This window comes from Chenopodium quinoa, unplaced genomic scaffold (assembly GCF_001683475.1).
Source record: "Chenopodium quinoa cultivar QQ74 unplaced genomic scaffold, ASM168347v1, whole genome shotgun sequence".
In the NCBI taxonomy this organism is placed as follows: Eukaryota; Viridiplantae; Streptophyta; class Magnoliopsida; order Caryophyllales; family Amaranthaceae; genus Chenopodium; species Chenopodium quinoa.
The window spans coordinates 2,035,625-2,096,572 of NW_018745174.1; the positions used below are offsets into that span (position 1 = coordinate 2,035,625).

The following is a 60,948-nucleotide window of genomic DNA, read 5'->3' on the forward strand; positions in this document are numbered from 1 at the left end:
TGTTCAAATATCTTGTAAATAATAATTATTATAGCAATCAATTATAACTACTTTGATTAGTGGCTGGCCCCAACACGCCATAGTGGTATGTTATTATACAATATATGTCAATATCCCTTTGTAATACACTCGTGCATATTTAACCACTATTATCATTAATAATTTGTGTTTGAAACAAATTAGAAAGATTTCAATAATTTTTTTGTTCGAAATATGGAACCGTGTGTTGATTATGTCATAGGTATGAGGAAGTTTCAGACTAATATAAAAAATTGGAATCATAATATTTTTGGGAACCTCAAGTATAAAAAGGATAGACTTCTAGCAAGAATAGGTGGAATTCAAACCTTCCTGGCTTATAAACGTTGGACTTTTTTAATAAATTTAGAAAAGGAATTATTAAAGGAATTAAAGGATATTTATGCTAAGGAGCGTATAATATGGGCTCAGAAGGCTGGAATCAATTGGCGTAAATATGGAGATTTAAATACAAAATACTTCCTTATTTTAGCCAAAATAAAAAAGAGTAGGGGAAAGATTCTGTGCCTCAAGGATTCCTCTGATAATTAGATCACTGATGATTCTACTCTTAAAAATATGGCAACTGATTTTTACAGAGATATTTTTCAATCGAAAATAAGTAATAGAGGTGGCTCAGGAAGTTTTAATCCCCTCAATAAATTGTCTCATAATGATAATTGGTTGTTATCTAATTATATTCCTAATATTGAGGAGGTTAGAAGTTGTTTATTTAACATGGAACCAATGAAATGTCCGGGTCCAGATGGTGTACAACCCAGATTTTTTCAAGTTAATTGGGATGCTTTGAGTCAAATTCTGCATAAATTGTGTTCGGATAGTTTTTTAAACTGTTCTTTTAATCCTGATATCAATAAGTCTTATATCTCTTTAATTCCTAAAGTAGATAATCCAATTAATTTGATTCAATTTAGACCAATAGGATTATGCAATACAGTTTATAAGTTGATCACTAAGTTAATTTCTTCTAAGCTTCGATCTTTCTTAAATAATTTGATTAGCCCCTTACAATCAAGCTTTATTCAAGGGAGGGGGATAGAAGATAATGTGATCATCATCAAGGAAATGTCTCATATTTTTCATAAGGCTAGAATAGGAAAGAACATAATGGCTCTTAAGCTTGATCTTACCAAAGCATATGATAGCTTAGAGTGGAATTTTATTGAAGAAACCCTTATTGGTTTTAATTTTCCTATGAATTTTGTTAAATTGATCATGTATTGTATTACCACTCCTAAAATATCTGTTTTATGGAATGGAGAAATTACATCTGAGTTTAGTCCCTCACGAGGTATTAGACAAGGTGATCCCATGTCATCTTATATTTTTGTGTTGTGCTTGGAAAGATTATCTCTTATGATAGAAGAAAAAGTGAATCAAAAACTTTGGAAGCCAATTAAGGTAACCAAATCTGTTTCTTTGTCTCATATTTTTTATGCGGATGATGTTTTTCTTTTCGGCCTTGCTTCTAAGGGTAATATCCAGGTTATTATGCAAGTTTTGCAAGATTTTGGGGATATTTCAGGCCTAAGGGTTAATCAAAGCAAATCAACAGTGATTTTTCCAAGAAAAATGAGTCATAATATTCGTAAGGATTTAATCACAGAATTTAATTTCACCTCTACTACTTCCTTTGGGAAATATTTGGGGGTTGAAATTCATCCTAACAAATTAAAAAATGTGATTATTTTGGTTTGCTTGATAAAACTTTTAACCGAATTAAGGGTTGGCAATCTAAGTTATTAAATATGGCAGGAAGATGTACGTTAGTTAAATCAGTGCTTTCTTCTTTTCCTGTGTATTTAATGCAAACTAGCATCTTGCCTAGTTCTCGATCTGTTTGTGATGACATAGAAAGAAATTGTCGGAAGTTCTTATGGAACAAGGTTGATAAGACTAGATATTCTACTAGGTTAGGATGGAATCATATCACCAAGCCTATGGAAATTGGAGGATTAGGAATTAGAAGGTTAAAGCCGTGGAATATAGCATCTATGGCAAAATTAGGATGGAATATTCTAACTAATCCAACTAAGTTATGGGTTCGGATTTTCAATGAAAAATATCTTAAGAATAAGGGTCTTTTTGATTGTCATGCTAGTCCCTCCCATTCACAAATTTGGAAGGATATCTTAAAGGGAAGAGAATTATTGGCCTCGGGGTTAAGAATTGGTATAGGCAATGGAGTCCTTACTTCTTTATGGCATCATCATTGGATTGGAACTTCTCCTTTAAAGGATATAGTGATTTGTCCTATTCCATCCTCAATGAATCATTGGAAGGTTTCTAATATAATTAGAGATAGGAAATGGTATCTTAATGACATTGAACATCTCCTTCCTACTCATGTTATAAATATGATTAAGGCCACTCCTTTGTCGAAATGGACTGATTTGGAGGATTTTATTACTTGGGATTTAAGCAAGGATGGTGTTTTTAATATCAAATCAGCTTAGTCTCTGACAATATCAGGTCTTGGAAAAATCTATGGAAAATACAAGTTCCTTTCAAATACAGGATGTTTTTTTGGAACTGTGTTCACACTATTTTGCCAGTGGCCAAAATGTTGGCTACTTATATGCCTTTAATATCTCCAATTTGCTCTAGATGTAATTTTTATCCGGAATCGCATCTTCATATCTTTAGGGATTGTTTCTCATCATCAATATTGTGGAATGATATATTTGCCAAATTTATCTTCCTAACAATTTCGATTTTTCTATTTTTAAAAATTCATCTTGGAAGGATTGGATAAACTACAACATTGGTTTGGATAAGAAGTGGAGAATGATATTTGTTATTGCTCTGTGGCATTTATGGTTACATAGAAATAACACAATCTTTGATAATAAACAGATCAGTTCAATTTCTCTCTTTACCAAATTTCGTTTAGATTATCAAACTTCTAATTCTGTTCTACAGGATACTAGAACATTTTTGGAAATTTTGTGAAAAACTACCTATTATAATCTAGAATTTGCGAGAAACTACCTATTAAAAAAAATGTTGTAATTGACTACCTAATTTTTTAAAAATGTTGTAATTTACTACCTTTACGCCGGATTATGAATGAGTTTGACCAAAATTCTCCGGCGTTAACTTGGTCACGTGACACTTGGTGAAAGAAAAGGGTCATTAAGTGTCACGTGATGGTCACGTGACCAAGTCAACACCGGAGAACTTTGATCAAACTCCTTCATAATCCGGCGTAAGGTAGTAAATTACAACATTTTTCGAAAATTAGGTAGTCAATTACAACATTTTTTTTAATAGGTAGTTTCTCGCAAATTTTGGACTATAATAGATAGTTTTTCACAAAATTTCCAACATTTTTTATTGACCTAATTATAAATATGTAATACTTCCATTGTTTTAGTTCTACTCAATTACTATCCCATAGGTCAAAAGGGGAAAAGAAAAAAAAACCACTGACCATCTATTGAAAATAGAACTATACACCGACGGAAAGAACATATTGTTGTTTGATAAAGAACATATTTAGGGGGCCGTTTGGTTGGGGTTAATTATTAAAGGGAAAGGGAATGAACATCTATTATTCCCTTTGTTCTTGTTTGTTTGTCCATTTTTATCATTCCCTTTCCCCATTTTTATTTTTGAGTTTACCCATTTTTATTCCAAATTGATTCCCCACCCCCCCCCTAGTCTTTTGCATTCCCTTTCCCTACCCACCACTTCACCACCAGCCACCACCTTCTAACTTACCTCCACCACCCTGCCGCCCACCTCCGCCCCTCCCCGGCCTACCTCTGCCCCTCCCCGATAAACCCCCATCACCCCCGAAAATATTCCCCCACCACACAACCACCCTCTCTTTCTCACTTTTCCAGCCACGCCCATCGCCGAGCAACCCCACCACGCCCTTCGCCAACCCTCCCCCACCTCTCCTCGATAATCGGAAGAAGAATTTCAAGAAGGTTAGGTTAGGGTTTCAGATTGAAGAGATTGAAGGAAGCTTAGGGTTTCGGAGCGGCGGAAGGCGGTGGAGGAGAGAGAAAGAGGGGCGGCGAAGGGGGTGGTGGGGGTGGCTGGAAAAGTGAATAAATAGAAGTTGTTGTATTTGTAATGGTTGTGGTGGGGTGGTGGTGTGGTGTTTAGAAGGGTGGTTGGATTCTCTTTGTTTTTTGTAACCAAACAACGTAGCAAATGGAATGGTTTTTCATTCCTTTCTCTTTCATTCCCATTGTTCATTCCATTCCGTTTACCTTGTGTGAACCAAACGACCCCTTATATTTAACAAAGAACATACCTATATATGTTTGATAATATGTTCTTTTATACTTTACAAAGAACATACCATAATATGTATGTTGATTCAACATGTTTTTTAGGTTTCAATAATACAAAGTATGTTATTTGAATTTGGCTCGTATGTTCTTTGAATTTGGCTCATATGTTCTTTGATTATGAATTATATGTTCTTTACATTATAACTTATGTTCTTTTAACATATGTTATTTTTGAATTTTATTTGAAAATGAAATCTTAAATTTTTATTTTGTTGAAAATAATTTTAAAAAGAGAAAACTAAAATTATTATGGAAAATTGTATTTTTGGAGACAAAATTTTTTTTGGGGTGATGACATCTTTGGTAAAGATTATTTTTTCCGTTAATTCGTAATTTTTCAATAAATTTTAATAAAGTGTTATCACATTCTTTTTGTAATGTCTTTATTTTTTTAATAATGCATATTTTTTTCAAACACCCGAATGTTCTTTTTCAAACACCTGAATATTCTTTCCACCTTTTTTTTGTTTAACCGGGTGCACAGATCATGCATTACCATCTATTACGAGTTATATGTATAAATTATAAAAAATTCCATATGTGACCTACAAAGTGCAACCCCAATCTAATAACTATTCATTAATAATTAACTTCATATGTTGTTCTTTTTAAGCTTAATATATTAATATAAGTTATGAAAAAGGTTAATAAATTCTACATTCTACATTCTACATACTTAATTTGATGGCAACTAAACTAAGTTCTTTTTTAGATGATTTAAACAATTATGAATAAGCTTAATTTGATCAATGAAATCAAGTGTGTGTATATATATATAATGCAGTTTAAGATGTATTTTATTCACCTAATTTCACTTATCTGTATTTATTCAATTATGGTTGTGTTTGATAACGACCAATATTAGCTTATTGACTATCAAATAAGTTAATTAATTCAAGTTGTTTGGTGGGAAACTTATTTAAAGAGCTTATTCCACTCAATAAGCTCTTTTTTAAAAAGCTCCTAAAGCCTTTTCAATTAGCTTATTCAATTCTCATGGTGAAATGACACTTATACCCCTATTTAATTAAAAATCCTATATAAACTAACTACCTAACCCACAATTAGCTTATTGGTCGTTTCACATAACCAATCAACTTTAAACAATAAGCTATTTATCAAATAATTTTCAACAATAAGCTAATAAAATAATTTAAGGCCTTTTCACTTCAGCTTAAGTTTACCTCCAATCAGTTCAGTTCATCTCTTAATTTCCTTCTCTCATAAAATATTCATTTCAGATCCAGTCACTTTAGTTCAGCTCAGTTTAGTAAATATGAACAGGCCCTTAGGTAAATCAATTAAGACAATCAGATAGCTAAAATCAGTTAACACAATCAGCTTCAGGTTTCAACTTTTAGCTTTTTTCCCAAACACAGCCTCTATTTGAATTTTCCTAAACCTGTTCGAAAATCTATTAAAACTAATCTATATCTATATTTCTATATTAAAAAGCGTTACTAAAAATGTTTATGTGCCACACATATCCATTCTCGCACTATCATCATGTCACGCCATCATTTCACACGCCATATATGAGGTTTGAACAGTACACTAAACCTCAATGAATAAATACCATACTTATTACCATCTTAGCTACAACCAAATCATGTTCTATACATCTACATAAATATATAAATACATATTCCCTCCATGTTTTTTTAAGTGTTACACTTTGACCGGCAAATACTTTTAGGTAATTTAATTGACTTAAATAAAATAAGAGGTAAGTGGGGTAGTTAGATTATTAAAAAAAATTGTAAAAAAAAAATAGTAGAGTTAATAGTATATTAAAAAGTAATGAATGTGAGAGAAGAGATATAATAATAATAATAATAATAATAATAATAATAATAATAATAATAATAATAATAATAATAATAATAATAATAATAATAATAATAATAATAATAATAATAATAATAATAATAAGTAGTAGTAGTAGTGGGTTTGGGTGGGGACCATGAGAGGAGAGAGATATAATATTTCAATATAGCTTTTTGCCAAAAAAGGAAGTGTAACACTTATTAAAACACGGCCGGGTTTTATAAGTGTAACATTTAAAAAAAGCACGGAGGGAGTAATAGAATCTTATATAATCCAAAATAATTTATTATAATCACTATATTATTATAATTTACTGCTAATTAATAAATAAACATGTCTTTATTTCAAGCTCTTTAATAAAATAAAACACTCAAATTAACATTCGGAGCAATGCACAGACCACACATTAATTTTAATTATAATTTGAATTATTAGAGTTGTCTTTATCTGTTGTAATATAAGAAGTATTTTCAAGGCTATATTCTAAAATAAGAAGATCCACTACAAGAAAATAACCTTTTTGTAGTGATTATTTTAACCTTTAGTATCGATTGTAATTGCAACAAAAAGCTTTCCCAACGAATGGTCATTCGATACAATATCCCCCGTTGCCTTAGCCTTTAGTAGTGGTTTTCTATATCGCTGGGGTTGGCCTCAATAATCAATACGAAAACCTACATCCAATCGTGGTGATTATTGTAGCTATTAAATGTTTAACTCATTTTTTTTCAAAAAAAAAAAAAAAAACATGCGTATGATCTTTACAAGAATCGAACATGCAGCCTTAAGCTCTTATATTAAATGTTTCACCAATAAGCTATGACATATTTTATGTATTTTTTGTCAAACAATATTTATATATCTAGTGTTACTAGTAGAATAAACGTAATGGGAAGCGGTTCAAAACCCCCAATGGCAAGCGGTTTTGAACCGCACGCGCTTGGGGGGCTTGCCATTGTCAATTTAAATGGCAAGCGGTTCAAACTGCTTGCCATTTGAAGAGAAAAGGCAGCGGTTTTGGCGCCAAACCGCTGCCCATTAGGGCTATAAAAAATTAAAATAAAAAAAAATTGGTTTTTTCAACTGAAATTGATACAGAAACAAAACAAATATAAAAACACCAATATTTTTTTTAATTAATTGATGTAAGTATTACGTACATTTTCATAAAAAAAATATATATATATATAAGTATATTTTAAAAAATTAATACAACTAATTAAATTATTATAACAAGTTGTCTAAAAAAAAGAGAAAGCTTGTTCCACCACCGTCCACAAGCACCACCACCACTATCCACGCGTACCACCACCACCCACTTGCACCACGCACCAGCACCAGACCACGCAGCAGCACGACCACCATCCACCAAATCCCAGCCTACTTCGCCCACCACGACCCCCACCAACACCAAATCGGCGGCTTGAAAAAAAACCAATTCAACCACCAAATCACCATAAAATTTTAAAAAAAAAAAAAACTTTTAAAAAAATTAATAAAAAAAGGGAACATACCATGAATTCCATCAAAACGTCGAAAATTAGATTGAAATTTGGTTTTAAGGGTCAAATTCGACCATGAAAACTCTAGATCTAGAGTTTTTACGGTCGAATTTGACCTAAAAAACTCAAAAACCCACACGCACCACCACCGGACTTCAAGGGTCGTCGTGGTCCGTCGTGCACCACCACCGGACTTCAAGAGAAAGAATGGAGGGAGGGGAGGAGAGTGAGCGTGAGAAAAATGAGGGTAAATTGAGAGGTAGTGCCGTGAGAACTAAGGGGTAAGGGGAGGAGAGAGAATATATAGCTGGGTTTTTTTTATTAGGGTTTCTCTAACAAATGGTAAGCGGTTCACGGTTTAAACCGCTTGCCATTTACATTTTGACAAGCGGTTCACCCCAAACCGCTTGCCATTTGTTTATTTCAGGGTTTTTTTTTTTTAAATCGGGTAAATGGTAATAGGATTTATCAAACCACTTGCCATTTGGGGCTTCCCATTACGTTTATTTTACTAGTGTGTTGAAAAGACTTTTCGTATCGATTTTTACGATTTAGTGGCGATTGTAAATGATACGATTTTTCAAAATTATATAAATGTGTAAAAATGGTGTGGATATGTGTTATTATGTTTTTCGTATCGATTTTATATGGGAAAACCATGGCGATTGTAAAATAATACGACTTCCTTAGTTATTTCACAAACATACTTGCATATTATAGCAAATGTACAATCGCTACGAAATAATCGCTACGAAAAGACATTTTTCTTGTAGTGATCGAAAAGATGATCTTGAAACAATGAAAGAGTATGGTGTGTCGTGATGCAAATCACTGACTTGAAAACAAAATTCCGGCGCAACCAGGGTACACTATTGTATTCGCCGGCACGTTCCCTAAGGTTAACACACCACTTCCACACAAAGACACTTTTGGGTGGAAGGTTGGAGCCAAGTAACTTATGTCCAATATAGAGTATGTGTTTAAGTATGTATTTAAATAAGCTTGTGTTTGATATGTATTTCTTGTATTTTTAAAAAATCAGAAAACATCCTCCAATTTATAGAAATGAATGATAGAAGAAGATGAAAAATCATGGAAGAATCTTCTATGAACAAAGAAAAGAAATCAGAAATATTATGGTGATTAAAACACCATAATCAACCTCTTAAATGGGGGGTCACAAGAAATCAAACAAAAAGAGGAATCCAAGGGAACCGTTGGAGTCCAACGGATAAACACGCGTCCGATCGGGCGGAGCTCACCCGATCGGGCGGACATTCCCTTTTTCTAGATGTCTTCTCGCGCCTGGTCGGGCGGGTCTCGCCCGGTCGGGCTCCAGGTCGGGCACCCGATCAGGCGGAGCTCCGCCCGATCGAGCGGCGAAACTCCAGAATTTTACGACCCTTCTCGTGCCCAATCGGGCGGGACTCGCTCCGGGCGGCCAATTGGGCGCCCATCAATAATCATCAATAACTATATACTAAAGGCGAATAAAAAAATGACACGTGGCAAAATTTGGTTAAATAATTTCCCTCCACTTTTTTTTTTCCTTTTTTTGTCAGATTATCTTAGGCAATTTTAATACACTATAATATTTTCTTTCCTACTTAAACACAATCTTTCCGTCCCAAATTCAATAAAACATTTTTGTAACAACTTATAGAAAATTTAAGCAAAATAATATTATTTAAAAAGATATGCATAATTTTTAATATAATTAGCAGAATATCGAATCAATAACTATATACTAAAGGCGAGTAAAAAATGACACGTGGAAAAATCTGGTTAAATAATTTCCCTCCACTTTTTTTTTCCTTTTTTTGTCAGAAAATCTTAGGCAATTTTAATACACTATAATATTTTCTTTCCTACTTAAACACAATCTTTCTGTCCCAAATTCAATAAAACATTTTTGTAACAACTTATAGAAAAGTTAAGCAAAATAATATTATTTTAAAAGATATGCATTAATATAATTAGCAGAATATCGAATTTTTTCATAAAAAAAAATCATTAAAAAGTTGTTGAAATAAAAATATTTATAAATTTTAGTAAATCCGTGCATTGTACGGGACCATAAGTTAGTATCTGACTATTTCAAATTCCTTTCTTTTTTTCCAACATTATCGACCCTAAGTAAAGCTTATTGTTGTCTTGGAACTTATTTTCTTCTAGAAGTCTGAGGAGTGAGGACACAAGATATATGATGATATTCGATATAAGCAATTGGATTGGCTACTTGATTTGACTATCCGAGCAGGCGAGCATACAGTTTTTTTTTACAACAATTTCTAACAAATTAAAGAACCATGAACTTTTTGTTTTCCCTCCTATCAGCTAACCATACATCATCACGTAGACTAAAGAAACCCCAAACTGAGTAATAAGTTAATTTTATCACTTAAAAAAATTTGGTCATCATTCGATTCATTCACATGCATAAACAAATCATTATTGAGCAGATTGAGCCGAAAATGGCAGTAATAATATAGGATCCTAAATTGACTGACGTGAGAACAAAATAGATTTTTGTCTGGCTCCCCTGTATTTTTGTTCCTATGATTATTTTAATTTCCAATTGGTCAGTAGTAGTTTGTTTGTTATCGTTTTTATTTCCAAATTTCACAATATTTTTAAAAATCATAAAACTAATCATTATAAAATTAAGGGCTTGTTCATATTTACTGAACTGAGTTGAACTGAACTGAACTGATTGAAGCTGAACTGAACTAAGCTGAAATGAATGTTTTATGAGAGAGGGAAATTAAGAGCTGAACTGAACTGAACTGAAAATAAGTAAATATGAACAGGCCCTAAAGGATGAAAATTACTACTTATACAAAACGGATCCTAAGTTTAATTAGAACCAAACTAACTTTCCTAAACAAGTCCCTGGCACAGTTTGGTTCTTTTAATTTTGTCTGAAATTATAATTACAAATATAATTCCTTTTTTTGTTTCTTTTAAGTTGAACTAGTTTAATTTATGTACTACTCACATAGTCACTTTTATACGACTTTGATATGGAGTAATTTAAACTGATTAAGGGCCTGTTCCGATTGACTGAACTCAGCTGAACTGAATTGAACTGAGCTGAACTGAACTTATTAATTAGTGATTTCTAACTACGGATTAGTGATCTTTGATTATTTATTGATTGTTTATTACTATATATATGTGTATATACAAATGTACATATTATTATTAATAATAATATTATTATTATTATTATTATTATTATTATTAATTTTGATTATTATTATTATTATTTATTGATTATTATTATTATCATGTTGTTGTTGTTGTTGAGCTGAGCTAAGCTGAGCTGAATTTCAATGGAAGAGAACAGACCCTAAGTATAAGTACAACAGAAGAGAAATAGTATTTATCTAAACTATTCTAAACTTATTTTATGTTATTTGAATTATTTGAACTTATGTAATTTTATCTAAACTTATTACTCAATATAACAAATGTAAAAAAAAAAAAAAAAAAAAAAAATCGAAATCAAGTCAATGTTATGTATGGAAACAAAAGTTGAAATCGACACAAAATAATGTTAAAACCTTAATTCAAGATCGCAAATAATTTTCTATATAACTTGGCCATTAATAAGAAGTATTATACAACAAATAGACATCTGATATCATACGAGTAATAAGTTTTTTTTTTTTTCTTTTGAAAGAGTGTAACAACAGCTATAGTATATTAGTATATGAACAAGTTGGTTTTAAAATATTTGTACTACTCTTATGTGCTTGTTTGATAGAACATATATACTGTAAGATTAATAGTCTTAATAAAAAAAATTGAATTAAAAAAAATGCTTAATTTTGTTTAGTTGATCGATCATTTTTGTGAAAGCTAAACTTCTTAGAAAGTTCAAGTTCCTATCCAAATTTTGCCAACCATTCAACAAACTTCTTCTGTTTGTCATGTTTTCTTTTGTCAGCAAAACATATTACACTAATCAAACTAATTTTCACTCAATTTGGTTTACACAGGCAAGGTCTTACCTTTTGATGAGAATATTGAGTGAAAGGACCTCAGGGCTATAGAACGTAAGTAGCTCATTGGTCTACCTTTTGATGATAATATTGACAAGTTCACAAACTCCATATTTCTAAAGAAATCCTATTTAGCCCGAACTCATAAAACTTTAAGGTTGTGAGATGTAAACTTTACCGTAAACTTAAGATACTAAGGGCCTGTTCTCGTTGACTGAGTTGAATTGAAATAAATATTTTATAAGAGAAGGAAATTAGGAGTTAAGTTGAACTGAAAATAATCGTATGAGAACAGGAACTAAGTGGAAGAACCAAAAGGGTTATAGTATGGAAGTAGCTCATTGGTCAACCTTGCGGTGATATACGGAGTACTTCGTATCAAAATATCCGTATATTTTTCGTACATATCACACTTGAATCAGTATGTGGCTGTCACATACTTGGCATGTCAGCTAAGTTTAGGCAACTTCGCGGAAAAACTCTATGAAATTAACTTCAAATCAATTCACATTGATTTCTAGATAATTTCACATACGTAAGAGATTCAAATTTAAGTTTCTTACAAGGCCAGATTAGCCGTATATTTTAGGACAAATCTTATCTCGTCTCCATCATTACAATATCGCATCTCGTCTACATTATCCCTCTTTTCGCAAAGCTACGCCTATTGCCTACACATTCGAAAGATGAATTAACACTTCAATTCTAAAAAAATTACAAAATTATTGAAATATTTTACCAAGTGTAATTTCGAAAATTTCAAATAAAATCGATCATACTCAATTAGATATATTTTTTTCAAACAAATAATATGAAACCGAGTTAGTAAATTTTTTGATGAAATAGCCTAATAACTACTTGTATATGATTAATAATATAATAATCAAGCTAAACATCAATATTACAAAACAATTACTTAATTTAATTAAACTAAAGAAAGAAAAAAAAAACCAAGATTGAGTAGATAATAAGGAAGATTTCATATCATTTGATTTCAATATGTACGGTAACACATTAAAGCTAATGATCGAACAAATTTCTTAAACATTCAATCTAAACCTTAATAATATTAATTAATAATAGAAAAATCCCTTTTTATCCCCTCCAAAAATAAAATAAAAAATCATCTAGGAATACTCATCATTCGGCTAAAATCCTGAAAACAAACAAATCCATCATTATTTTTATCCACACCTTCTATCATACGCCGGCAATCCTCTAACGTACACCGTTCATCCCCCAACGCAACAAACCCCGCGTGCAACTCACTCGCCGATATCTTCCCATCATGATCCGAGTCAAAGAAATCAAACGCACCTTTTAGATCTTCTTCATTCGCAGCCGTCGGATCAAGCGCAGATCCAACGGCCTCCAGCTCTTTTAGGCTGATGCACCCGTCTCCGTCCATGTCGATATCCTTGATCATTGCCGCCACCTCTTCTTCGCTCAACGACGGTGCGTTTACTCTCACGCGCTTGAAGAGTGAGTGGAGTTCGACTCGGGTGATCTTGCCGTCGCCGTCGAGGTCGATCATTTTGAAGGCTTCTTCAGTCCACGGGCCGGGCCTGAGGGAGATGTCCTCGGACTTGGTTCGGCCCGGTTTTGAGCCCGAATGATGGTGGGTTGAGGAATCGGAGGAGGTTGAGGAGGAATAAGAGGAGGATCCGAATGAGGGTGGTTCGGATTTTGTGATTGATGGAGATGATTTGGGTTTTTTGGACCGGAATATCTGTTTAGGGTTCATTGATTTCAGGAGTTGCTTCATTGTAGTGGTGGTTTTGAAGGTGATTTCTGGTTATGAAGGAGGTTTTTAATGGCGGTTGAAGGAGGAGAGAGAAAGTAGGAGGGAGGAGAGAGAAAGAGAGGGGGGAATTGGGATGAGGGGAAAGAGAAGGGAAGAAGAGGGTTAAGAAGGGGAGGGAGGAAGCCATGGAAGTGGGGGGGAGGGAGCTTCCAGGAAGTTTCGTAGGATTCAGACTTTTTAGGGGATGGAGGTTTAAATTCACTCTCTAATTTTCTCTTTCTGTACTTGCACCAGTATTTCTGTTGTATGGATTTATTTATTTTTTGAAATTTCTTTTTTTGGTTTTGTATTATTCTATCTTGATGTGATAGATTTTTTCATACCAGGTGTCCAGGTGCGAGGTGCCACGTGGCCTATACTTTTTTATCTACGATATAATTTATTACCAAAATGAAAACAGCGTTTTGTGTAAATGGCAACACCATATGACCACTCATAAAAAAAACAAAATAAGAGCTTGTTTGATTTCAATAGGAATTAACTTTCCATGGTAAGTTGTAAATCATGGGAAATTATTTTTCTCTCTAAATTCCTAAGAAATTGCTTTAGTTCGTTTGATTGGCATTAAGGAAATCTCAATTCCTAGGAAATTTGAGTCACTTAGGGGAGGTGGGTAAATGAATTCCCACATTATGTAGGAAATTGAAATTCCTATTTCCTCCACTTTGCACTTTTTTGGTTAATCAAATAACATCCTAATAATACATTTCCTAGGAATTTTGACTGCCTATATAAATTTAGTGCAACCAAACAAGGCTTGAGTTCTAGAATACTAACTCTTTAATATTGAATAAGAGTGTGTTCTCTTCAGCTTATTTTCAGTTCAATTCAATTCGGCTCTAATAAGTTCAGTTTAGTTCTTATTTTAATTTATTTCTCTCATAAATATTCAATTCAATTTAATTCAGCTCCAATAAGTTCGGTTCAGTTCAACTCAGTTCAATCAATCGAAACAGGCCTAAATAATCCAAGTAATATTGACTAAGTAATTACTATAACACTGACCAAATAACCCCTATTACACTAACAAAGTAACCCCTATAATGGTTGACCACACGCCACATATAAGAATTAGCTACACAATACTACAAAATACTCTGTGTTCTTTTTTAAATGCATCATTTTAACTTTTGTATTATTTACACACTACGCATCAAATTTAACTTAATTATTATACAATTTCAATTAAATATATGGTACCCCTCCTTCGCTCATCTACATGTCTACTTTTCCCTTTGGGGTTTCAAAAATACATGCCAATTTTCATGTAAAGAATGTACTTTTTGACAATATTCCTTCTTTTAGATTAGTTGTCATTACTCTCTCCGTCCTTTTATTACATGTTTATTTCTCATTTTGCATGGGAATTAAGAAAGTTAAAGATAGATAAAGAGAACGAAAAATGGTTGGGAATTAAGAGTATAAATATGCATGTGGGGTTAAAGAGAGATAGAGATAAAGAAAAATGGTTGGGAATTAGGAGAGATAAAGTATTGGAAATTGATGTTAAAGTGCCAAAAAAATGACAAATTATCAAAAAAAGAATAATATTGTAAAAAAGTACAACCTATAAATAGAAACAAACACTTAATTTTGATGACCTGAAAAAATAATACATGTATGTAATAAAAGGACGGAAGGAGTATTTTTTTTATTATTATTATTTGTTTTTGTTTACTTTTGACATTATTTTTCAGCACTTGTCTCTCCATCTTTCCAATAATTATCAACTATATTTTCTTTCTCTCTCTAACCCACATACATTTTCATTCCCGTGTAATATAGGAATTAGGCATGAAGATAAGAAACGGAAAGAGTAATACATAATATGAATAATGTTTCATCAATTCTAAGGTTAACATTTTTACACTTACATAAAATTGAAATTTTTGATGCAAAATATTTTGCTGGTAAGTCATCATCATAATTGTTCATTGATCTTAGATTCTTGTCAATGAGTTAAAAGAGTGAGATTTTTTTATTGCTTTTGAAACAAATCAATTCATTTATAAAAAGTCATGCATCCGTCATATACAAATGAAATCTAAATTAACAAATACATAAAATTGAATCAAAATAGGGTAACCTTCATTAAAGCTACAATTGTTGAAAATATCTTGCACTATGGTACATCTCCCGGACACATTTTTGGAATATACAGCCTTTTCAAAGAGATGAACTCACAGTTTATTGTAGGCATAAGGATGATTTTAATCTAATTCACTTGAACGCATTTGAAAATTTGACAACCATCGCGATCCCGAACAGATATTTACCAACAAATTGACATTAAGGAAAAATATGATCACCTTTTTGATAAACTTTAACACACAAACAAACCCTAAATATAAACTAACAACTAAACTAACAAAAACTAACGACTCCGCTATATGGAGATAGACATATGTCTACACTACTCATGTATATTTATTGAAACCTAAATTGTAAAACTAAATAAAGTTAGGGGGGGAAATCTAATTTTCGGTTTTAACGTCCAAGATTTTGAAGAAATCCAAGAAGAGGAGAGGAGAGGAGAGGCGAGAGATTTTTGTACCAAATGCTTGTTAAAGAGTAAGATTAAGGCCATGTTTGGTAATTAGAGTTTTGACAAAAAATGAGCTTATTTGACCAAGTTAAAGGTTTGACTACAAAATTCATCTAAATTGGTTGTTTTGTAAAAGAGCTTATTTAAAGAGCTGATTGGAGTCGGGCAAATAAGCTGATTTGTAAAAAGCTAAAAAAATAGAGCTTTTTCATATTAGCTGATTTAGATATGGTTGCCAAATGACACTCTTATCCTAAAAAGTTTATCTAATTTACAATGTCAATGCCCTTAAAAAAATGTCAATGTCTAAAATTGTGATTTAATATGTTCAACTAACAAAACAACTATATCTAATCAGCTAATTTTATCAAACAACTTTATACAAACAAATTAATACAATCAGCTAGTCAAACAAGTTAATGAAATCAGCTTCTATCAATCAGTTTCCGCTAATTACCAAATAGGGCCTAAATCAGGCAAAAATGATTTATTTGGCAGTGCTACTTGTTAGTGTCCTTTTTATCTTTTCCTTTTTCAAGTGGAGCAATTATTCCAATAATCCAATCATCAATTGTTTTCCTCTGTCTTTTTTTTGGTCAAACGGAGTATGGGATTCCTTGATTTCCACTATATAGGGCTCGTATAATTATGCCATAGGCGGTTTTGAGCCGGAGCAAGGTGGGCGACGGAGCAGGGCCCCTTAATTTGAGGGGCCCCAAAATTTATATATATATGTAATTAAGTTTGGAATAATAACATAAAATTATAGATGGATTCTTCAAAAAAAAAAAAAAATTATAGATGGACTAGTGGTTTGAGTTAATTTGCTTCTTATGTATGAGAGATCTCAGGTTCAGCCTTGGGTCCAACAATTTTTTAACTTTTTGGGAAATAAAGTGAAAGCTGGCATTGAGTAAGGTTGAGCTTTGAGCGTCCAAACATTGAATGAAGTTATTACTTTGTCTCTAGAATTCTCCATCCAAACCCAAAATTAGATCTTTCCTTTTTCCAAATAATTTTTTCTTTCAAAATTTTTTCAATTTATTATTTTAATTCCCAAAAAAACTCTATATCTTCCAAAATTAATTTCACATTTAACTAATAAAACTTATTGTTTAATTTTGACAAATTTTCTAATGTAATGAATTTTTTTAACAAAAAAACTGGGTATTTAATTTATTGAGTAGAGGGGCCCATTTTGAGAAGTTGAACAGGGCCCCATAAATAATTTGCAATTGTAGCCCCGACACTGAATTATGCTACAATCTTAACAGTATATTCTGCTGAAATAATCTTTTAGAACAACTTATGTAAGATGTAAGTGTGACATATTGATAAAAGAAAAGAAAATTGCGGAGTAATTATTTTTTTAGGCTAATGACTAATGACTGTCACAAAGGTCAATTAAGAATTTATCCAAAATAGACAACAAAATATTTTTTATTTAATAAACACCTTCTATAAATTACTAATACTATTATTATTTGTTTTTTTTTTTTTTTTGGATAGACCTACACATTGTGGTTGTGGATGCTTACATATACTAATAACAACAAGCAACCAAGATTGTTTCCTAGTGAATATATTGTATTCTTGATATATAAGAGCAAAAAATATATCTAGTTGTTTACCGATAATTTCTTTGTAATTCCGTTAATTAAGCATATGTTAAAAAAACAAAAAAACAAACAAACAAACAAACTATATATAAAGTTACATGACATATATACCATCTAAATTGTTGTCGAGAATGATCATTATGTGAGAGGGTAAAATTAACACTTTAAATTTAGGATGAACCTATGAACTTATTTAGAGATTCATAATAAGTACATAAATGAAATAATAAAAGAAGAGAGGTTGCAATGTTCCGATCTCATCTGAAATTTAAAAACAAGTAAACAAGACAAGATTAGTCTTATTAGTTATGTCATTTTGCTGAGAAGTTTCCTTGCAACTTCAATTATATCATATATGACTATCGACAAGAGGATGCAATGATAATGAAATTTCTACCCATGCTACTACATACTATAGTGGTACTATATAAACCCTATTATATTAATCTACCACTAGTAAGAAATAAAGGGGTGGCCAATGAGTTTTATCTTTGTTATTTGTACACAAGCACATACATTGTACATCGATCATTCAATTCAACTAACCATACCTCGAGTCAATATTTGTAAGTCTCGAGAGTGAGGGATAACTCAAGTGGTTAGAGCTTCCTTTCCGGTTCTAGGAGAACCTAATATCTATTCTCACCCTCGCTCTTGTGGCTCTCAAAACACCAAAAAAAATTTGTAAGTCTCGAGCACAAGTCCTTATAGAACACAACAATATTGGAGTACTAGTATTGGTGGGTAGACCTTTCCGGCTTTCGTCGTGTTGGGAACTAATTAACCTGCCCTATCAACTTACGGATCGAGATTAGTATGGTTTAAAAGTCTCTTTAGGTTACGAACATTATTATTAGATGCTTTAATGAAAAAAGAAAAACTTTCTCCACATGCATATATATTGTATACTTGTGCGTACATGAATGATTAGCGATTTTTTTCGTGAGTGATTAGTAGAATAGAACACAATAATGAATTTTATTAACCAAACAAAAGACAATCAAGAATTAATTAATCAATGGTAGTTGTTACAAATAGCTTTATAGGTACGGCAAAAGCATACTAGAAACAGATGATCAATTGGGTAGAAATAGAATTAAAGTCAATGCTTTATTCTTTAATTGTTGAATTGTGAACTCCTTTATGGCCTTAGTATGTCCAATAAATTGGCTATGTATGAACTAAGTTTTCACATTGTTCTATAGTCTATACATAGTCAAGCTCTTTGCATCACAAATTCACAATCTATGCGGTTCGAGATTGCGCCACATCCATCATATAATTGTACTTCCTTCGTTTTTTAGTTGCAACACTTTTTTTTTTCACGCTTATCGATATATGTTTTCAATTATTTATATATTTAATTACCAATATGTAAGAATTATAAACATTTTTTATATTAAAATTGTATAAATTGATACGAAAAATCTAATAAAATCGCACATGACTATATTATTACTTAATTATTAATCATTAAAGCTAGTCAAAGTGAAACATATAAATAGTGTAAAAGTCAAACTGTTGCAACTATTTAAAAAAAAAAAGAAAGTGTTATTTTTACTTAAAATTCTTCTTGATGATGTCTTGTGAATTGTGTGTTTGCAATTATTGTACAAGGAAACAAAAATATGACATAAATACAAGAGAAAAAACAAAAGAAGAAAAGCAAGAAAGCAAAATGAACAATTATTCATATGGAATTATCATTATTTTATATCATAAATCTTAAAAAATGAGAGATACTAATAGAAATGCATGACATATTTATCTTTGAGTTTGTTTTTTCAAGTAATACGCGGTACTATGTATGTAGAGATGTACGTATACGGAGAATCAATCAACGTACATGACAATTGCTATTTTGAGATCATTATAGAATGTGTTTACATTATATTGGGGTAGTTGCTTAAAAGAAAGTTTAATTTCCATAATTCAGATTAGATTGGATTGCATTACATGATATTGACTTAATACAATACTAAACATATAATTGAAGCTTATAATTGCAAATAAATAAGTATTAGCTTTCTTGGTTAATCAGTTTTCGCACAAGGGGGGAAAGTTGGTATAAATTGTTATAGATGAATGTGGTCATGTTATGTACTCGGAATGAATTGCTTCAATGAGCCGTACTAAGGGACAGAGTCCTATAATTGCTCTCAAGATACGCACTTCTCAATTGTTACTTGCTAACCAAATCATTTGACAAAAATTAATCACACTTTATCTCCATATCTTGTGTAGTTGTGTCCATCCGTTCCTAAAAATATAGTTCCTATTTGAATTATAATTTGGGTCTCACATTAAAAACTTTGATAATAAATCCCCGTTAATTTATAAGAGATTATATGTTTATGTGGGATCTTGTTGGATACGTCACATTTTATAATTTATTAATATCAAATTTTTATAATTTTTACACGTATGAAATTGAGATTTAGACGTTTTAAAACACGTCTTGGAGATTGTGAAAAGTCAAATGAGAACTATATTTAGGGGCGGAAAGAGTACTTCATTTTTATTTATTTTTTAAATAATTTCCTATTTTTTGGGGGCCATTTGTCTTTTTACACCATATTCAATATGTAGATATTTAAACATCAATATATTCAACTATGGTGATATATTGAAATTATTATTTACAAGTATTACAATATCTCACAAGAATAATCATCCTCATGTTTATTCAAGATTTTCACATTATTAAAGTTTATTTCTCCTCAAATTGAAGATTCCAAATTAAACAAACAAAGAGAAAATATGAGAATTATGGAAAATTGTTGATAACTAATTTAATTTAAATCGAAGTATTTGTACCATGGAAATATATTTGAAATAAAGTATTTCCAAAAATTATGGCATAATTCAGGAGAAATATAACAAAGAGATTTGATTTTATAATCAAATCTAATTCTCTAAATCATTTACAAAAACGGTCGAACCACCAAACATGCATCACTCGAACGGTCGAACCTCCAAACATGCAATTTTGCCAGAAGTTTATATTACATCTATCTTATTCTTATATTTTTATTATAATGAAATGCATATTTATTTTCTAATTCCATAAGTAGTTGTTACCTACCAGTTTCCAATGCATGTTACTAATATCTTGATCCTTTGACAACAATATATAATTGAGATGATTTTTAATGATTGATGATCATGATATCACAGTGATCATGGAATCACGGTGATATGCTTAAGAAGTAGGTCACCATATTCTTAAAGTCTGCTTGAATTAGTTTTTCCATTTGAAATAATAAATAAATAAATAAATAATTAAAATCAAAATTACTGATTTTGATATTATACACAATATGCTGAATTATAATCCTTAAGCTATGTGCAGATTTGATTCATGTACTATTAGGGAGTATACTAGATCAAAATAAACTATGAGGGTTGAGGTTTTACATTTTCATTTTCCTTACCTTCAAAGATGTAAAACACTGGCTAAGGGTCTGTTCTCATTTACTGAACTGATTGAAGCTGAACTGAATTGAACTGAATTGAATATTTTATGAGAGAAGAGAATTAGGATCTGAATGGATTGGAACTGAATTGAATTGAACATATCCTGAGTACTAAATTTGAATGGTTGTATTGTCAAATCAACAACTACAATTTTTTTTATTTTTTTTTTGAAACAACAACTACAATTAATTAAATCAATTTTTATTCAATTCAAAAACTACCAAAGATCGCAAGGCCCCCTTTTTGAAGAAGGATGTAGAGGACAACGAATCAAGAGACGAGGGTATTCATCAATGTCAATTCTCACTTGCGCTTGTTGTTTTACAGAATTACAATTGTTATTTGATTCAATTTTCATTGTATAAATTGTTTCCGATCTCTTTTACGGAATTACATAATCGATCCTAATATTTCTTAAAATCGAGAGGGAAGTTCTAACCACTTGAGCTATCCAATCCCTCACCAGCTCCCAGTCACTCACTAACGCACAATATTAAATATTTACTGTATAATTTTATTTGATTACTTCCTCCATGTTTTATTAAGTGTTACATTTACTAAATATGGCCGTATTTTAGTAAGTGTTATACTTTATTTTTTGGTCAAAATCTACATTTTAATTTTACATCTTTCTTCCTTTATGGTTCCCACCTAAATCTACTATTACTTTTTCATTTTTATTTTTTTCCTCTCACATTCATTACTATCCTGTTATTTTTCTTTTAGTACAATTTTTTTATACTTCAACTATCCTATTCAGCTTTTATTTATTTAAGTCAATTAAATTGCCAAAAAATTAATTATCGGATAAAGTGTAACACTTATTAAAACACAGAGGTAGTATATGAAAACCAAAAACAGTATAAACTTTATTTTATTAATACATGTAATAAAGTCAATCCAATAACAATTTTTTTTGACAGGCAATAACATTTTATTTGATACTCTCATATTGTTTTAATGTAAACTATTTTTGATAAAAACAAAATTTAACACATTTGCTAATGCACAACACTTTTTTTTTAAAAGGTAAACTTTTATCCGCACTTCATAATTTATAAGTGAAAATATAATATATAAGTGATAATACACTTATGGATCATGTGATAATAGATATATAACCGTTATAAAACGCTTACTGAAGACTACGAAAAGTTAAAAGGGGCAAAAAATTAAGCATTTGCTATGACGATGGCCAGAAATCATAAGATGAGACACTGGTTGTAATTCTCTGGGGCCTGGAGCCCAACTAAGGGGAGCAAAACTGGTTGCACTTAATTTTGGAACATATGTTCTACGCATATAATTAGTCCTGCAACTCCAAATCCTGCTTTCACTGTATGTATGTTATAATCTTGTTTTTCCCGTGTCTCTTGCTCATACCCATTTTAACATTTTTTATCCTCCATTTGTAATTAATTTACACAATTAAAGATATGATTATTAATTTAATTAATATGAATTATATACGGACCAGTGGAAAAAAAATAAAGAAAAGAAAAAGTGAACAATTAGTGATTGCTAATATCAAAATGATTGTTTGTAAAACAATTTGAGGTGTAGGATAGAGTTGATCATGGATTAGTCGTGTCTTTTTACGAAACATAAACACCTCACTTCAAATGAGCTCGCTACCTGTGAACTGTTAAAATAGCGGATAGATGTTAGCTTTTAAAGTAACGTTAGATATTATAGTATGAGTGTTTGACAAAAGTAATAGTTGATAATTAAACTATACATATATTGTTTAATATAGTAACCAAAATTTTACAATCGTTACTAGATATTTTTCAAATAATACTCTTTTTAATGTTTTGACAAAACTATCAAAATACTACCTCTAGGTCCTCTACCACTAACTGCTACTTGAACCATTACCTTGCTAAACACTCATTTTTTAAAAGAAGTGTTTGACTTGATTAAAACGCTAATCGCTACTTCAAACTCTACTGCCAACCAGAACCTTGACTTGATGAACAACAGAAAAACATGAATCAAAGTCAAACAATTAAGGAAAAATTGCCACAATTAATCCCAACTTTGCCTATCCGTGAATATTAATCTCAACTTTAGTTTATTCCCTATTACTCCCAACTTTGTACCCTATTAACTTTTATCACCTCCAAGTGACTTGAAACTGGTTGATGAGTTAAACCTTGCTAACTTGGGATTACTTGTACACATGTCGCAACCGGATTGATTAAAAAGTAAAAAAAAATCAAAATAAAAAAATTAAGAATAATTAAAAAAAACCACCTAACGATAGTCGCAGCCACCCACGGCTAGCCAATCCACTTCCCCCGGAGCGCGACAACCGCCCTTAGCTTGCCTTGGTGTCGTCACTTCCCCGACGCCCTCCATCAACCTCTCTTCTCCCCTGCTCCTTCTCTCACGCACCAAACGGCCACAACCATACCAAAACCGGTCTCCATCAACCTCTCTTCTCTTGCGCCGATTTTGTGGTTGATTTCATCACTGATTTCGGCCTTTAGTGGCCAATTTCGTGGTTGATTTCGAATGTTAGGGTTATGGTTTGGGATTTGGGGGTTGGGATTTGGGGGATTTTGGCTGGTTTGCATGGTGATCGAACATGAAAGGGGAGGTGGTCGAGGAAGCACCGGCACTGGCGCTACGGGAGGGGGGGGGGAAAGGGGTTGGGCTGGTCGTGGCTGTTTTTCGTGGAGCTGCACGCCGACTCTGATGAGTGCGTGAAGTGCACAAGGAAGGGGAAGCGGAAAGGTGAGCAGGGAGGCGGTGATACAGAGGTGGGGGAAAGGAAGGTAGTGTTGTCGGCGTCGTGGAATACTGGCTGGTTGTTGGTGGTCGTGGTGGGGAACTAAAGAGAGCAACGGGGAGGATGGAGGAGAGAGAAGGTATTTTTTTAATTTTATTTTAATTTAAACTTTATTTATATATTTTTTAATTTTTATATTTTAAGCCAATCATACGCTGACATGTGTCTTGTTACCTGTAATATTAGGTTGGATGACCGATTAGGGGTGATAAAAATTAATAGGGTATAAAGTTGAGAGTTATAGGAAATAAAGTGAAGTTGGGATTAATATTGACGGATGAGGTAAAGTTGAGATTAATAATGACAATTTTTCCAACAATTAATTGAAATAGATAATCATGTATAGTATATCTCACACAGGCTAAGATTCAACTCCATTTGGCTTGCAGCCTCGCCTCGTTGACATTCCTAGTATCGGCATGCAGGTAGAGTGTCTTTTGAGACTAATAAAAACAAAGGGCAAGAAGAGCAATAGCACGCGGAAAAAACAGAAGGTAGCACACGGAAAAAATTAAGAGGAAACAATACTAAAAGACCAAAACAAGTGGGGTTGAGTTGAGGTTGTGATGTTGGAATTGATGATCTCAAAATAGTGAAAACCAGTAGCGCCACTCTTCCATCCAAATTGTCATTAACTGTTAAAGGACGATATCCCCACATCTCAAGAATTTTCAATAATCACGACAAATTGCTATTATTAATACTTGTATTTCATTAAGGAGTACATTATTTATCAATTAGGACTTGGACCACCATTCCTTTTTTTTTTTTTTTAGCTGTTTTAAATTTGTACTGTATATCCCCGTCAAAAAAATAAAATAAAAAATAAAAATAAAAATTGTACTGTATATCTTACGGAGTAATAATATTGCAATTTGAACACCAGTCATTTTCCAATTGAATGTAGAAATTGCTGGCACAATCTTTTGACTCATTTACTCATTTGTCATTATAGAATTAAATAAAACTCACCAACCTTCATTTACATACGGAGTAGTTTTTTTATTTTTTTATGCAAGTCATAATAGCCGTTTAATGAATATGGAGTATTGTACTATTTAAACTTTTACAATGTTTATTTATTACTCCCTACGTACTCGACAGAACGACCCTTTTGGATTGATGGGGTTTGTAAAAAGTAGAGAGAGAGAGAAAATATTAAAAGTACATGAAAAAAAATTAAAATTTTACATGAAAAAGCTAATTTTGTACAAATATTATTGTAAATTAGTGGGTATTTTAATATAAATGGATCGATTATTTTGGGACTAAAATTAGGCCAAAATGGTCGAACTTTTGGGGACGGAGAGAGTATCTACTTCCTCCGTTCTATTAATATTGCAACAATGAACTTTTTACACTATTCATTCATTAAACAAAATATGGTCAAGTGAAATCTTGATGGATTTTTTGCTTAAAATACTTTCACAATAACTTTTATGATTTTTACTATTACATAATTATAGATATATAACGTATAAAATGTGTTTTAGGATGCATAAATTCATCCTTGTTATAATATTATTGAAACGGAAGAAGTATATGTTAGAGAGATGAGTTCAAATCAATATTGGACAATGTATGTGCGATACATTTTTCATATTGATATGTTAGAGCCGCCTTAGAGGTATGAGATCAAATCTCTAAAGGTGTGTTCTATTCACTTAATTTCACTTATTATTTGAAGTTAACATAACTTATTTAAATTTATTTTAATTGTAATTTGAAATTGAATAACCCTTATCAAACTTCTAAAATTTGATTATGCAATGATGGATTATGTATACTAATTATTGATAAAAAATTTATTACTCTTTCACCAAGAAACATTCTCTTTAAAAGAACTAACCTCTCTTTTCTTTCTTTATTACTCTTTCACCAAGAAACATTCTCTTTAATAATCCATGTTTGCTTCAAGTACTCGCACTATTGTTTTCTCCTTAAAGGTAAAATGCTTTTGGCGAAAATGGCAATAATAAATAAAAAAGGTAAAGTGTTTTGGCAGAGGCTCATAATGTCAGTCCTTAACTCTAGCCCAGAAAAGGCAGACACACCACATGAAGCATCAAGCCCGCTTACATTTTCACATTGTTTCTCCCTCGCACGCTTAAATTTAGTGCTGTAAATTATTTGTACCATCAAACTAGCTAATTTTTGTGGTCCAAATTTGCCAAAGTCCTTTCTAAATCTTTTACTACCCCGTGCAATTTTTGGTATTATTTGTGAGTTATAAAATATTTTAAAGTTGTACTACTTTTGGTTTAAATTATTTACAACTTTGGAATATTTTATATCTCAAAAATAATACCCCAAAGTTGCGAGTAATTTGGACCGAAGGTAGTATATATAATATATAGTGGAGGTAGTATATACACACAGTGACACGGGTATATATGAGTAATACTTCATCCGTTTTTTAATATTTGCAACACACTTTTTCACGATATTTAAGAAAAGTAGAGTTCACATGTAATAAACTTTAAAATGAGATGTGAGGTGGTTAGGAGTATAATTTAGTGGGTCATATGCGAAATAGTACAACTTTTTCCCAAATTAATTTTCCAATTATAGTGTGGTAAGTATTGTCTTCCGTTTCCGTTTTATGAAGTGTTGCAATATTAAAAAACAAAGGAAGTATATGTGGAGATAGGTGCATTCATAGGTGATTCTTCCTCTTTATTCTGACTTCTAGCACTGCAAATTAATCCGTAATTAAAAATGTATTACAGACCTACAGAGTAATGACTCTAGTAAAACCTTGGTATCAAACAAAGCCTAAATTTTATTAGGAGTAATACCAAACATTAGTATTTTGAAGTATAATGAGGATCAACTAATCATACTTTAGTACTAGTAAGATTTTATTTTAAAATATTGACTCAAGCAACAAAACAAAATGATCAACTTAAGTGAGTTTCTAAGTACCAAATAATGTATAATAGCTGCTCATGAGATCTACATCCTTTGTATCTAAATAAGTGACTAACTTTAACTGATGTCTAAATATTTTAAGTTAAAAAAACTACGAAAACATATATTGTACTCCCTCCGTCCCTAAATTACATTCCTGTTTCTAGCATTTATTCCTCACATAATAAAGGAAAACAGGAATGTAATTTAGGGATAGAGGGAGTATTATAAAATCCAATAAAGTTTACCAAATAGGCAAATAACACTTTAGTTTTTGGGTATGCAAAAGTTGCAGAAAATGCAACGGTAACATAATAATATTGCATAATTTCATTACTTATATTCTGTATGTACTACATAGTATTATTTCAAAAGACTTATACTTGATTTGCTGGGAGATCTATAGATGAACTCCCTTCAAAAATAAACGTATGCCACTCAATGCAGCGAGCACACGGTATTCTTTAGTAAAAGGCGAAAGAATAGTTCGCTTTGTGCTCACTGCGTGGCTGCGTGAAGAGAACCATAATTAAGCACCCTTACTTATATTAGTTTCCTAGCTTGGTTCTTTCTCTTGGTCCATGTGGGACAAAATTCAAGTCATAGTTTGTTTTCAGCATAACATTCAGCAACGAAACCGAACCCTATAACATGTGGGAAGTTTATTACCAAAAACTGTCAATGATACAAATCAACAACGAATGCTCAATTCAAGTTCGATCTTGACACCATTAGTGTATATTTTGTTCTACGTATGTTTCTGAATTGACATTTGGAGTTAATGACGGAAAACTCTTTTGGTGCATAGTGCATCAAGCTAATGCTTAGGCTTTTCTGAAGAAAGCATCAGATGACATTATAGACTTCTAATTTATATGCACATCTGCTCAGTTTTACTTACGTAGGTAGTAGTATAATTGTGGAAGCTGAAGCCGAAGCCAAAAAGGAGGGTTTGGAAATAAGTTTCAACCAGCAATCGGTTAATACCTCTCTAACTGTGTCATTACCCAAGATAGAGTTTAGATTGCCAAAGTTTTTGCTTACATGATGTTTCACGACGAAAACAAAAACAGTAAAGTAGCAGCAGGTTTTAAAGATTTGATGGTGGGATAGACTACATTTCACATGTAAAATCACAAAAATTATTACTCCGTTTATCAATTAATCAAACTGCTACTAGAAATATCAATTGTATTAAGTAAACCTCTATTCAAATTTAAATTAGTAGTTATAAGAGAATAACAAGGAGTCACTAGGTTTAAACTTTACTGATCAAAACTGATTTGCTCAAAAAATTGACTACTAGATTTCCGTACTAAACAGTTTATAAAAAGAACTTGCTTCCATAGTTGAATTTACTCCAAAAAAAACAATTGATATACTTCTTTTATACAAAGATTTTAATGTTATGATACATGCTTATCTCCTACACTAGAATCAGCAATCCCGCTAGCAAAAAAAAAAAGGGAAGATTGCTAACTGTAGCTACATCTATGTTAATCAACGTCATAACCAACTTCAACGCAATGGAAGTTTTTCCGTGGTCAATGCTTACAAATTTTGCCTGGCAAAACTTCACAAGATGGCGAAAAAGCAAGGGATATGGCCTCATGAAGTCATGATATTGCTAACATAGTAGCATACTAGTATACAACAATAAATATCAATTGAGTTATCTACACCTCATTAAGAAAGATGAAGATGAAAATGATATGCATGGTATTGAGGCTGACCTCTTCATGAGCAGTCATATTAGCAGTCTGGCAAACAAATCAATACTTGAACACACCCTATGTAGCTGGCAGTTTCAACTCCTAAAAGCAGCTTGATTGAAGTTATTTCTTGTTGAATCTTGCGTTCTCGGCAAGAAAGGGCAAGCAGAGCATAAGAACAAGCTGAACCTTAAAATTCAATTCTTGAAGATTGCATAAGAGCTAACTGAGCCTTAATCTTCAATTCTCGATGATTGCTCTGAAGTAGTAGCACTATTTCCATTTTCTACATTGGAATGGCCTTCTGGCATAGAAATAAAATCAAGTTTACCAGTGTTCTTTTCATCATCACCATGTTCAGATTCTGAGCTGGCATCAGTGTCCCTTTCAGGGCATTCAATTTGCACACACTCAGCAGCTGAGCTAGGCAAGCTTGTATAGCTCTCAGAATCGTTACTCCGACCTGAAACCGTAAGGCCTTCCTTTTTAACAACATTAAACACTATTCCATTATGGATTCTCTCTGGCTGCAAAAGATCACCTTCAGTGACAGTAATACTACTAGATCTGCTCAGCCCTGCCCGGTTACCAGAATCCCGCTGATCATGATCTGCATTCTCAGAATTCCTGTCGAGTGCTGTTCCCCTTGATTCCCTACTCACTGATTGCATTACAGCAGAGTTCAGATGTCCTGTAAGACTTTGCTTCGTTTCAGCATCCATGTCCAAACTCTGAACAAAGTCAATAAACATGTTAGCAGACGCAGTCCTCATGAGTGGTCCACCAGATCTTGTCCATGTGTTCAGATCAATATTTTCAGACTCGCTGTCACTGCTGTCATGTATGTTCCGGAATGTTCTATGATGACGGCTTGAAGATCCACTTGCTTGCTGAAAGGACGCAACTTCAGCAAGAGCTTCTTCATCAAGAGATCCTGTTGAGTTCTCTCGAGCAATACAGTTCCATGATGGTATTCTTTTTGAAGCATTAAATCTAACGTTAGAAAGATTTGGAACCTGGGTCTGAGAAGCAGCTGCAGCGGCACGCTGAGCACTCCGCCTTAATTTACGCATGTGGTTAAGATATGCAACACACTCATCTAGAGCAAGTTCAATGGCACAATTGGCTTTTATGGCAGAAAGCTTCTCCCAAGTACATCTTCTACCCTGGTTTGCTGCCTTCTGTAGTTCTCCATATGACGGATTCTGGATGATTTTTGAGTACTGTAAAAAAAGAGGGAGAGAAAAAATTAAATGAGTTAAAAGACTTAGAACCAAATACACTATAATGTTTATTTCAGTCTCAGAACTCAGAAGGGGCCAATACAAGAGCAAATCAATTCCTCACAGTTAAAAAAATCCATTACCATGGTTAAGATACCATTTTCATTTGGAAAATAAGACTACTGCCAAATAATTATTTTGAATTATTACAAAGAAAAGTAAAAAAAAAAAGAGAAAAAGGCAGGATGAAGCAATGGGACAACGGTGAATACATTCCTTTGAAAACAAGCGGTCAAAAAACATCCAAATGTCAACAATGAGCAAATCCATGAATTTAATGGGTTAAATATTCTGTTTCTTGAGATAAAATATGCCAGACAAAATTTGAACCAACTGTAAACTTTCCAGATTTTTGTCCACGAAAATTCTCAGGCGGATAACAAGGCCAAAGATATTATCAGGTAAAATAAGCAACTAAATTGCTGTAACTTCTAACAAAAGGCCATTGAAAGCAAATTATTTGAGCCAAAAATAATAGACTTTCAGATGTAAGAAACAAGGTAAGATAAAAACTATGTAGTACAATTTTAGAAGTATAAAGAAACTTGTACTATAAACTTCACTGACATATCGAATACAGCAAACAAACTCAAGACTTATGTCAGAACATACCTGAGCAAGTGTGGCAGGCATCACCACTGTGACATCACCCTCCCAAGCCTGAGCAAACAATTTGGCAATCCCTCCCATGGGAAAACCTAGTTCCAATATCTGGTTGCATCTGTGTTTCACTTCCATCTCAGCCAAATGAGCAAGCTTCAAGTTACGACAATATATTATATTAGCTTCAAGGAAAAAAGTGATCCTGCTAGAATTTTCAATCACTGAGTCTAGTAGTTGATTGAAAGTTTACAGACAGGAAAAGATATCGAATAATAGGAGAAATGTTACAAGTAATACCAACTAGTTTTGCAGTTATAATAGGGAACTAGAATGATAAGAGCATAGAGTATTGTCACCAATTCAAGCCGATTACTGGGTAGTAGCTGAAGAAATGTCAAAGATGGCCAAGATCTAATGCTTAATTCCTAGCTTTTAATCCAGATTATCATATTCAAACAAAATCTACATAACCCAGTATCAGAAGGATGTAATTCAAAATCCTGCCAAGTACTTCGTAACTTCTATTAGTCAAATTTTACAATATTGTCATGACCTAAATAAATCTGATAGTTTTCCAAGTCAAATTTAATTACATGGAAAGGGATTAAGTGAAGCTATAAGCTCAAAAAAATTAGGCGCAGGTCGGGTAAGTTCATCAGTCTTATGGATTTCAATGCTAGCAGGAGGCATATTCGATGTGTTTGTGGGCAGCAAATTTTAATAAATAAAAAGTGCAATTACCACAGCTAAATTACACATGTTATACAATACAAAGTGATATATGATTCAGTGCGATAACAGGTCTTCCAGCTAAGGATTTTGCCTAGGAAGTTATTTTTAACAGTTCTAATGATTTTAAGAATTACAAATAATAAAACATTAATGCAGGAAGTGCAATGAAAGCAGAATATAGCGCAGAAGATTTAAAGTCATTAAGCAATCATATAAATTTTTGTAAGTTGAATACAATACCTTGGCAGCAAAGTTGCCTCCACATGCTCTCACAAATTCTTTCATTCTCAACAATGGTGATATATGAGGGTTGGCTTGACTAACAATAAAGTGATTTACATTGAAAAGCTCTTTCAAATTCATCATGGGTAAATCGCTCTCCAAGCTACCATCCCTCCACCGGCGTGACGGGGTTGTACCTTCCTCGGGCCCAAGATGAAAAGGTGGGTGATAAGGTACAAGTTCACCGAACCTATCTTTAGCCATCAGTTCTTGGGCCTCAAAAAGGCCTGGAAAGGCACAAGAAGCTGTCACAGCACTCCATATAACAACATGAGGCGAAGTCAAGTAGTTCAAACAACGGGGAGGCTCATGTTTCCTAGGCGAGCATACTGTTATACCAAGAATTCTTCCGGTCATGTCGTACGCCTCCTGGAAAGTCATATTACTTGTGAGATTCCTCAACAACATTTGAAGCTGCCTGATCTCATGAACGGCTCCTTGGGTCATGACCCTCTTCACAATTGTAAAAATACCTCCAATTTGGTCAAAAAACTTCAGAGAATGCCATGAATCCTCAAAGAAACTCTGAAGCTCAGGCCAAGATCTAGTAGCGACTACAGAGCACATAATAGATCCTACACTAGAGCCAGCAATTATCCGAGGCAATAGCTTATGATCCACCAACGTTTTCACAACACCGACATGGAAGGAACCAAGAGAAGCACCACCACTTAAAAGCAAAGCAGTTCTACCAAAAGCATGCCTAGTCTCATGCATGAATGCAAGCTTTTCTTCCAAAATCAGCTCTTCTGAATCTGATTCACAAACCCTTTTCAATTGTAAAGTGACTTCATCAATATATTCCTTTATAAGTTTAGGGACTTGAAGCCTCCCCTTATGAAGCTCAGGATTACACATATTACCAAGATTCCTCATAAGATCAGCCCTCATACAAAAGATGATATCTCTCAATGACCCTTCCTGTCGACGAAGCCTCAACTCTTGGAGCTTGTTCCTCACAAGTTCCTCATCATAACACTCAGCCTCATTCAATTTCGGGGATTCTTTCTCCAACATCTTTGCAGCATGAGACCACTCCTCATATGTAAGTGCGGTTCTCATCATATTCCTCCAAAACTTCCTCCTATAAGCTATCTCCGCCGTCCTTTTAACATTTGTATATCGTTTCAACACAAAAGCTATAATGGTCACCATTGCCAAAATCCCCTGAGGATTCCGGGGATGAAACCACGAAAACACCGGGCCTAAATAACCTCTAAACACACGCACAAACCCCATTAAAGCCCGAGCTAATTGGTACCCAAAGTGAGACATAGACTTGCAGAATAGTATCCTAAAGGCAATTGTCCTACCAACAACTGAACTAGGTCCAATTGAGAATAAATCAATATTTGCTTCATTACTTATAACATCCATAATTCAATCAAATCTAAGCTCAAAACCCCAACAAATTAGAAACTGATATATATATATATACACAATACAACAACCTCCAAAACTTATAATCTGAGCAATATCAAATTCCAAAATTTTCCAATTCCCAGCAAAAATAATCAAACTTTCCTAATTCCCACAAGGGTATACTCCGTAACAAATTAGGATAAAGGGTTTTCAATTCAATCTAAAATCAGCATAAAAATTCTTCTAATTTGAGGGTTTCTGATATTTTAGCCTAATCAAGAAATTGTGAATAAATTACAAACAATAAGCCTAAAAAATATTGCCAAATATAAACAAAAGTATGGCGGCAAACCTTCGAACTTGATCAAATTCCAATGTGAATCAACCTTCTGTAAGATACCCAGAATCAAATTTGAAGGATAATTGCTGAAATTATGAAAAAATAATTAAAAGGGAAAGCTATTAATATTATGGGCAAGAAAAGAAAATAATCTAAAGATGTATCGAAAATTGTGAAGTAGATAACATTACTACTTTATTCAACCGAAGCTGATGTAGATCACAGTCAGAATCAGAAGAGTGGATTTGATTGAGTATATTATAAGGATAAGGAAGAAAGACCTTTTAATTTTATTTATTGGATTTTTTTTGCAGTATTTTTTTGTTTTCTTCTTGTGATTTTCTAGGGATTTTTTTAATTTTTTATTTCAATAAAAAAGATGAAAAATAAGGGAATTCCAAATTTTAAAAAATTTCCAAGAATAATGGTGATTTGGACATAAAATCCACGTGGATAACAAGATATGATTTTGCGAATAATTAAACGTTAATAATTTTGGAAGGTTCGTACTTGTTTGAATTATTACTGGGGTTGTCAAATATGAGATGCCCCACAAGGCAAGGAAACCATTAGTTAACATGGAAGAAAGTTTAATTAAGGTGGATAATTGAAAGTTTCTCTCATAATTATGATATTAAAAAAAATGATATGAATTCATGGGGATAGAGTAAATTATTTTACGCTATTAGGATAGATTTCACGAGTATGTTGCACGTTATGATTTCAGATAGTTTTTAAGTATTATAAATATATTTGAAACATTTAGGTTAGCGCTTTGAACATCAAATAAAATTTAAACATCTAATAAAAAACTTTGAATATTAGAGGAGAAATAGTATTTTTATTATAGGCCTTGTTATAACTTTATATGTGTAACCGAGTATCACACTTTTTTTTTCTTCTTTTACTCTTTGAGCCCTAATTTAGTAAATTATATAAGTATTTATTTTTGAAACAAAATTATACAAGTACTTATTATAAGTTTATTTTATTCTTGTGAATTGAAATTTATTTAATAAAATTAATATTTTTCATACATCCTCTTGAAGAAGTTTATATTTGACGCATGATGATATGGTTGATGTTAGTGTTGAAAAAAGGCTCATAACTAAATATTAATGTGTAAAATTACAAAAAAAAAAAAAAAGTTAAGTGTTTGTTAAAGTAATATTTTATCGTCAATACAAGTCAACTATTCTAGTTATAATCATAATATCTATTATATCAAGGGGTGAATTAGTGTTGTCCACCTAAAAACACCTAAAAATCACTTATAACTCTTACAATAGTCCGTGTATATGAGAGTGAGGGATAGCTCAAGTGGTTAGAGCTTCCCTCCCGATTCCAAGAGATCTTGGGATCGATTCTCACCCCCCGCCCTTGTGGCTCTCTAAACACCAAAAAAAAAACACAATAGTTCGTGTATATAAATTTTAAATGTAAAGTACGCATCACGTGTAAAGAGGATTTCAGGATTAGTTAGGGTAACCTCACCCCGGTTTATTTTAGGGTTCGTTTAGCATTGCTGTGGTTTTCTGTTTTTTGGTTTTTTGTTTTCTAAAAGTATATGATATGTGTCCCATAATGAATCAAAAATTATATAAACTTATTAAAATTATGATAATTTTAAAAACTGACAACGGAAAAATAGAAACACCTTTTTCTTGTTTCCTGTTTTTGGTTTTTAAAAAAAGAAAACTAAAAACCAAAACTGATGTCAAACAAGCCCTTAGCTCTTTGTGTTTTTTTGTTGGGTTTTCCACTTTTCAAAAATAAATAAATAAATAAGTTTGTACTCTTCAAACTTTCTTCCAGAATCCCGTCAAAAAAAAAAAAAAACCTTGCCTCGAGAAGAACTTCGTTTTATTTCAATTGATGATTCAAATTATCTCTCAAAGAAGCCCAAATTTCTCTTACAAGTCCAATAAAATTAGATGGGCTAAAAATACAGTTCAAGTTCATCTTGGGCTTTGATGACGATTTTAAAACAATGACCTGGACAAAGCTATACTCTCTCGATTTCTTCTACTATTTAAGAGTTTAACCATTTTTAAACTCTAAGTTCAGCTGGCCAAACCTAACACCACATAAACCAAATACAAAAAAAAACTCATGTTAGTAAAAAAAACTCATGTTAGTATTAAGGATTTATGATATGTTTAATTAAGTGGGTCAACAATGCATGTTTAATAAAACAACTTTTAGTTAGTATTGAGATTCCTAACACAAAATTAACATAATTCAATCCGCCTTAAAAAAAAACCCATAATTTATAGAATTAATGATTAATATTTTGAGCGAGGCTACCACTTTTTCATGTAACACAACACAACCATTTAACTACAAACACGAATACGAAATGACACGGCTCTACCTTCTAAGGGTATGTTCTCTTCCGTTGAAATTCAATTCAGTTCAGTTCAGTTTAGTTTAGTTCAGTTCATTTCAGCTCTTAATTTATGTCTAATGATATTGCTAATGATATAAAGCAAAATTTCATTCTTTTAAGCTTTTATTACAACGACGACGACGACGACGACAACAACAACAACAACAATAATAATAATCAATAAGTAATAAATAATAATAATAATAATAATAATAACAATAATAATTGAAATAATAATTGAAATAATAATACTAATAATAATAATCAATAAATAATAATAATAATAATAATAATAATAATAATAATAATCATCAATAATTAATAATAATAATAATATTAATAATATGTACATTTGTATATACACATATGTATAGTAATAAATAATCAATAAATAATCAAAGATCACTAATCCGTAGTTAAAAATCACTAATTAATAAGTTCAGCTCAGTTCAGCTCAGCTGAGTTCAGTCAATCGAAACAGGCCCTAAGTTGCTGGGAAAAAAAAAAATCTTTTCTCAGCTGAAAAGGAAAACTATTATAAGTTCAACTAGAAAGAAATCAAAGGTTTTAGATCTATCTTCCACTTATATATTAAGACTAGAATAGACCCGATCTACAATAACTTATTGTAGACCCAACCTTCTAGTGTTTCATACGAATGTGATTATATCATACGAAATGTGATTATATTATTACAAAAGTGATTATGTCATCTTGAAACTACTATGTAAATGTATCACTCAAAAAGTGAATTTATCATTATAAAAAGTATCAAATAGTAAATTACATCATTCAAAAGATGATTTTTAAATTTTATCATCCTAAAGATAATTATATAATCTCATTAAATGGTTTAATATAAAATCAAAATATGACTCACAAAAAGATAATTATATCATCTAAAAAAGTGATTATATCATCCAAAATGTGATTATATTATTTGAAAGTGTCAAATTTTGGGTGTACAATAATTTATTGTAGACCGGGTCCATACAAGACCAATTGCATTTCCTCCAAATCTTAAGCATTTATGCCGAAACACACATGTTAAGAGGATAAAGAAGATATCTTCGTATAAGAGGATGTGTGGTACAATATATTAAGATGGTCACCAAGTACTAAATGTATGATGCTACCACAAGTCCACATATACTCGCAAACACAAAGTGTATCTATCTTTGTCATATGATAATACAAATTGCATTTAGAAACAATAATTTTGAAACACTACTTTACCAAACACAATTTTCCCACATTTACTGAAATCAAGTCAGAGAATAAAAACTACTAGCGATATCATTAGAAAAGGAACTATTGGCCTTGACTCAATTGTCTCGACACTCTCGGCTCACAGAGCCGATGTGAGCCGAGAGTGTCGAGCGCAATGGATAGTATAGAGCCGGTCATTTCACCGCCTACCGACACACGATGGCAGCAACAACATACGAGTATCAAAGTACCAAGATTACCAACCACCACGAGTCCATACTAGATGATTGAGATTTTAAACAAGCTCCTTTTTTAACTTTTAAGGTGGGGTGAGGGTGAGATGATGCAGCTTGGGTTCCACATTTGCACATGCTCCAACTCAACAAATCGGTGATCCATTCAAAGGGCCCACCCCTTGGCTTTGGCTCAACTCTATACGCGTTTTACTGTCGTCATTAGGAGACAGACAGATCACATTCTATATGAATACAATGGTCAATTTGTCTGCTTATAACTTAAAATTCCTTCTGCATCTAGAGTATGCAATGAAAACATATAATATCATATTGTATACTAATATATACTTTACCATATAATGAAATCAGCTGGAAATAGACAGATCATATTGAATATACAATGGTCAGATTATAGTACCTCAAGAAACAACTGTGGCAACTGTCAACTGTCCATATACCAAGTATATTTTAGTCTCCTCAAATCTAGATGTACATCAGATCTTCAGTCTTCTGACTTACCATAATCGTTCTACGGTCACCACGGAAATAATTAACAAATATACATAATAAAGGTCTGAAGAGATTATTTTAAGAGAAGCCTAGAATTTTTCCACAAATAATTAGTATGAACTATGAATGTCACAGCTAAATTACTACTCATGAATGTAAACTTGAGGTAAATGTAAAATTAAATAGGAAACACAATTGAGTTAACATAACTGAAAAGTATGTATGGATTAATAATTTAATACACATACAAATTATCATCTCAGCTCATGTAACTGATATCAATCATAACCAAGCTAAAGACATAAGAATAAAGTGCTTATGAAAAAGTATACATTGCTACTCCTTTTACAAAGAAAGAGTAGGCATTTAAAAATTAGACAATGTCATTAAAGTGAGGAGACAAGTCTTACCTCAATCCCACTTGGCCATGCAACCATCAACCACGTGGGTTTGGAAAGAAAACAGATTAATAAGGGGCGAATTATCCTAAATACCCTTAATGAGACAATTGTGACTCGTAATGACATTTTCAACATTTTTCAGCTTGTTAATTGTCTAACTGTTAAAAAACTAGGCCGACAAATTGAGAAAGCCAAATACTCCGTACTCCAAATAAAGAAAAAAAATACATCTACACCCACAAAATATTTTCTTAAAGAAAAATGAAAAGAGAGAATAGCACACAAAAGAACAAAGGAAACCTCGTTTTCAAAAGAATGAGCACCAAGAGCTGAAGTTTACAGATAAAATTTATACAAGTCAAGCCGGCAATGCAGGCCAAGTCAAATACTGAATGACCGCCCTTTTGGGTTTAAGTCAATGCAACATAATATTACACAACTTACAACTATATCATGGTCAGTAGCACCTACTCAATTAATTAACAACACATCTAATGAAAGAATGATTGGTCTTCTAAAATAATTCCAATTATTTTCAACCTAATCACATTGAATACCTCTGATTTTATTTCATTCCAAATTACACCAGTCCATAAATTCACTTTTTCCCACCAGAAACAAATAAATCAGCTATAATTTCAGATATTACATTCACACCCATACAAGATATCACTGATTTTTAGAAATAATCCAAGATATACCCCAAAAAAGGGGGAAATAAAGAAAGTTGAAAATTTCATCAGATTCCGCTAATCACGATATTCCCATTAACAAAGATATGGCTATCAGAACATTCTCAGCACAAGAGAGTTATAGGGAAGGAGGGATAGAACCAAGAAAGAAACTGAAAAAGGTGAGGTCAGTTAAGGTTGCAAACCTGGATAGGTTGAGGTTATCAATGAGAAGGGAGAAATCTCGGTTCAATCGCGGTGTTGTAGCTTCATCAGATGATGCTACTGTCACATCAGGATCATCTTCTGCTGCCATTTCTGGTACATCGTCTCCAAATTATATGAAGGCTACAACTAGCTATAGTGCCAGAATAGGGTCAGTGCAAGCAAATTCAGGTAATCTGCGGTCTAGTTCTGCTGGCCGCAGCGATAATAGAAGTTCATCAGCAAAGTCTGCCTCGAAATTGAGCAAGGTCTCAGTGCAAGAATTCTCTGATCCTGCAGGTGTAAATAAAATAAAAGCAGAGAAAAGCTTGAAGAGGGTGCCTAGTTTAAAGCAATCCAAGAAGATGTCTAGTAAAAAATCAATGAAAATCCGGGCCAGATATTCACAATTCCCAGATGTTGGCATCATATCAGATGAAATTCTGGACTTTAGCATCCTGCGAAATCAGAATAACACAGACATCATTGATGGAGGAATGGAAATTGACCCAGAAAGCCTAAATGTCATTGCTTCTCGTGGTCAGGATAGCATTGGCAAGACAGGAACAAAACAAAAGGGAATCTTAGAACGGTCGACATCGAGAAGGATGATAAGACTCAGGAGCATAAAATCGTCAAGGACAAGGCAGAGGCCACAATCCAGACTCAGTAGTGGAGCAACAGAGCTAATGTCATATGAAAGAGAAGTATTCAGTGCAGAACCACATTACATGAAGGGCACCAGCTCTCAAGACAAAAGAAAGGTAGGCTTTATTTTCATCATTTCATGTCTGATTTTGTATTTAGAATGTTAGTTACTTGGAAGAAACATTGAAAAGCATATGAGAAAAACAGTAAAAATACATAAACAATGAAGCTTTTGACGCTAAGACTGATAAATTGATTTTTTTTTGCCAGAAATCTGACAAGGGTTTGACAAGAACATCTAGCTTAAGGCCTCTAAGGATCTTAGCAAAGATTCCAAGCCTAAGACCTAAAAGGAGTAAAGTAAGGAAAAGGCCTCAGGTAACTCCACTGTCAGGAAAAGGTGTTGATCGTGCCACCTGTTCGTCCACTCTAAAGAGAACCGAAGTCCCAGATGAAATTGAACTTCATTCAATGGGTCGAGAATCAGAGGGAACTTCTTCTTTCCATCTTTGCCCATACAGCTATTGCTCTATTCATGGTCACCACCACCAAACCCCCTCTCAACCTCTTAAAGAATTCATTTCTGCAAAAAGGAAACTGTTCAGTAACCAGAAAGGTGAGAAGTCAGACAGCAAGTCCAGGGGAGAAGTGGAACATTACACAATTTCCGCTGAATCTGATCAGTCAAGGCAGATAGTATCCGCTGAAAGTTATGCACTTCAAGAAGTTATGAATGTCACAAAAAAGAATGCTTTGGAAGCAGAAGAGGATGGAATAGATTTTCTCATTAAAATCTATGCCAAACCCAGGAAAAAGTGGGCTGCTGAAGGTACCCTGAGCAATGATGCTGAAACATTAAATGGTTCCACTTATGACCAGATCAGTGTTTGGGACTATGACGGGAAACAAGCAGAAACACCCAGTGAGACATCAGAACCTGAGGTAAGCAACTACCATCTACATAATATGTGGAAAAAAAAGAAAAAAAAATTATATCCTAAATCAAAAGCAGTTAAGTCTTAAATGAGTTATATTGCTCCAAGACAAAACATATAAGATCTGGTTTCCCCATCTAAAGACAGATTAAGTAGGAGAACATGCTACTGCATTCAGTATTTTAATAAATTTGTCTTTTGCTAGGAAATACAAAGAGCAATGAATGATGTTCAGCAAGAAAAATTTGAGATCTTCAAAGCATGCAATGTTGACTCAAATGAGATAATACTGCAGCAGCCTTTGGAATTACCTGACAACGGTTCAAAATCAGTGTCTGACCTTAAGGAACTCGAACCAAGTATATCAAAAGAAGAGCTTCAGGATTCCTCCAAGGATACGTACCATTTGGCAAGTAGGGAATCTGCAGCCAGTCCAGGCGGTGATCTGATCCACATCCTTTCTGATAAACAGAAGTATACAAGCATGTGGCAGCTGATCCATCAACAACTTCTTTCAAGTGAAGCATCAATGGACAATGTCCAGGAAGTCATTCAAGAAGATGAAAAAGGAAGTGGAGACGGAAACACTAGCCATGAAATGAGTAGCTTGGATCTAGAGCAGAGTAGATACAACAACAATCGCAAGGAAGATGTCGATGACCAAGTTGCAGTGACACAGAAGCTTGAATTACACCAGACTGCAGCCATAAAATTGGTACAAGAAGCACTTGATGCAATATTACAACATGATGCGGAGTCATATCATCAGCAGTCAAATCCAGTCCAAGAAATGGCTTACAGTTCTGTCACAGAGGAAATATCAACCCCTACAGCCTCCATTGAAGAAAATTACAGAAAAGATGGTGAAGTAGACGGAAGAGAGATGGGTTTAGGATCAGCAGAAAAGCAAAACAAAATGAAGAAAATGGGTAACAGATTACTGCAAAAAGAACCAGATGAAAAGGAGATGTCAGGACGAAAAATGTCCAAGAGTTTCAGCAGGCTCAAAAAATTGTTTATGACTGCAAAATTCATCAAGGCAATGGAAAGACTGAAAAAGATCAACCCACGCAAACCACAATACTTATCTGCAGAACCAACCTCAGAGAATGAGAGGATATATCTAAGGCATCTAAGCATGAATGAAACAAAGAATACAGAGGAATGGATGCTTGATAATGCGCTTAGACAAGTAATATCAAGGCTGGATCCTGATCAGCAAAGAAGAGTGGCCCGACTTGTTGAAGCATATGAAACAGTTACCCCAGAGCTGGAAGTGAACACCAACAGGCTTTATCCCATGACAAGTGTGCCTGCTCCTGGAAGCAAAGTGGCCAATCCTTTGATAGATGAAGAGAAAAATAGATTTGTAGAATCCAAGCAAGATACTTCAGTATCTGATGAAAAGGTTTTGCAAAAGAAAGATGATGGAGTGCTGGTATCTCAGAAAGATGTTCCTGAGGAAAAATGTTCAAGGGAAGAGAAAAAATATCAGGCAAACATAACAGGTATCTAAATCAATTTTGTTTTTTTGCATATAGAAGAAAAAAACATGCTACTTTACTTCAAAAATTATAATCTAGAAACATTTAAATTGTCCTACAGGTGAAAAAATTCTGCAAGATGCAGGTGTGACCAACGATTTAGATTCCACATTTGTTGATGGAGGTGTGGGTATTGAAGATCCTATCAATACACTCAAGGATTCATCCCAATATCCTACCGGAGATTCTGAAGTCAGCCTGGTTGGTGATATGACCAGTATTTTCTTCAACAAACAACAGTATACTGGTATGTGGAACCTGATCTACCAACATGCTGTATCAAATGAAGCATCAGTTGATGAGAAGCAAAGACTCAATGGATATGACGAAGAAAACCAAAATGATACAATCAACTGTCAACAAATAACCGACAGAGACTCAATCCCAAGTAGCTTCAGCATGGATCAAAAAGAAGATGAAGATAACAAAAGTACAGCTTCTGAAATCCCTGATGTTGAACAATCAGCTGCCATAAAGCTGGTAAAAGAAGCCCTTAATGCAATTTTAAAACGCTATGAGCAGCCACCTCAATTACAGCCCATTCCAGACCATCACACAGCTTCTGATGATGCTAGAGATCTATGCAATTCAACCTCTACACCTTGTACAGAAGAAGATTTCAAAGAAAGGGTAAAGAATGCGGAAAAGCATGCCGACACAGACCTAGAAGATAAGATGCATCATGTTGAAAATATACTCTCACCACAACAGCAAGTGGAATCTGATGAATTGAAGGCGCCTCAGAGAAAAATTTCCAACAGCTTAAGCAAGCTGAAAAAAGCAATTGCAACTACCAGGTTCATAAAAGCGATGGAGAGGCTGACAAAGAGCAGTCTGCGTAGATCACAAAATCTGTATTCAGATACAAGATCGGAGAAAGAAAGAATTTATCTGAGGCATCGAAGCATGGATGGGAGGAAAAACGATGAAGAATGGATGCTTGATTATGCACTTAGACAGGTAATCTCCAAGATGGATCCTGATCAGCAAAGAAGAGTGGCACTCATCGTAAGAGCATTTGAAACAGTGCACCCTGAACAGAGAGAGAAGAGCATTAGATGCTATCCTACAACAGGTGAAGCTGTTGGTGACCATGTATTAGCCAGCTCCACAAATGAAGTGAACGAAGGCTATCTTGAGTCTCAACAGAAAAGATTGAAATCAATTGAACCGATTCCTCTCATGCAAGATAATAGCATCCTACTACCTTCCAGAGAAGCTTTGCAAGAAAAAATACCTCGGGAGCATCATGCTCAACAGACAAGCTTAGCAGGTAAGTATAAATCAATTTTTGTTTGTAGGGAGCTCAAAGAACCAATTATAAAAGATAATGAACATGCTGCAACATAAAATTATAGCTATTCTGACCATACCCATTGCTCAAAATGTGCCATGAAAAACCAGATGACATATTTCTGCAAGAGACAAGTGAGGCTGCATTATCAAAATCGACTTTAAAGTTGTCTGAAGAAAGCTCGCGATTAAGTTCTATGGTTGTCACACCTGAAGAACCAAATATCCGGGATAAAGAAACTGGGAGAGCATTTGAACAATCTTCCCCGTTTCCAACTGCTGATTCTGAGGTCAAACCTGATGGAGATATGGCCAATATTCTCTTGGACAAACAAAAGTACACAAGTATGTGGAACTTGATACATCAACATGTCCTCTCAAATGAAGCAGCAACGACTGGACAGCAGGAAGTCAATGAGGTTGATGAAGAGAAACAAGGTAATGATGCAACTACATGGCAAGCAATTAATGATCCAGATTCAATCCAGAGTAATCAATTGGAAAAATCCAAGGTAGATAAAGATAATCATAGTGCAGCCTTTGATCAGTCGGCTGCCATTAATCTGGTAAAGGAAGCAATCAATGCAATACTACAATGCCATGAGCAGAAATCTAACCAACAGTCCTGTCAAGAGCCTGGCAGAGCTGCTGATAATGCTAGAGAGCTTTGTGACACAACTGCTCTAGATCCCACAAAAGATAATTCTGAAGAGAACAGAGTAGAAAAACACAGAAATTCAGGGCCAGAAAAAAAGTTGCATGAAGTAGAGAGCACACGTGCCCCACTCCAAAAGCAAGCAGAACCATTTGAAGCAATCAAAGACCAGAGGAAAATGTCAAAAAGCTTAAGCAAGCTGAAAAAAGCTATAGTTACTGCCAAATTCATCAAGGCAATGGAAAGACTTAGAAAGATCAACCCACGTAAACCACAGCATCTGCCTCCAGAGGTGGCCTCAGAAGAAGAAAGAATTTATCTAAGGCATTTAAGCATCAAGGGAAGGAAAAATGATGAAGAATGGATGCTTGATTATGCACTTAGAAAGGTTCTTTGTAGCCTTGCTCCTGATCAGCAGAGAAAAGTGGCATCACTTGTAGAAGCATTTGAAACAGTCCACCCAGAGCAAAAAAGCATTAGATATCGATCGAAATCTGAGTGGGACAATGAAACTGGATCAGGAAGCACGACAGACCAAAAACGAATTCCTAAGTCTAAGCATAACAGTTCCATGCCAAATAATGACACAATTCCTCCAATGCCATATGATGAATTAGATAAGATTGGTAAAGATGCTACATTTGAAAAAAGTGTGCAAGATCAAGGCATGAAGTTCTCAAACCAGAGGATGAACTTATCCCACAAAGTTAGTGATTCAGATGACAACAATTTGCACAGTCACCATCAAGTGAGCTCAACAGGTAAAGCTATGCTAATATCCTATTAATTGCATCTATGTCCTTGTATATGATAATTATCAAGTTAGACAGCAGCCAGTTGTTTTTTTCCTTTTTATTTTTTTTGGTTGGAAAAATGTCTCGGTTGTTCATATTGTGTTTTTTGCAGGATCTGCAATCAGTGACCCATTGCGCAAAAAAAAAAGAGAAAAAAGAGATGGGCGCAAATCCCATATATGAAGCATTTCAACAAGCCAATGATCTTGAGCTGGAATGCAAGGCTAACAAACACGAAGGCATTTTATATGACAAGCAGAAGAACTCCAGTATGTGGCATCTGATATATCAACATGTCAAATCTGCTGGTGTCTCAGAAACTGGCAACAAGCTGTCTGAGAGACTGACCGGAGAGGACCAGGTGAACAGGAGTGGCACATCATCTGACGCGGATGCTGATGCTGATGATAGTGATGCAAGCAGCGTAACAAGTGAGCTTACTGAGAGTGATGCCATTAAGCTAGTAAAAGAGGCCATCAATGATATCCTTAATGTGCCACAAGACGTCGAAGATGAACTAACTCCAAGCAATAAAACAACTACTTCAGAAGGTCAAAGCATAGAAGTAGAAGAAAATCCAAAGAAAAGTCTATCCAGGGGCTACAGCAAGCTGAGAAAAATTATCATCTGCAATAAATTCATCAAGGCAATGGAAAAGACCCGGAATTTCTACCCACAAACTAGTCGAACCTTAAATTCTGGTTCAGAACCTAGAAACAGTCATCTGACGAATTGTGCAGTGGGTGAGAGAAAAGGGATGGATGAGTGGATGCTTGATAACGTATTGCAGAAAGTTATCGCTGGACTTGCTCCAGTACAACAAAAAAGAGTATCCTTATTGGTTAAAGCCTTTGAAAAAGTCAACCCAGATCCAGAAGAGAGGGCAAAAAGACTCATTTACACTAAAACAGAATTTCCTGATACTAGTTCCTCAGAAGGGAATACAAAAGAAATGGAGAAAGCAGTACCATCAGATTCTTCACATAACTCGGAACTTCCTGGTGACATTCACCTCAAGCTAGATAGATCACAAAATTCCAGCTCAGAAGTAGTCACAGAAAGGGTTCTACAAGAATCCTGTAAAGACGAAAGTCCTGGCTTGACTAGAGAATGCGCATTGAATGGACAAAGTTGTAGTAGTGGTGATCCTTCTGATATTAATGCAGCAACATCCGATCCGATCAGTAATCTCTCAGAAACTAATAAGGACCCAACAGAAATTGATGCTACAAATGCACCAGGTGTTCCACCAGAGGAAAGGAAAAATTCTAAGGATGAAGCAGGTGCACAGGTTGAGGAGAAAACTTTGCTTGAAGAACAAGAGGTTGAGAATACAGAATTAACGGCTAAATCTTCAAAGAAGCCTCCACAGCCTGAAGACTTGGAAGATGAGTGGAATTACAGTGTACAAAATAGTAGATCCTTAGAAAAGCCTACAGGGCTGTGGGGCCTAATACTGCAGCATGTCTCAGTTGATATGTTGGAGAAAAATGAATCCCCAAAAACAATTCAAATTGATGCAAATGTACAGGTGGGCAGCAGTAGCACTGAGGTTTCAGATAGCAAAACAGATGATTCTTCTCAGCTTTCATCTAGAGTCAAAAGTTGCAGGGATATGGGTGTTCAAACTCCAACAAGCTTTGAGTTTGAAGAAAATGAAGCAATAAAGCTGGTAGAGGAAGCAGTAGAAGAAATCCTTCTTCTCCAGGACCAGATTTGTGATACGGAATCAATAACCAGTGGCATAACTTCAGAGAAAGGAGTCTACGGTGAAAACAAAGGAGAAGCCATTGATCCCTCGCTTGCTGCCACAGAAATTGCAGGTGTTGCAACATCACTTAATACTGATGCAACTCTAGAAGAAAAGAAAACATCGTCAGAAGAAAATGTACCTACCAGCTATAGCACACTTTCCAAAGTTGTTATGTGCAGAAGATTTGTCAAGGCAATGAACAAAATGCGGAAGCTTAAAGCACTGCATGTTCAAGACCTTTCTCAGCCACCTCAATCACAAGGAGAAGGTAATCCTTCATTGCGACAAATTTCAACCAGGGACAAGGCAAGTTGGGAGGAAGGGATGCTTGATAACGCACTGCAGAAAGTTATAGGAAACCTTGCTCCAGCAAAGAAGCAACGAGTAGCACTGCTTGTTCAAGCTTTTGAGACTGTTGGTTCACTGCCTGAACCAACAAACAGCTGGAGAGGTAAAGCATCAGTCTTATAAAAAATAAATGTTCCAATCTAGTGCTCTATTGGACTTGGATATTTGAAGGCAAGGTTGCAGTATCTCTGAAATGAACATCCAATGGATACGATGCTCAAAATTTGAGAAGATTTATATGAATTAGGTCCCTAGATTAATATAAGTAAGTTCTGCAGTACATAAGTTTTATTCATAGGAATAGTAGACTTGTATAGTTAAATAAATTGGGTTTTGTCCATGACTGTTGGTTGGTATTATTGCATTATGTAATTATTCAGCTAATGATGTGTATTTTGAGAGGATAATGTCATATACTTCGTGCATGAGTAGCAAAATCCACAGACCACCATGATACTATATGTAAGTATTCTCCCTAACCTGCACTATGGATAAGGTCTCATCTTTTTAAGTGTCACATGTCTACATTACAATAGATCTAAACGCTTTCCCATAGGGATCACTTGCCCAGGAGGAATAACTATAAAATAAAAACAATAGAAATCGAGAAAGAGATGGGAGACAAAATATGAGAAAAGCTAAACTATCATTGCTTGATAAACAATTTCTATCTTTCTCAAGTGGTCATAACACAAGGAGAAACTTACGACCACTTCCAGACTACTCACTCAACCCACTAAAGAGTGCCCATATTATCAGTCCCAAAATCACTTAGTATGGACTTCTACTAAACAAGACCTTGATGTTCTTGGTAGCTTCTTTAATGTGTTGTCGAGCAATATCTATTCTACCCACATGACTAAAACAAGACAAACTACAACCAATTCCATCAAAACTAATGAGAGTCTCATAAAGCATTTAACCATCTCCACTTCCTTGACCCCACATGTTAAGGGAATACACATCCAGGCACTAAGATACCACATGCTCCAATTCGCGGACACAACCTTCATTACATTAAGGCCACCTTAAATCACCCTTTGCCAAAGCATACTAGTAAAACCTAAATGTGGCAAAATTATCAAAGTGACATTGTCCAATTAGCTTATCAAATAACAACCAACATCTTGAAATAGGGGAAATAATCAATCAAGTACACACAATGAAACTATGAAATACAGGTGTTGTCGAATTGGAGGCGTGTTACCTGGTTATATAACACGCCTCCATCGCCTATACAGTACACCAGTAGCTAATGTAAACTACAGATTTTATTTATTTATTTATTTATTTATTTTTCCAATTTCCTGCCTATTATCACTTAACTCCAACTTGAATTCTTGCACCTAAAGCAGCAAAATCATGGCATTTACAATTACAACCATTATCATTATTATGGGAAAATGTTCTGACCAAAAATATATGAATAAAGTTTTCAGCTTAACATAAATTACATCATATAATACCCCAGAATGTCATAATTTAGGGGAATTACACAAAAACACAATGATTAACACAAATTACAATTAAATAAGATAAATTACACATAACCTAAACCCCCAAATTAAAATAACAGAATTTTTAAAAAAAAAATAAATAAAAATAGTTGTATGTTCTAACCTTCTTGGATAGGAGATTTACAGAAGTTGACGAAGAGAATTTGGCAATTAGTGATTTCTGGAATTTTGATTGAAATTAAATAGTTACAATAAATGCGAAAATTTCTGATTGTAATTAAGTAATACTGGCGGAAAGAGACTGAGAATAGAAATAGGGAGGAGAGCGACATAGCGCAGAAATTAGGCGGGAAACTTGGTTGAATGAGAACTCATAGTTGGGTTACTTGGGTAGTTGTGGTTGCACTAGTTAGTTCTTGCCTTCTTGGTGCAAAGACCCTAACGGAGTAACGGGGCGTTTGACATGTGGGAACGTGAGTTTGTGATTAGAGTACGATCAAGCTTATTGTTAACAAGCTTTTTAGGAATGTGAGTTTGTGATTAGAGTGCGATCAAAATTAACTATTTAGAGTGCGATCAAGCTTATTGTGCTCATGCTGGATTCGTGCCAAATTTTGAAAATGATGTCCATACATGACCCACCTATGTAGTGTAATTATCGATTACATTACATATTTACATGGGTTCAACTAATTACATTAATTCTACCAAACACCAAGATTACTTATTGTAATAATTACCCATATAGCTCTTACACAAAGGCTAGTCGAGTAGTTTCTTCAAATCAACTTTTTATTTTTATTTTTATTTATTTATTTATTTATTTATTTATTTATTTATTGAGTAGTTTCTTCAAATCAACTTATTGAACTCCAATATACTTATGTAAAAACATCTGTTTTTTAAACACCAAAAATAGCTAAAAAAAAAAGTTAATTTTGTGATCAAACTATCTATTTACTCCTAAAAAGCTAACTATATTACAAAGTATCTATCATCTTTTTACCACACTTGTAACATACAAGTATAAGTACATAACATTTCATTCTCTCATCTCTTTAGGATTTGTTCCGATTTATTGAAAACAAGTGAACTGAACTGATTGGAGCTGAATTGAACTAAACTGAACTGAAATTAATTGTTTATAAGAGAAGAAAATTAGGAATTGAGCTGAACTAAAATCTATACTTAGTATTTAAAAAGACAAATCACAATCACCTATATGACACATGTCATCATAATTCACCTATATGCCACATAACACATCCATTAATAATATTTCCTCTTTATACTCCCTTTTAAAGTAAAAGATAAAATAAAATGTTATTGAATGCTAAAGTTTTTATGCATTCCTAACTTGCAAATTTGAGTAAGAAAATGGAGTGTTCCATTTTCACAAAAAAAAAAATGTACTCCTCTCTATATCCTTTTTAATGTAAAAGTTAAAATAACAAATTATTTAATGTTAAAATCTTTATGTATTTCTAACTTGCAAATTATAAGTAAGAAAATTAAGCAAATTATTACAAAAAAAAAACACCAACACATACAACACAAATAAGCAACACAGTTCAAGAAAAATAAAATGAGCTACACCCGTTCGTTGAACGGGCCAAGAGACTAGTTAAGTTGAACAAAGCAAACCCTTAATCATATGAACTTTTTTTTTTTTTTTTTTTATATATACGTAGTATATGTTGCATAATTTATGAGAATAATTAAATATTTTTGTTCACTTAATTAACATTATCAAGCTGGCCGCCTGACCCAAATAATATGGATTGCCTTTTTGTGATCCAAATGGTGGCCCAACTTCAAACCCAGCCATATAGCCTGATCGACTCGATATTATTCCAATGTGATAGCAATCATATTCATGTCCAATACTAAGTAACGTAAACTCAAATAAAATTGACAAAAGGTCCATTCTTTTGTTTTTGGTTTTATTATTGAAGTTAGTATTTTTTTTTTTATTTTTTATTTCCCATGTATGTCTTATGTAGTTATGTGTTTGGGTGTTTCAGTTACAAATATAGGAAAATGATAGCCATTATATTAACTCATTTTACCCTTAAATTTGTTAGTTATAGTTAAAATCTACTTTAAAATTTTTGGATAGGTTTACCCTCAAAATTTTTATTAATGCAACAATGTTTTTACATACCTCCAATTCATTATTTTATTCATTGAATTTGTAATCAAAAAGACATTTCAAAGCACAATTAATACTTGATATTTGTAATGCTTGTTAAAAAAAATGCAATAGAAAATGTGAGCAATAAACATTGTATTAGAATTTCGCGATTGTAAAAATTAACTCACTTGCACAATTTGCTTAAAATCTATTCATTATATGTGTAAAAAAAAAAATAATACTCCATAATAAGATTGCGGGAAGTTTGTTGAGCTTGGACGATGGTAGCACCATAGCATAGTAAACCCTTTTTAATTCAAATCAAGTTGGTTCTATTCATCTAAATATTAACTGTTTTAATTATACCCTTTAATATAATAAATTTTTTTTGCAAAAATATTTACTGAATATTAATGTTAAAACTTTTGCATTTAGAAGCATAAATTCTAAATATAATAGTTTCAAAAAAATAAAATAAAATGGAAGAAGTAATTTTTATTGCAAAATCTCAATAATTGTTAAAAAAAAAAATGTTATTGTAGCATCACCATAATCACGCTCTATGTCGGATTTAATTTAAACTATAGATTGCTAAAAGTCTTTATCTTTAATTAGTCAAAAGCATCTTTACATCCCACTTGGTCTCCCCTTCCGTCTCTTTCTCTCTTATCTATGCATCCATTTCATCATTACTCAATTAAAATCCCTCAAATAGTTTTCAATTTGCAATCATCATTTGTTTTTATAGATATAATTATACTCGTTAATTAAGTCCAAATTTTGCATCATTAGAGGGGAATGGGGAAGATTAGCTTGATTAATTACAAATGATTTAGCTACTTATTTTTATAATGTTGTCTCTTTAATGATTAAAATATTTTATGGCTTGGTCGTTGGCATGTTAGATGATTATTTTTTGAACATATTAATACACACTAATTCATTAAGGGCCTGTTCTTGTTGACTGAATTGAACTAAACTAAGGGTCTGTTCACATTTACTTTATTTCAGTTCAGTAAATCCAGCTCTTTCTCTCATAAAATATTCATTTCAGCTTAATTCAGTTCAGTTCAGTTAAGCTCCAATCAATTCAGTTCAGCTCCAAATCAGTTCAGTTCAGCTCATTTTAGTAAATGTGAACATGCCCTAAACTGAAATGAATATTTTATAAGAGAAGAAAATTAGGAGCTGAAATTGACTGAACTGAAAATAAACGTATGAGAACAAGCCTTAAGACATAGATCGATTCGAATATTGATAACAATTCTCTCTCTTTTTTTTGGATAAATTTGATTAAAGTTTTGAGAGAAGGGAAACTTAGACTTAAAATTTTCCAATTTCAAGCTAAGTACTTCATTAATAACTTTGTAATTTAGCTAGTGAGCAAAAATACGATTGTTCACATGGTAATTATGTAACTAATGGTTTATTTTATCACATATCTACAAGAATAATAATTAATATTAATATTAAGTTTGAATAAATAATCACTAAAAAAATCCACTTGAAGAATTAGTACCCATAAGAAACTTCTTTTATTTATTTAGATGCAAGAAATTCATAAAAATGCAATCCCTCAAATAATATACAACAAAGAAGTTCATAGTTTTGTACATTTTTCTGTTGTATTTACCATAAGCCCTCCTCAAGGCTTGTTCACATTTATTTAATTTCAGTTCAATTCAGCTCCAATCTATTCAGTTCAGCTTCAATCAGTTCATTTCAGTTCAGATCAATTCAGCTCTTAATTTTCCTCTCTCATAAAATATTCATTTCAGCTTAGTTCAGTTCAGTTCAGCTCCAATCAGTTCAGTTCAGTTCCAATCAGTTCAGTTTAGCTCCAATCAGTTCAATTCAACTCATTTGAGTAAATGTGAACAGGCCCTCAATATTGAATTATGTTTACTTTGGGAGTTTGGGTTTAGTTTAATCTTTAAAAAATAATTTAATGTGGTGACTTCTTCAATTATATGTTGTATTTATTTTTAATATTTTGTTGAGTTTAATCTTTTAATATAGAATGATGACTTCATCAATGGACTAATAGAGTAACATTAGCATTGCACATAACCTGGAACAAATACGAAGTAATAAATAACAATGACATCACCCGCAAATTTTTACCTACAACCCCCTTTAGACAATGCTGTCTACTCCCCCCAATTATACTACATCGTTTTACCTGTTTATGCTTTTTAGGTTTTTTTTTTTTTAATCTTATCTTATCTTATCTCTCAAGTCATTTATATATATGATTCAAAACCTATTTTTCTGTTTTACGCTTTTTTTTTTTATTTTTTTTGCATTTTCTCTCTCTTCTTCAACATTATTTCTCTTTCAATCACTTTTTTTCCTCTTATTTATGGATGAATCATTGATTGGAGCTGTTGATTGTGATAATAAAGTGCTACATTCTTCGATTGTCGAATTTGATCGTGATTGTGAAGTTATTTTGTCTATGATTGGAGTTGTTCAATTTGATCAATTTTGTCTCTGATTTCGATTAATGCTTGCTGGTCAATTGTTTGATTCAATTTTGTTAGCTGTTTGTTTTAAATTATTTGCTGATTTTTTTCGATTTTTCAAGTTTTTTTTTTTAATCAATTTAGCCTTTGTTTTAGTTCAATTTGGTTTAGTGTTATAATTCAAGTGAATTGAAGTTTTTATTTTAATAAATTTTGTCTCTTATTTCGATTAGTATGATTTATGATTCAAGTTTGTTTGCTGTTTTTAGTTTAATGATTGCTGATTGTGATTTGTTTTCTGTGATTGATTATATATTTTTTTATTTACGTTTTCGTGTTTTTTTTTAGTAGTTTTACAATTTTGATCAATTTTATAATTCTAAATGTTCATTATGATTCAAACTAATGTTCTGTTATAGATGTTTTAATTATATTTTAAATATTTAGTACTTTATTTTATTTTATTATTTTGATCAAATTGATAATGCTAAATGATCATTTATATATGTACTGTTTTGTATTTGTACATATCTGTCATTGATTATGTTCATTTTAAAAACTTATGCAGCGGGTGCTAGTGATGAAATTTTGTATGAAAAAGCAACTAAATCAGAGTTACTTTTTACATATTTTAATTCTGAACAAGAAATTTATGGCAGGTACAATGAATATGCTTTTAAAAAAGAATTTAGTATTGTCCAAGTGCGTGCTCCAATAAAAGGTCAAGTTCATTCAAGTGCTCCAAGTGATGTCCAAGTTTCTTTAAGTGTGCCAAGAAAAAAAGGTTCAATTACGTCCGAGTGTTCCAATAAATTTTCAAGTTCCTCCAAGTGTTCCAAGAGATGTTCAAAGTGTTCAACGTGGTAGCTAATCAACATATTTCTTCTAAGTATGATAAGGTTGTTAGCTTTTTCTTTTTTTACACTAATGTAGCGAATAGGTTGGCAAATAATAATAAGTAAGAATTTGGATTGAAACAACATATATTTGTTCCAGCTTAATTTTTTTTTTTTTTCTGATAAGTGATATGTAACTGGACATGTTTTGTTTTGACACTGAACATTTGCCTTTTTGGTTATGAACATTTTATTGTATTTTGTTATAACTGTTACGTAATTGAACATATAACTTCTTGATATATATATATATATATATATATATATATATATATATATATATGAATATTAATGTACTTGATCATTTAGAAATCCATAAATGATCAAATAACCGAAAGAATAATATTTGTAGTAATATAAGCTTCCATAAACCTTCTTGCTCCTTTTCTATTGCCTCTAGCTTCCGTTTAATCCAAATAGCATCAATTGAGCAATGCATTGTATTCTCAGCTTCTTGATTTGGTGTATCTGTAAGTCAAACAAATTACAATGTCAATGTGTGTATTCATTGTTATGAAAATGAACATTATGCTATATGTCAAATTAACTTACTTGTGGTTCAACATGCTTTTATCAAAATATGATTCCTACATATTAGTATGTTGTTCATTTTTATCTTTCAATATAATTGATGACATTATCTCCTTATAAATATAGGCTCATAGTTTCCATCTCTAAATTATTGCAACGTGTATTTCACTCTATATAGAACATAACTACAATATATATTGTGTTTGTAAATCAATATATATGCATAAACATTATATTGATATTATAAATTTAATAAATGTTCAATTGGCAAAACAAAATGTACATTCTGTTTTATATAAATGAATAAATTATCACAAATAACATGAGCATATATATATATCACAAATAATGTAAGTGACAATATGTGATTTATTTTTGAACATATTTTAAAATAGAATCATCAAAGGTTTATGATAAATGAGCAATATGTAATTTATTTTTGAACATTTTTAGACATGTGAATGAACATACATTAACATATGTGTGAATAATATACACATATCCAAATGAACATCTATGTATCAAATTCGAATAAGCATCTATCAATATTAGAGCGAAAATGTATGTAGTATAACATTCAAATGATGCTCATGAGCATATAATTTAATATGAAGTTAAACATGTATTATTATAATCTATGTGGATACTTTCAATATGAGAATGAAAATGTACGTAATTACATTCAAATAAACATATGTTTAAATACCAGTAAACATTCATTAATATGTAAAGATCATAAACAAAATTAGAGTAATATTCTCTCAAGAATGAATCCTAGTAGATGTAAGGTAAGAATATAAATGATCATATACTAGTATCATAATGAACATCTATCAAATTGAAAATGAACATTTACTGAAAATGAACATTTGTTCAGCAATCGTCTTCTCCGACGGAACCTTCGAAGTGTTATTCTCTGTTTCGTTTTTACTAATTAAAAATACCACCAAATATAGTAGATTTTAGTCTATTTTGCACAAAAACAAGTGCAATTATAGTAGAGTTTGTTTTAGAATATCAAAACGCAAAAAAAAAAAATTTTTTTTATAAAATCTAGGGTTTACATTCAAAATTCTACTTAAATGAACAAATTCGTACTCTTCTTTTTCGGAATTTAGTTGCGATTGACGAACTTCATCTCGAATGTCAGACATTTTTAGATGTTTTGATGCAATTTGCAGTAATTTTGAAGATTTTTTTCTTGAATTGTAGCGATTTTGAGTATTTGAAGAGAGAGAATATGGTGTTGAAGAGAAATGGAGAATTAATTGCAAGTTCTAACTAGTGCGGTTAGTGGGATGCGGTTAGTGGGGGTAAGGGTTTTACGGTAATTTCAGGGGGGGAGAAGGTATTAATGGCTAAAGGGGGGTGTAGTGAATACGAATTACATCAAAAGTCTATCATCGTTTGATTACATTATTGACAAGATTACTTATAACTATTGCTAAATTAATCCATTACACACTCTCGTGGCAAATTGAGCTTATCATATTGGTTGCCTCTTTCTTAACGAATTCGATAATTAGAGCATTCGTTATATATTTATATCTATTGGGAGACAAATTGAGCAATGGATTACATTATTAATGTTGGTCATTTAGCTTGTGATGCTAATAACATTATTCCTTTGAAAACTTCTTTTTTTTTTCTTTTTTTTTTTTTTTTTTTCTCATCCTCTTTTTCAATAATACATTAGGTATTCACCTCATAAGAAGGAGATCTCAAATAAAGTTTATCACCTTTTTTCTTTAATTAAAATATATGAACTATTTGGTCTAGTTTAGGTGTTGGTCAAGTTTAAGGAATTCCGCTCCTGATTAGAGAGAATTTTGATAATCCAAGGCAAACAAATCTTCTACTATAACTTATTTAGTCAAATTTACTATCGTTTGGAAAATTTGCTCAAAAATATATTAATATACGGAGTACTATTTCTATATCTTTATTTTTAAATTACATTATGCAATAACTATTGGCTAACCAGCTACAAAGTTTTACACACAACTAGCTACTTATTGCCAAACAAGGACATAATCATAAAACCCAAATTAAATATGAAGTATTAGTTTGAAAAATTCATTAAATACCATTAGTGCAAAATATGGTTAAAGTTCAATCAAATCAATACATCAGATCAATATCGAAAAGTTTTTCCAAACATATCCAATGAATAATAAAACCAATTACCATGAAGCATGAATATTTCCTATCAAAAAGCATACAAAAACAAAAATTCAATCATCAAATAACTTGAAAAAAAATCTAAAATTCTTAATCATCCAACTGTAAAGCATATTAGCATACCAAAAATTTCCTTGGGTAAAGGAGTTCAATGAGTATTTACAGGAATTACCAAAACTTTATCTTATGTTTTTCCCCCTCATTATTCAAACATCTTTTACTTTTTTGTAGGAATGTGAATATCCCACCCCTTTTAAAGTTGATTAAAAAGCAATTTCACAATCTAGACAAAATTATCACTTTCTTGGACCCCCACCACCCAAAAAAAATGAACTCTTATTTTACTCTTTTTCAACATGAAATCTGCAAAATACCCAGCAATACAAACACAAATATAGAAAAAGTTTGCAACTTTGATTTTTGTATCATCCTAAAATCAATATAACTAGCTATTGCATGCTTCAATTGGGTCATTTTCATCATTCAACACTATTTGCACACCAAGTGTTTGTTAAAATGTCAATGAGAGATTGATCATATTTTTTTATAGGTAAGTAATATTTGCCAACTTTTAGCTTATTTAAAACTTTCCCACCTCCATTAATGCTGTTGTATAGCCATTGTTTGAATTTATATCTTGTATATTCTTGTTGATTTATGCTCCATTGATGCATATTTATCTTTTGGGTCAAAGCTTTGCTTTTTTTTTTTTTTTTTTTTTTTTTTCTCTGACCAAATCAAAATTAGAGTTTCCCCCTCTTTTTTCAATCAAATATTGAGTGATCTTTGTGGACAACCACGAGAGATAAATTTTTGGTTATGCAGCCGACCCCATCTTTTCGGGATTAAATAATCCTTTTGCATTGCATTGTTGTTGTTGTTGTGTGTATTGGACTCAATTTTTTTAGCTTGACATTGCTAAGCAAATAATGCCTTCAAGACCCATTTCACCAGATCAAAAAACCACTGCAAATACAAGATCTAAAGTAGTTCTTCTTGCAATAACAATCTCAGCAGCAGCAATTTTCTTGATGACTATAGTATACATCCTATACCATTTATGGGATACCTTTTTTCGTCGTTCAAGAACCAACCCTTTTGACTCAGCTCCTACTTTGAAGCTCCAAAAATTTAGTTACAAAGAGCTGAAATCAGCTACCAATAAGTTCAACCCAGATAACTCCATTGGTAAGGGGGGTTTTGGTACGGTTTTTCGAGGGATTTTAAAGGATGGGAAGTCTGTGGCAATCAAGAAACTTGATGCTGCATCTTCTTTACAAGCTGAGAGGGAGTTTCAAAGTGAGCTTACTATACTTGGTTCCATTAGATCACCTCATATAGTGTCATTGTTGGGGTATTGTATTGAGAAGAATAAGAGGGTTTTGGTGTATGAGTATATGCCTAATCGTAGTGTTCAAGACTTGTTATTTAGTGATGTGAATGTGAGTTTAGGGTGCATGAATTGGGAGAGGAGGTTCCAGATTATTCAGGATGTGGTTAGAGCGCTCGAGTTTTTGCATAATGAGTGTGACCCTCCTGTGATTCATGGTGATATTAAGCCTAGTAATGTGTTGCTTGATTGGGATTTTAAGGCAAAAATATCGGATTTTGGGTTGTCGAGGGTGAAGGTGGAGGATGAAGTTGGGATTGATTTGTTTAGTCAGGAATTGGGTAAGAGTCAAGAATTGTGGAAGACCCAAGATCTTTCTGGGAATTTGAATGGTGAAACCACCCCTACTGTTGGAACTCCTCCAATTGAAGGTCATTGTAGTAGTGGTGAGGTTGATTTTGCTTTGGCTTTGCAAGCATCTAGCTCATCTAAGCATGTCAAGGGTTCCCATAACACGAACGGCTTGAGTAGTGCTAATTCATTGAGCTATAACTGTAGTAGCAAAGCCAGTCCGAAAGGGAAAGAAGTTTTGGTGGAAGATATTGTTGGTTCATATGATCCAGAGTTTTCTAGTGTTGAGCATAGTAAAGAGCTTGGTGTGGATGACGCCGGAGAGGGAAAACAATGGGGGAAAGATTGGTGGTGGAAACAGGATGATAGTAGTGAAGTGTGCAGCAAAGATTATGTTAATGAATGGATTGGCACCCAAGTTTGTGGTTCAACGAATCGGGATTGGGAGAGTAGTATGAGCTCGCCAATGGAATTCAACCTAGGCTATTCACCTCAGCTGGATAAATTAGAAGAAGAGAAGGAAGAACTTGGTTGCCCTGATGAAAAGGGGTTTGAGCCAAAGGACAAAAGCATTCAGAAGAACAAACCTAGGAAAATGCAAGATTGGTGGAGACAGGAGAAACTTGATGAATTGAGCAAAAAAGGAAGTAAGCGAAAGAGTCTTGAAAGCAAGATGCGGAAAAGAATCAGAGTGCCACATTTTGGCTTAGGTCGACAATTTTGCATCTTCAACAGAAGAAGTTTAAAGGAACATAACCAGGAAGATAACAGCCTAAAACACGAGTTTAGTTTCAAGAAGGTTTGGAAGAAAAAACATACACGTTCGATGGGAAGTGAGTTGAGTGGAGAATTATTCAGTAGGGAGTTGAGCAGTACAACTAGTATGAGAGGCACTTTATGCTATATAGCCCCAGAATATGGAGGATGTGGTTACTTGATGGAGAAGGGTGATATATACAGCTTAGGTGTTCTTGTGCTAGTGATAATTTCTGGTAGAAGGCCATTGCATGTTTTGAATTCACCTATGGAGTTTGAGAAAGCGAACTTGGTAAGTTGGTGTAGGCATTTAGCTCAAGTTGGAAATGTTTTAGAGCTTGTAGACGAGAGACTGAAAGATGCATACAATAAGGAGCAGGTGACATTGTGTATTAATTTGGCCTTGGCATGTTTGCAAAGATTGCCAGAACTGCGTCCAGAAATTGGAGATATTGTTAGGATTTTGGGAGGAGAAATGGATCTCCCGCCATTACCATTTGAGTTTTCTCCCTCCCCACCTTCTAAATTTTACAGCAGGTCGAGGAGAAGACAATCAGAGTAACCTCTTTATCTTAATTCATCATGTATTTATCTGCATGTAAAATAAAAAGGTGAATGAACCATCAGTAGAAGGAAATGGCTTGCTGATGGAAATAATTCCTTTGTATTGAATACTGAATAATGTAAGCTTGATTAGCTGTACATTTTAGTGTCATTTTCCCTTTCAGCTTAGAGAAATTGTACATGCAAAGCTAAAAACATGGTTTTCGATTTTCCTTGATTTGGTGCCATTGTGCCAAGAATCTTGAACTCGGAATTGGAAAGGCTTCCATGTTTCATATGCAGTTGCCATAGCTCCAAACTGGAAATCTTCAACTGTATTCACAAAAAAATACTTGAAATGTTGACCTGAATTCCTTTACAAGCATAACAGATTGCTACTGTGCCATAGATACCTCTGTTGCAGCTTAAGTTATGTTTTCTGGAATATTTTTTTGCTCATATGAGTACTTATTTAGTACCCCTGTATTCCAGGGACGGGTATAGATCCCAACTTTTGGCAACTCAAAAACTTACCTCAGTTTCAGAACTACATCCGTACATCCCTAATTGGTATATGTTACATTAGTTTTGGGCATCCCTGATTGGTGTACGTTAACGTAGATCAAGGATGGAGGGAGTATTGAGTTATTGACAATACTTTGGTATGGCGTTCAGATTCCTACATAAGCGGCGATATGTCATTCTCCAAGTCTTTTGGTACTGCACGTATTACCCACCCTTGTTCAAACAATGGTATGTACAATTTTAAAACTTGTTCATATTTGTAATAATAGAAGAATCATCTAGTCTTGATTGTTCTTTCATCACAGGTTTCAGGCAGATTGCAATAATTTTGCTGCGAGTGTCAGAGATTAAATGTGGGAGGAATCTCAGTGACAAACTGGCAGGTGTGAAACTCTGAGTTTACCAGAAATGATGTTTGACTGTTGAATACCAATTGCCATATCATATGAAGCATTATTGTTTCTTGGATTGTATAGTTTTTTACAGTTGGAATAAAATAATTGAATACTTGTCTGCTAGTTCTGGATTAATTTACCCTTTACTGTACTTTGCAATTTGCATGATGCCCATGTTTTAAAAAGCGGGTGAATTATTCTTTGAAATTGAAATTTAATTTGATCTTATTTCCCCTTTAATCTTCTTTATTGGATCTTAATGAGTCTGATCAGCTCAGATGTGGTTGATTGTAGCTTTTATGAAATTTAAGACCATCTTCAGGAGTTGTGTTTCTTGGTACTTGGTAGGCGTGTAAAATGAAGTCTCTTGGTGTTTATGCATTTAAGAGGAAACAAATGCAGCTAGGATTTAGAGTATAAACCACAAATTAACATTACAAATGCACGTAATGTTAATAATCATAGAGTAGTCCACATCTATATTACTCAGACTTGACTAGAAGTGTTAGATATGAGTACGTGTCTAAGTGTATAAAACAACCATTTATGTAATTTTTGCCTAATTTTTGTCCATATGAAATGTATTCAATGAGTGTCATACCATTGTCTGGGTGTGGAGTATATCCGTTAAGTTGGAGTGGAATAGGTC

General features: G+C 33.0%; 5 protein-coding genes and 2 long non-coding RNA genes across 9 annotated transcripts; 5 read left to right on the plus strand and 2 right to left on the minus strand.

Moving 5' to 3' along the window:
• Positions 1–12,002: 12,002 nt before the first annotated feature.
• LOC110710495 (probable calcium-binding protein CML36) lies at positions 12,003–13,787 on the minus strand. 2 transcript variants are annotated; one of them, XM_021888806.1, is made up of 2 exons: positions 12,877–13,787; positions 12,003–12,353 (listed from the first exon to the last, which is right to left on the minus strand). In XM_021888806.1, exons 1-2 carry the CDS (start codon positions 13,445–13,447, stop codon positions 12,316–12,318), a joined length of 609 nt encoding a protein of 202 aa, XP_021744498.1. In that variant the 5' UTR covers positions 13,448–13,787; the 3' UTR covers positions 12,003–12,315. The 2 variants fall into 2 exon arrangements, with proteins under 2 accessions (XP_021744498.1, XP_021744497.1); XM_021888805.1 differs by lacking the exon at positions 12,003–12,353 and having other exon boundaries at positions 12,639–13,780.
• Positions 13,788–23,280: 9,493 nt separating this feature from the next.
• LOC110710591 lies at positions 23,281–24,810 on the plus strand. 2 transcript variants are annotated; one of them, XR_002509179.1, is made up of 2 exons: positions 23,281–24,000; positions 24,282–24,810. It is a non-coding gene; the product is annotated as an uncharacterized LOC110710591 (long non-coding RNA). The 2 variants fall into 2 exon arrangements; XR_002509178.1 differs by having other exon boundaries at positions 24,311–24,810.
• A 3,348-nt stretch (positions 24,811–28,158) lies between these two features.
• Positions 28,159–33,499, minus strand: LOC110710668 (triacylglycerol lipase SDP1-like). The gene is made up of 4 exons (XM_021888997.1): positions 33,337–33,499; positions 31,402–33,231; positions 30,439–30,582; positions 28,159–29,766 (listed from the first exon to the last, which is right to left on the minus strand). Exons 2-4 carry the CDS (start codon positions 32,818–32,820, stop codon positions 28,777–28,779), a joined length of 2,553 nt encoding a protein of 850 aa, XP_021744689.1. The 5' UTR covers positions 32,821–33,231; positions 33,337–33,499; the 3' UTR covers positions 28,159–28,776.
• Positions 33,500–38,227: 4,728 nt separating this feature from the next.
• On the plus strand, positions 38,228–44,932 carry LOC110710678. The gene is made up of 6 exons (XM_021889007.1): positions 38,228–39,529; positions 39,684–40,355; positions 40,554–41,856; positions 41,954–43,165; positions 43,297–44,601; positions 44,747–44,932. Exons 1-6 carry the CDS (start codon positions 38,669–38,671, stop codon positions 44,815–44,817), a joined length of 5,424 nt encoding a protein of 1,807 aa, XP_021744699.1. The 5' UTR covers positions 38,228–38,668; the 3' UTR covers positions 44,818–44,932.
• LOC110710649 lies at positions 44,906–46,858 on the plus strand. Its single transcript, XM_021888973.1, has one exon. It carries the CDS (start codon positions 44,906–44,908, stop codon positions 46,856–46,858), a length of 1,953 nt encoding a protein of 650 aa, XP_021744665.1.
• An 8,407-nt stretch (positions 46,859–55,265) lies between these two features.
• Positions 55,266–60,528, plus strand: LOC110710532. Its single transcript, XR_002509171.1, has 3 exons — positions 55,266–56,949; positions 59,872–60,132; positions 60,210–60,528. It is a non-coding gene; the product is annotated as an uncharacterized LOC110710532 (long non-coding RNA).
• LOC110710531 (putative receptor-like protein kinase At1g80870) lies at positions 56,943–59,561 on the plus strand. Its single transcript, XM_021888855.1, has one exon. The coding sequence runs from the start codon at positions 57,329–57,331 to the stop codon at positions 59,396–59,398; it is 2,070 nt and encodes a 689-aa protein (XP_021744547.1). The 5' UTR covers positions 56,943–57,328; the 3' UTR covers positions 59,399–59,561.
• Positions 60,529–60,948: the final 420 nt, after the last annotated feature.

Excerpts from the sequence above, each read along its gene's own strand:
- LOC110710495 (XM_021888805.1), bottom strand. The coding sequence starts at position 13,447 with ATGAAGCAACTCCTGAAATCAATGAACCCTAAACAGATATTCCGGTCC.
- LOC110710668 (XM_021888997.1), bottom strand. The coding sequence starts at position 32,820 with ATGGATGTTATAAGTAATGAAGCAAATATTGATTTATTCTCAATTGGA. Across the intron at positions 30,583-31,401 it reads GAGGCAACTTTGCTGCCAAG|CTTGCTCATTTGGCTGAGAT; the intron begins GTATTGTATTCA and ends CGTAACTTGAAG. Across the intron at positions 29,767-30,438 it reads TGCCTGCCACACTTGCTCAG|TACTCAAAAATCATCCAGAA; the intron begins GTATGTTCTGAC and ends CTTTTTTTACAG.
- LOC110710678 (XM_021889007.1), top strand. The coding sequence starts at position 38,669 with ATGGCTATCAGAACATTCTCAGCACAAGAGAGTTATAGGGAAGGAGGG. Across the intron at positions 40,356-40,553 it reads GTGAGACATCAGAACCTGAG|GAAATACAAAGAGCAATGAA; the intron begins GTAAGCAACTAC and ends GTCTTTTGCTAG. Across the intron at positions 44,602-44,746 it reads CCATCAAGTGAGCTCAACAG|GATCTGCAATCAGTGACCCA; the intron begins GTAAAGCTATGC and ends TGTTTTTTGCAG.
- LOC110710649 (XM_021888973.1), top strand. The coding sequence starts at position 44,906 with ATGTGGCATCTGATATATCAACATGTCAAATCTGCTGGTGTCTCAGAA.
- LOC110710531 (XM_021888855.1), top strand. The coding sequence starts at position 57,329 with ATGCCTTCAAGACCCATTTCACCAGATCAAAAAACCACTGCAAATACA.